General features: G+C 38.3%; 5 protein-coding genes across 8 annotated transcripts in view; 3 read left to right on the top strand and 2 right to left on the bottom strand.

Moving 5' to 3' along the window:
- Positions 1-10,951: 10,951 nt before the first annotated feature.
- LOC141432083 (juvenile hormone acid O-methyltransferase-like) lies at positions 10,952-16,765 on the top strand. The gene is made up of 4 exons (XM_074093474.1): positions 10,952-11,391; positions 14,602-14,773; positions 15,494-15,602; positions 16,385-16,765. Exons 1-4 carry the CDS (start codon positions 11,030-11,032, stop codon positions 16,561-16,563), a joined length of 822 nt encoding a protein of 273 aa, XP_073949575.1. The 5' UTR covers positions 10,952-11,029; the 3' UTR covers positions 16,564-16,765.
- A 6,389-nt stretch (positions 16,766-23,154) lies between these two features.
- LOC141431753 (uncharacterized) lies at positions 23,155-44,249 on the top strand. The gene is made up of 21 exons (XM_074092930.1): positions 23,155-23,224; positions 23,959-24,265; positions 25,807-25,986; positions 26,113-26,375; positions 28,016-28,220; positions 29,010-29,183; positions 29,754-29,895; positions 30,537-30,686; positions 31,089-31,228; positions 31,641-31,789; positions 32,165-32,317; positions 32,772-32,902; positions 33,240-33,416; positions 33,715-33,865; positions 35,001-35,147; positions 35,551-35,657; positions 36,284-36,401; positions 37,538-37,641; positions 39,325-39,418; positions 41,728-41,884; positions 44,182-44,249. The coding sequence occupies exons 1-20, from the start codon at positions 23,210-23,212 to the stop codon at positions 41,851-41,853; spliced, it is 3,033 nt and encodes a 1,010-aa protein (XP_073949031.1). The 5' UTR covers positions 23,155-23,209; the 3' UTR covers positions 41,854-41,884; positions 44,182-44,249.
- Positions 41,923-44,866, top strand: LOC141432082 (carboxylic ester hydrolase-like). The gene is made up of 3 exons (XM_074093472.1): positions 41,923-42,877; positions 42,982-44,273; positions 44,592-44,866. The coding sequence occupies exons 1-3, from the start codon at positions 42,701-42,703 to the stop codon at positions 44,758-44,760; spliced, it is 1,638 nt and encodes a 545-aa protein (XP_073949573.1). The 5' UTR covers positions 41,923-42,700; the 3' UTR covers positions 44,761-44,866.
- A 694-nt stretch (positions 44,867-45,560) lies between these two features.
- On the bottom strand, positions 45,561-62,849 carry Cka (Connector of kinase to AP-1). Of its 2 annotated transcripts, none has more exons than XM_074093470.1 (9): positions 62,396-62,849; positions 58,459-58,707; positions 57,579-57,753; positions 56,821-56,997; positions 54,763-54,867; positions 50,047-50,228; positions 49,332-49,622; positions 47,541-47,792; positions 45,561-46,987 (listed from the first exon to the last, which is right to left on the bottom strand). In XM_074093470.1, the coding sequence occupies exons 1-9, from the start codon at positions 62,612-62,614 to the stop codon at positions 46,613-46,615; spliced, it is 2,025 nt and encodes a 674-aa protein (XP_073949571.1). In that variant the 5' UTR covers positions 62,615-62,849; the 3' UTR covers positions 45,561-46,612. The 2 variants fall into 2 exon arrangements, with proteins under 2 accessions (XP_073949571.1, XP_073949572.1); XM_074093471.1 differs by having other exon boundaries at positions 50,047-50,216.
- Positions 62,850-70,682: 7,833 nt separating this feature from the next.
- LOC141432080 (serine/arginine-rich splicing factor 7-like) overlaps positions 70,683-72,089 on the bottom strand; it is a 2,811-nt gene continuing 1,404 nt past the window's right edge. For 2 of the 3 annotated variants that reach the window (XM_074093469.1, XM_074093468.1), the window contains exon 4: positions 70,683-71,012. In XM_074093469.1, the coding sequence (XP_073949570.1) occupies positions 70,859-71,012 (154 nt within the window). In that variant the 3' untranslated portion in view covers positions 70,683-70,858. Of the gene's footprint in view, positions 71,013-71,563; positions 71,803-72,089 lie in introns of all 3 variants that reach the window. The other variant, XR_012451789.1, reaches the window with a different exon arrangement.

The raw sequence follows: 72,089 nt of genomic DNA, 5'->3' as shown, positions 1-72,089 counted from the left end.
TGGTTTGTATTTTTTAGTCATCGATTTATATTTTTAGTTGCCAAAGTGAATCAAACTCATCTTATACTTTGCATGCTGGAGACTGATTTTCGGATTCATGAGCACGCAAAAAAGCCTCTCAAAAGTGAAAATAATCCTAATAAAAAAATACTAATAGGCTGCTGTTAACTAGAACTTAGTTAGACCAAGCTATCGTAACCGTGACACCTACAAAAATAAAGAAGATTGTATTCATTATGTATCTTGAAAAGTGTCATTTTCTCCGATCTTTCTTTCTGTCACCTAAGTGTATTCCCAACTGTTCATAACCTACAATATTCAAATATTTAATTAATTATTTCATAATGCAAATTCAACACGAGGTGCAATGCGTTCGGCGGCGCCCGCGCATCCCTCCCGGCGCTTGACCCCGCGCGGGGTGACATTGAGGACGTAACATTACGTGCTCTTGTTTCCAAACACGCTTTGATACTTTAAAAAAAAATACATAACTAAGATTGATTCAGACGTTTTGCGCAGGTCCACATCAATGAACTGCCTAGTTACCTTGCTCCTCCGTCGCCAAAGTTTAAAAAAGCATAAACGCTTAGGCAAGGGTGGCGGATAGGGAGGGTAGATAATTAAAAAATGTTGTAGTTCATCCAAGTAATTAAAGATGATACTTATACAGCAGCGTTGTATATGTTACTTACACAACACGAGGCGCTCCCATATCGTTTTTTTTTATTTATTTAACTATTTGTTTATCGTTGGTCGTCCACTGGATAGTGAGCCACGGAGCCTTGACTTACAGCAGTAGCCTCTTTCTGCAACATTATCATGTTGCAAGAGGAGGCCGAGAAGCATAGCTGCAGACACGTACCCGCTCCGGCGCAACAGTATGGGAAAACAGCGAAGGTAATTAGTTGCTGCAAACCATATGATCCTCCGTTGGCTACGGGCAATGAGAACTCACCTTCACGCTTAATAATAATAATATCATGGGACACTTGACACCAATTGACCTAGTCCCAAACTAAGCAAAGCTTGTACTATGGTTACTATAGGCAACGGATAAACATACGTATATAGATAAATACATACTTAAATACATATTAAACATCCAAGACCCGAGAACAAACATTCGTATTATTCATACAAATATCTGCCCCGGCCGAGAACCGAAACCGGGGCCTCAAGCTTTGTAGTCAGGTTCTCTAACCACTAGGCCATTTGGTCGTCAATCATCACCATCATATCAGCCGTGAGACTTCACTGTACATCCACATGCCTTCCCATTTACGTCCAGTTGCTTCGGTTGGAAGCAGCCTGCATTCACCGTGAACCCGCGGCTTTAACCAGGTTGTCCGGTCATCTCGTTGGCGGACGTCCTACGACGATCCGCGCTCTGCATTCGTCAATTTTTCGGTCCCAACGGTCATCTTTTCTCATTGCCACTTCAACGAGCTAATTCGCATATTGAATATTTGCCGCTTATTAGTAGGTACGGAACTCTACACTGCGCGTGGCCAAACACGCACTTGACCGGCTTTTTTGCATCATGTAGGTGCTGCAAGTATCAAACTCGTTCGCTCGACCATGCATTAAATGCACGGTGCACTTGCATACAGCGTATGGATGCACCGACTAAAATTTTTTTCGCTGGTTTTGAGTGTGTCCTTGAATTTCAAGTTTAGATTACGACGTGCATTGCCCAAAACCTGTACTGCACTTATACTTATTTATATGTTCGGTTGGTAGGTACGCCAGTATAAATATAAATAAATGCGTGCTTGTTGGAACTGGTATTATAACGTCTTAGAATTCAGATGCTGTGGGAGTTTGTATTAAATATGAAGCTTTATTTTTATGAATTCATGTTCTAATAATTAAGGATAATAACCCACTGTGTGAAGAAAGACCATAACAATGAGCGTTGAGACCTTCATAATTAAGAAAAAAAAAATTTTTTTCTGTAATTAGTATTTTTAGTTTTTACTTTTACCAAGAACATGTATAAAACAATACCAACACCATAATGTAGGCACAGAACGAATAAATACTACGTAGATATCAATGTCAAGTTACGTAAATTAAAAATAATAATGGTAATAAATTGTAATAATAAAAAAACCTAATACTAAAACAAATTGCTCTAAGTACCTACCCCCCCCCCCTAGGCAAGGTCCCGAAGATGCTGACAGCGTTTCCTCTTTGAATAGCTAAGCTAATTCTTTGTCCGAGGAAGCTGCCAGATCTTCGGTCCCCTGTGACGTCTGTACATATAGTTTTGATTTAAAAGTAGTATGTAATAAACTTGGAATGATTTTGATTCTGACGAGGTCTATGAGGCTTTTAAAAATGATACTAAATTGATAAGTTATTGAGTAAATAAAAGAATATGGTCAATTGTAGCAATTTAGCCTAATAAAAATAGAAAGGTAAATGACATCTCTATTGCACCGCATAAAACCATCACGGTACTGACCACGCCAACACAAATAACATTAGGCTAGGTCAAGACGCCTAACTCAACACAGTAGATACCGACAACGCAAAAACCGATGATAATAAAGCCAAAAAGTCTGCACCGACGCGGGGCAATGCACTTTTTCGTGGTCGGTCAAAGAAGATCGTCGAATGCGTCTGGTCCCAAAAGTTTGTGAGCTGCATTACAAATTTTAGTACACCAAGTCATTTCAAACTGTATCCTACGACTTCAACATTAGATTTATTTTGCTTCTTAATTAAATTTATATCAACCCTTCTGTAATTGATGCGGTGCGGGCATAAAATGTTAAATTGCGCATATCTTGCGTCGCCGAAAAAGTACGTAGATACCTACTTCAAATTATCGGTTGAAATTGAAACACTTTTAACAAACTATAATATTGTTTTTGATGTGATAGGGGAAAACAAGCAGGCGGGTCACCTTATGGGAATTAAAGTACGCCGCCCATGGATACCCATAACATAAGTTGAGTTACGGATGAGGAGGATGAGGATGGATCACTCTTAAGGATGAGTTTCCCTAAATAGTAATTAAAATCTCGATAAAGGGAATATTTATGGACACAGATAAAGGCTGCAAGGAAAAGCTTTGGAGCACATGTCGTGGTAAAGTAAAACCGTACTAACTGGTCAAGATTGACGCTTAAGCCGAACTTCTAGACGGAACACGCTGTGAGTAGTGTAGTTTTTGAATTTAACCCTTAATAAGGTAGAGGCGATTTAGCGACCACTTGCATTGAGTTGGAAACTGAACCTTGTTCATTTTGCAATACGTCACAATTTCCATTGTAATTATCAAAAAATACGACTAGCTTTAAAAATATTCTTTGGGAGGTAGGTATGTATTCGATAGCTGCTTTTGATTCTTTGGTAGTATGCTCCAGTAAATGGGACCTATTAAGGGTTAAACCATCATAGTGAATAGCTTGTCATGTTTCGAGATTAGTCGTCGTCCGAATTTCCGAATTTCCGACGGTGGTCCGATAGTGGTTGGACGGTACCTCCGAGTTGGAAAACGGTTTTAAATACTCGTGCTGCGTCATCGGTGTGTGTGAACGTACCTTTACAGAGCGATGTTGTTAGTGTTCTGTGCTGCCCTACATTTGACGGTTGTAATTAAAATGTTGATGAAAACGTGGGTAGTTGTGTGCCGGTGTCAGTTTCGTCGGGTAGTCGCGCGAGCAAAGCGGCGGCGCGCAGTGCGCGTGTTGCAGGCAGTCGCTGAGTCGCGTTGCTCCGAAGACGAAGGGCTACGGATTAGCCCGAAACATGTCGAGCAAAACTCGATTTAAGACGTGAGTTGTCCGCGTCAATATATTTAATATGAGTGAGTCTCACGTTAGTTTCATGTTCAAAGTATAAAATAATTAGTGATTACGATAGTGCTTAATTACAACAGCACAACATCCCAAGGTCCCCCAATTCCCATTCCAAGATAGAACGCTGATACAGAACGCATCCGAAAATGAAGTTCCATTTTCATTTTGCATTCTCTCACGCAGCATCCAAATTTAAAGTACTAAAAGCTGAAACTTGCTGCTATGGAAGCTGAGCTTGTTATGGAAACTGAACTGAAAACTGGAGAGAGTATCATACATTCTTAGCCGACTTCAAAAAGCGAGAAATAGCACAGTGAAAAATATTTCTAATATTATTTTATTGTATTACAAATGCATTGTACCTAAAAGCTTCTTAGCAAGCCAGCAGGAGTAGATCTAGTCTACCTTCGTCATCATCATCATCATCATCTCAGCCTATATACATCCTCCACTTAGAATGAGCTGGCTTGGGCCTTAGTTCCCACGCGGGTCCATTGCGGATTGGGAACTTCACACACACCATTGAATTGATTCACAGGGTTGTGCAGGTTTCCTCACGATGTTTTCTTCACCGTAAAGTGGAAAATGACAAATGTAATTTCGCACATGAATTTCGCAAAACGAATTTCAACCCACGATTCTCTGCTTTAGAGGCTCAAACCACTAGGCCACCACAACTTTTTCATCTACCTTACCTACATAGGTACCTTCTACTTATCTATTGGGTTTGGCACCGAACTTCAAACTGATCAGTAGAAAGCACACATTGAGTGAGAGTGAGACATATATATTGGATTTAGGTACTTATTTCAGTGGTAGCTCATAAAATTAGTATTTTTCGTTTTTTAAATTTCGTTTTCTATTTTTTGAATCCATCCATTCCATCCCAGCCTATATACGTCCCACTGCTGGGCACAGGCCTCCTCTCAGAATGAAAATGCTTGGGCCGTAGTTCCCACGCGGGCCCAGTGCGGATTAGCAACTACACACTCTCTATTGAATTCCTTGGCAGGTGTGTACAGGTTTCCTCACGGTGTTTTCCTTCACCGTAAAGCTCGTGGTAAATTTCAAATGTCATTTCGGACATAAATTTCGAAAAACTCAGAGGTGCGAGCCGGGGTTTGAACCCACGATCCTCTGCTTGAGACCATAGGCCATAGGTCAACCACTAGACCACCAAGGCTAGTCGATCTATAACCTTCCCCAGGTAGACAGATACCTATTAATAATAGTAGTTTCTGGACCTCTCACAAGGTGGACTGGTAAGCTTGGTGATGGCAAGTGCAAAATGCAATTGTCAACCTACACTACTTACCAACAAGAGTCTGAAAGGGCTAACAATTTCAGCTCATTTAAACTCCAAGTGTCTGCCAAGCACCAGCAGATGTTCCAGCGCTCCGACTTCTGGCCGGAGGGTGTGGTGTTCCGTCGTTTTAGGTTAGCGACGAAGACGACTTTCAAAAATCCCTAATTCGTTTTTTTGTATGTAATTTTTGTGTTTTTATATGTCTTTTTGTTTTGTATAATTTGAATTTTACAGCGCATTGATGTTTTAACTTTAGTGCTGTAATTTTTTGTTAAAAAATAAATAAATAAAACCAAAGTAGCTCTATATTTTTTGTCAACAATTGTTCTGGCAGCAAAGAAATAGCTACATAGCAGGAAAAATGCTCGAAGTTAGAAAAAAATATGGTATATAGAGCACAGGCGAAGGTCGGAAAATGTTTAGCTTATAACGTAATATGAACATTAAACACGTTTCTAAAAGAATCACGCATATACATAGGTACACTACACTGTACACTATTAACATTGGCCCTAAAACATTGTTTTGAGTTTGCAAATCTCCACGTCGACTTTTCAGGTCCCTGCTCACTCTTTCGGGGTCCATGGTCATGCCATGAAAATATTGAGTTGACTTCTTGGTGTTCCGTAGCCAAAATTCTCTGTGTGTCTTTTTTATCTACCCTACAAGGTAACCCATGATGGTTTGCGAAATCCATTTGTAATTCAGGAATCTGTTAGTAAATAAATATAAAGCTTTAAAGCACTTTGTTACTCGTATTTCTGTTGGGTCAGGTGTGAAAATAATTCATAGTAGTTTAATTCGCATTTATCAATTTGACCATGGGCTTTAATTTAAGTATAAAATAATCTAAATAATAATTAATAATAATAATAAATATCATGGGACACTTGACTGACACCAATTGACCTAGTCCCAATCTAAGCAAATCTTGTACTATACTAGGCAACGGATAAACATACTTATATAGATAAATACATACGTAAATACATATTAAACATCCAAGACCCGAGAGCAAATATTAACCTAACCTAACCACTTGGCCATCCGATCGTCCAATTATGTATTGTTTAATGTTCTCTCTTTACTCTTTGTTCTTCTTTATTCTAATGTAATGTTATACTTTATTCTAATGTTCTCTCTCAATTATGTATTGTTTAATGTACTGTTTAATTACTCTTGTCGTTCTCTCTCATAACTAAATATCTCCCGGGACTTGATCACGAGTATTATTAATTCTCTAAATTTCCTCGACGTTACGATTGCATAGGAGTGGTCTGGTCACGAGTAGACCGAGAGGTAAATTAAGCAAGCTTCGTTGCCACCAGAGATGTGATAGGATGTGTTGCGAGGGATGTGTTTTTCTACCAAAAGATACGCTTCATTTACCTATCCTCGAACAGCCAATCTCTAGTGGAGACAGCTGAGCGCAGCGAGGCGAGGTTCTATATACTACTACTATCTATAAACACATTCCTCACAACACATCCTCGCACATCTCTGGCGGAAACGGAGCCTAAATAGTCCTGTTAAGTCCGAGGATATATATATTAGTCATTAGAACCCTGTAGCTAGCGGGATTTATGTACGTACAGCGGGATTTAGTATGATTGTTTTTTTGGAGTCTTTTTGTATTTTTTATTTCAACTCCAAATTTGTTACTTTTACGGGTATCCCGTGTCCAGCAGTGGTGTAGGGGTTATAGCACGCAGCACGGATTGCTGAGGACCTGGGTTCGATTCCCAGTGCTGGTTTTTTTTTCTGGTTTTTCTGTGCATCCATGTCTCGCAGTTTGTATTTTCGAGCGGGATTTATGTCGCGATGCATTTTGGCGCTACAAATGTCTCACTAATATTTCATTCATCTACTCGAGAAATCATCATGAAATTGACTGCGGAAAAGGTTCCACCCTGGTACACAATTCTGTTCTCTCGGCTGTACAACCACATTTGTATATTTACAAGGAAAACGCATTAATTTGCCCACGTGGCCTAGTGTTGCAACACAAATCGCTCTACTCTTCTGCGTAGGACATCACGTTGGATCCATTGTGCCAGGAATGGAAACAAAGATGAAGGCCGATGATTTACTATTTTATTAACAAAAGAATGTTCCCGCCAACGGATACGCTATTGATCGAAAACAAGATATTCGATTGTATTTTTAGAAGGCGCCGAGAAAATTTGCCTAGCTACTTTGTGTCTACAGAGGAAAATGCTGTAAAAATCAGGAGCTAGGTGGAAGCAAGTGTCAGTATTTTTATACAGTTTCGTGTTTATTGGTGCTAACGGCTTCCATTTATTAAAGCTCCGCCACAGTTTATATATAAGCTAAAGCAGTATGGAAGCTAGGCATATTTTTTGAGATAAATACCTACGCTCCAATGTAGCGTTAGGGTTGTCCACTAATTTTTTGTAAAAATGAAAAAAAGGTTTAGTTCGCGCTATATCTCGGACGGTCGATCGAATAGCTAAAAATAACTATTCTGAAAGTTCCGTATTATCATTTATACTTTTCACCACTAAAAACGAGCGCTTTTAAAACGGCAAATATTTAATTCAATTCAATTTATTCCCATAACAATTGACATTGCGTTGGATATTAAAATCCATTAAATATAGCCTCTATTTAACCCACTTCAAAAAAGAGGAGGTTATCAATTCGGTTGTATTTTAAATCTAAATGTAATAAACATTTATAAAAAAACAACAACCGAGAAACTGGTAGAACGATACATACCTATTTGCTACAACTAGGTAATTTAAACTATCATTAATAAAGTCACTTAAAGCATAAAACAAATAAACCCTGAGTCGTATTTTCTACAATTTAACGCAATTTATGGCCTTTAAGTCAGTGGACAATACCTACCTATCACCAAAACAACCAAACGTTTTATTTAAAACAAAAAGCATTTTATTTAGTAATAGTAAATCATTCTTCCCTTCCAACATCTGCGGGGAGTTAAAAAAGGAAAGCCCTGGTTTTGAAGGATGCGTGTTCAAGCGGCTATACACTGCACAATATTTTCCGGGCATAGTTTTTAAGATCGCGGATTGTCTGGGGGCCCCAGACTGGGGCGCACGCAATTGAAATAACGCAACGCGGCCACTACTCGTTTCGACGCGTCACTCGGGACTGCAGTACCGCGAGATCCCCTTCGGGGCCGTGTAGAGCGCGCGTCTGTGTGAGTGTGTTCGTTGCGATCGATTTGTTCGTAGATTCCATACTGCTTTAGCTTATATATATACTGTGGCTCCGCTGTTTATTCTCTAGTCAGCACCCTCACTGACTCACTGCCTGAAGGATCTGATAAGAATATACCAATTAAATTTCTAATTTAGTTATTTTAAGTTAGTTGATTGCATTTATTCTTGAATACCTCCATCATTTTAAAAGATATTCGTATGTTTTGCTAAGTCAGTAATTCTGCTTCATTTCTAACTCTACACGCTCTACACTCATAATTTGTATAAATACAAATACAAATTAAAATACAAATTATGAGTGTAGTACGGGTACTACACGTTTTTAGAAGAAAATCGCACACTGACAGCAAGACGGCCAGTATTATGGCCAGAATTTAAAAACACAAACACAACCTAATTTAAAACATAGTGTAATCGATAAATCGATTCTCCCTACTCTCGATTCTGAGCAAACTACTTTCTGGTTTTCAGTTATTTAACTAACACCTTGTATACTAGCAGTATAAAAGATCGAATCTTTACCGATTAGAAAAAAACCCACTGGAAACGTATAAGGAAATATCCACTATCTGATCGTTTTAATGGTGAAAAGGTTGAATGAAAAATAGATTTCATGGCCATTCAGATGTCGCGAGAATATCACGCGAGTTTTGCTACATTGCGGGGCCGCGCTCTTATGGATTTATAAGTGATGCCATCATAGACGCAATATATAGCACGACTCGATGCAATAGGGATTCTCAAACAGTGTTGCACTGTTGTGTTTCGGCGTGGAGAGTGAGACAGCCGGTGAAATTACTGGCACGTGAGGTATCCCATCTTAGACCTCTAGGTTGGCAACGCGTCTGCAATACCCCTGGTGTTGCAGATGTTTATGGGCGGTGGTGATCTCTTACCATCAGGTAACCCGCATGCTCGTTGGCCAGCTATTTGACATAAAAAAATCAAAAATAAAACGTTTCTTGAAATAACTAGTAATTTTCAACTAAAAAACTCAAAAAGTCAATATTCAAACCTATGCTTAAATTATTAACCGCAATGCATTTCAAAATTTCTTATTATTGTCTAAATATTTTGTGTACATATCTACTTTATAAATATGTATTTACTACGCCACAGCATTTTCTATTCATTGCGCCGTTGAAACTAAACGATAGCCGCCCAGGAGTTATCTATCTGGGAGCACACGCACGCAATGAACAGAAAAATGCTCTCCGGGCCATTAGTGCTAATATGCAAAAATTCTAACGGCGTTTCGGCGACTTTCGACCGGAATTGAAGTTTCTGTTTTGTTTAGGTTTCGCCATATATTCCGCTAAAACTAGAACCGAAAGCGAAACCGTCGCCAACAATCGACGCTGTGGAGTGGCCTCCGGTGCATCTGCTAAATCGTCGTGGCCAAATTGTTCTTCCACATAGTCTATGAGAGTGGTGCTTGCTTCATGATCATCATCATCATCAGCCGGAAGACATCCACTACTGAACAAAAGCCTCTCCCATAGAACGCCATCCACTTGCATCCACCGGTTGACCACAACTCTCAATGATGTCGTCAGTCCATCTAGTGGGAGCCCTGCGTTGCCTACGATTCATCTTTCAGTTCGTCGTCGCCCCTTAAGGATCTTTCTTATCGCTTTTACAAGTATCTACTAGAATCGCTCTCGAATCCAATTAGGTTTCGATCATAGTTTGGATTGTGGACAGGTAGTCCATGACCAAATCGCCTCTAATTTTTAGGGGGCCCAGCACTTTCAGTTATATATAATAATTTCTATATACAGTGAAATATAAGTTATGATATGATGACATCATCAAATGTTTTTATTTTCTGTAAATTATGTATTATTTTAAGTTCGATGTCGAAATAAAGTTATGTCTATGTCTATGAGTACGCACATAATATGACGCGCGTTTGGTGAAGATACCCAAATAGCTAATATTAAATTTCGTTTAAAAAAAAACACCGTGTATACGCTTCAATAATAAGACTACCAAATAAGGAATAAAATACCCACCTAAAAAAAATCCTTAAATTTTCAAAATATACTCGCACTTAGTTAAAATTTGCTTGACAGTGGCCATTTACGAGTATGTCACCGTTGGCTATGAAACCTTTTCAAAATAAATATCTCATGATATAATTAAAATGATTATGGGCACACAGCAAATTGATCATTTAGCTCAGATTAATAATTTAACTATGAAAAGGTTCCAGAGAGGTTCATAATCTTAATACTTTCGACTCTATATGTACCATCACGAACTGGGACTGTTGAACCACTCGCCATAATTCATACCTAATTTAGCCGATTTATACTCGTACATACATACTTGTAGTAAATATTATCATTAATAAAGCAGAATAGCACTATACGTCTAAGTTATGATGTGTCTCAACAATCCCTGTTCCCGACTGTACATAGAAGTGACATAACATGTACTATAATTTGCTCCGTAGATACGGCTCCGTAGATAGAGCGGAGTTGGATTTACCTGCTGCGATTATACGCTGACTGTGCATAATACTAACTTGATAATCTTATTCGTAGCGCACGTGTTCCCTGACCGTGGTGCGGGGTACTGCATTGGTTGGTGCGCGTACGCAACATATACCACTATAAATACATACGGGCCTCGCTCTGCCGGAGACTCTCACTGAAACCGCACAAGCACGCGCACCCAGTCGGACCACGAAATAAAAAAAAATGAATGATGCCGAATTGTACACGAAAAATAATGCGCTCCAGAAGAGAGACACCCTTCATTGTTTAGAAGACACAGCGATGAAAATTAGGTGGAAAGAGTACGGGGCGAGAATTATTGACATAGGTTGTGGTGACGGCAGCACGACCGCGGAAATTTTGAAGTTGTTTCTCCCGAAGAGTTTTGATGCTCTTATTGGTGGGGATATAAGTGAGACGATGGTGAATTATGCTAATGACACCTACGGGACTGAGCAGCTTATGTTCATGCAGTTGAACATCGAGGGAAAACTTCCTGAGGAGCTGAAGGAACGGTTCGATCATGCCTTCTCATTTTTCACTCTGCATTGGATCAAGAGGCAAAGGTATGTTCCAAGTTTACAGTAAATTTAGAACAATTCATAGTTTTAAATGTATTTTTATTTTAAACTGGCTGGTGCCCGCGGCTTCGCCCCCGGTGTAGTTTTTTTTTTAATTTTCTATATCTTGTTTTATAAGAACCTTCTCCTGACAATAGCAAATACAACAAAAAAAGAATTAGCGAAATCGGTCCAGCCGTTCACGCGTGATGCAGTGACCAAGGGAAATTAGGATTCAATTTTATATATTTAAAAAAAGATGTCTTTACGTCATTCCTTTAAATATTCCTTGTCTAATAAATACTCTTTAAAATAATTGTCAAGTAGGTACTATATTTTTGTTAAAATTTCATACTTAATAACATTTTTCCGTAAATTTATTTGTTGTTAACTTTTCGAGCACTTGTGTTATGTCGATAATTGCATTGGCTGAAAACCAATATGCCTACTCGTTCAAGCAAACAAATTATCAACTTACATAAAAAATTACAATAATTATAATATTGTTTCTATCTGACTTATTATTTTCTAAATACCTTAAGATAAATAGCTTGATAAAATACACATAAACGTTTCTAATGTAAAAAAATTGAGCATAATTAAAAACGTGTATTAGGTACGTACTTATACTCGTAGCTCTTAATTTAGTCTATACCTACATAAATAGGGTGCGAGGTAATATTATACGAATTGCGATAAGTACATATTTACACTGTGGGATCGCAACTCAAAGGGGATAAAGAAAATTTTGCGAAATTGGTGCAGTAACATAAAAAATAAACTGACTGAATTAAATATTTCCATACAAAGTTTCTTTATAAAAAAATAGGTTTTAAGAATTGTTTTTTTTTGTTTTTCTTTATTGATTTGTCAGTCTTGTTAAACTTACGCACGAGTAAACATGCGTGTAGTGCTAAAACCAAAAATATTTTAAACTAGCTGGTGCCCGCGGCTTCGCCCCTGGTGTAGTTTTTTTTTTAATTTTCTAAATCTTCTTTTATAAGAACCTTCTCCTGACAATAGCAAACACAACAAGAATTAGCGAAATCGGTCCAGCCGTTCACGCGTGATGCCGTGTCCAATGGAAATAGGGATCATTTTTATATATTACTAGCGACCCGCCCCGGCTTCGCACGGGAAAAATAAATAAAAAATGGCCAAGTACGAGTCGGACTCCCGCTCGAAGGGTTCCATACCTATACAACATTAGACATTAGCAAAAATCGGCAAAAAAACACGATTGCTGTATGGGGGCCCCCTTAAATATTTCATCATCATCATCATGTCAGCCGAAAGACGTCCACTGCTGGACATAGGTCTCCCCCAAGGCTCTCCACTCAGACCGGTCTTGTGCTTTCCGCATCCCGCGATCCCGCGATCTTAACCAAGTCGTCGCTCCATCTTGTTGGAGGCCTACCGACAGCTCGTCTCCCGGTCCACGGACGCTTAAATATTTATTATATTTTAATTTAATTATTTAGTTTTAAAGCGAATGAATATGCAAATAAATATTCAGTGAATATTTCAAGCAACTACCTACAATACAATACAATACAAAGACTCTTTATTGTACACCAGACATAGTAAGCGATACTATTGCGCGTAACAAACCTATTGCCGTTATTAATATCGAACACAAACGGCAAAAAAAAAACACGTTTGTTGTATGGGAGCCCCCTTCAATATTTATTTTATTCTATTTTTAGTATTTTTTGTTATAGCAGCAACAGAAATACATCATCTCTGAAAATTTCAACTGTCTAGCTATCACGGTTCATGAGATACAGCCTAGTGACAGACAGACAGACGGACAGTGGAGTCTTAGTGAACCCTCCCGAACCCGACCCGCGCGGAGCCGGGGTGCGTCAACGTAGAGTAAATACATTTTTTGGTTAGATTGATATTTTTAATTTCGTAGTATTTTTGAATGGAATGTCCGATGTGAATAGTTTAAAAAGTAATCAACAGGTATTGAAACCGTCTTGAATATAAAATTATTTTTTTGGATAAAGATTAATACAAAGGTATGGATAACATAGTCTTATTTTAGTCGGCATTTCTGTAAACTTTTAAAATGTAAAAAAGTAGCTCTAGTGACATAACTACAATAGTTAGGCATATGGTATTGCGAAGTTTTTTATAGATATTAATATATTCTTTAATATCGTAGAATATTTTTTGTTCTATCGTCAATAGTTTCCACAGCGCATGCAATGAAAGATGTTTCATGGCAACTTTTTTTACGCTTTCAGTGACATTACTGAAGTTTTAGTACGGAACCCTATTTTTTTCTGGTAATAAATATAGCCTATGGCACTTTGGAAATTTTTTGCATCCTAATAGTGAAAGAATTAAAATTAAATTAAAATCGGTCCAGTAGTTTAAAAATCCAAATCTTTCCTCTATAATATTAGTATATCTAGATATAGATAAAAGATTCGAAAAATATGTTTGTATAGGTCCTATACAAACATATTTTTTTTATAAAAAAGATTTCGCCTACGGCATATTCAAGCTTTTCACATTTGATTTTTACTCTTTCGATGGGCGTCTTTGCCATTTTGTACACACATTTTTTTTATTTGAGGAACATTTGCTCAGCGAAACCTAATTTTATTTTTTAAATATTGTCCTATGCAAGCGATCACGATATTCAAGTGAGGTGGCCGGGGAATCCACGGTATGATTCGATTTAGTATGCTCGGCACGCTCGTAAAGAGATGCGGGTTCAAATCCAGGCTAACACATCCTATTTTTTCTATCCCGCAATATAATAAATGCAAAAGTTTTTGAGTGCAAGTGTGTTTGTTATGCCCAGTTCATACAAGAAAAATCGTGCAAGTAGCATTACATTGATGCGCTCGATTGCCCACTTCTAACTCGTTCCCTTTACGACCTCGCGCAATGTAATACAACTTGCACCATTTTTCTTGCAAGTCTAAACGGATCGAAACGAAATTTAATATGTAGATCTTTTGTAGCGTAAATGATGATTAAAGTGTAATTTTTAGGGATTCCCAGGGGAATTCAATAAAAGCCTGGAATTTCAATTCGACTGACAGATCACTTCGTATCTTGCCATCTCGCTGACGCTAATATTATTTAATACGAGAGCGAGAGGGACGGTAGGTACAATACGAACTTCGATTTTCGAATTTCGTAGTAGCGCCCCGCCCCTGATCTACAAAGGCTTTGTCATTTTATTAATTTTCACAGGCTAGCGTTTACAAACATCTACAACCTCTTGGCTGAAAGGGGCAGCTGCTTGCTGCTGTTCCTGGGCCACACACCGATCTACGACGTGTTCCGAGTGCTCGCGCGCAACCAACGGTGGAGCGCCTACCTAAAGGAGGTGGACAAATACGTGTCGCCGTACCACGATTCTCAGGTGCTTTTAAACTTATATTAAGAAACATTCAATTGTTTAGTTGTCATACTAACTAATGCGGCAATTACACTGAGTCGTTCGCCGCATGCTGCACAAACAACAAACTTGATTTTTTGGCCGTGTTTTTTGCTAATGCCTAATGTTGTATAGATAATGGTACGGAACCCTTTGTGCGCGAGTCCGACTCGCACTTGGCCGATTTTTTAAACTTACCGTCACTGACAATAAGTAATGTAAAGCCTGGGTACCTACACTAACTGCAAGGTGTTGCATCGGAACACATACACAACCCACGCTGGTGTCGCTATCTAGATCGTCTAAAGCAGAGGTTCCTAAAGTGGCCCAGAGGCCGTAATGCCTACGTTTCTGACGCTTGCGATCGCAATTAAATTACAGATTTTGTATGCGAAATCTGTCATTTGATTGCGATCACGAGCGTCAGAAACGTTATTCAATACGGCCTCAGTATCCAGGACCCACAGGGGTCCAGAAGAGACCAGACGAGGCTCCACGTTGGCGTGAAAAATAATGTAGCAGCAGGGGTCTACAAAAATTTAAAGTGGTCTACGAGAAAAAAAGTTTGGGAACCTCTGGTCTAATGTAGAGGTTTCCTCCACGTTATTGTTGTGTAGAACAGAAATCCGTCTTAGTCAAGATCAGTGGCGAGAAAATCTGATCAATGTGGCCAATCAATTCTTATTTTTAATTTCTTGTTTACAGTATCCGGAAAGAGAAATCATGAACCTCATGACTAGCATCGGCTTCGTTAACGTTGATGTCAGGGTGCAGGAAAAATCCTTTACTTTCAACGACTGGGACAATTTGCGAAGTGAGTAAAACAATAATATTCGAATAATATGCAAGAGGGAAAAAATATCCTAGAATCCTTCGCTTGCTTAGGTATCAATACAAGCACTCGCAAAAATAAATCTTCTAATCCTTTCCGCGGCTTGGCCTCCATCGTATAACTTCTTTTAAATAAATATCATATGATACTTGATATCAATTAAATAAACCAAATAACCAGAAGAGCTGACAGCTTCCTCGCACAACGTATCAGCATTGCTATACAGCGAGGAAATGCTGCCAGCATCTTTGGGTCCATGCCGCGAGAGAATCCTTTTACAATTTTTTTCTAGTTATAGTTTAGTTATTAGTTACTTTTATTTTACTTTTAGTAATAATTTTAACTTAGTTTAAGATATTATGTAATGTAAATAATCAAAGTTTGTATGTATTTACTGTTTTTAATAATGATAAATAAAATAGTTAAATAACCTAGCTTTAAGTAGGTAAGCAGTGCTTCTATTTTAGGTACTAGGCAAAGGATCGTACACATACATAGTTATAACACTTTAATGCATATTAAACACCCAAGTCTCAAAAACAGTCTCGAGAACAAAATTTAAGATATGTTACCTACTTACTCGAAATTTAAAACCTTTTCTGCGCTATCGCGGAATAACGCGCTTTTCTACGCAGATTTCGAAGGTAAAAGCCTTATCGAACTAGTGAGAGGAAAGGTACATATATTAATAGGTCCTTGAACCGTTGGATACCATTTTGTCAATCTAAATAACTAATTCTTTATACTTATACCTACCATTTCAGGGTCAGTAAAAGCAGTAACACCCTTTAAAATTCCCGAGGACAAGTGGCAAGATTACCTGGACGACTACGTGGAAGTACTGAAAGACATGAAGATGACAGACTTCACGAATAACAACACGAAGGAACCATTTCTCGTTAAGTTTAGCTACAAAGTGCTACTGGCCGTTGGAAATAAATAGAACTCGTTGACTATATTCTGTCCCAATGGCAGGCGAAAAAACGAACATTGAAAAAGTATATATTTTGTCCGATGCACTTGCTTTTAGTACAAACTTTCAAGGTATGGGCTGTTAGTGGTCACTCAAGACAATAAAACTTGTTGTATCATGTTTTAGAATGACGTTCAGAGATACATGCGAAAGAATAAGAATAAGAAACATTTATTTCTCAATATGTAACATTATTCCATATCTAAATACGAAGTATACTTCATCATCACTTTCAAGTCAGTATGGGCATGTTAGTGGTCACTCCAAGACAATTAAACAGCTGTTGTATCGTATGAGAAGTCTTATCAGCCAGAATTCTTGGGTATGTCGGTAACCTTACTACTGATAATTTTTTAATAATAAGATATGTTTGAACTTTGACATTTCATTATTCATAGACTCACTGGAAAGCATAATCGGCAAGGAAGCTGCCCAGCAATAAAAATTACCTAATAACTGGACTAGGTATACATATTTCCAATTCGATAGAGTCGATACTACTATAGAAAGATTTTTCGCCTGCCGTTGGAACAGAGTATATCAGCGACCGTTATGAAGTTAATCCTGACACATTGCACGACTATAAAGTTTCTGAATATTGACAATATAAATCCTAGGCGAAAATACAATATTTGTTGCGTGCGACAGAATAGGTGTGCTCAGTGCCTCTTCGCCTAATAACCTGGTTATTCTAGTATTTTGGGAAATAGTTCGATATAAGACTAATTTTTGGTATACGGCTTGTACGTGTAATTTTAAGAGCCTATATTTTCAAATCCACCAAAATTTGGTTCCGGAAGATGGTAAAAAAATGTACCCTAAAATAACGTGGTTTTTTTTAGCAAAAATGTTATGAGTAAATTTATTGTCGAAATATATTTGAATAATTCAGTTTTTAGAGCCGCAAGCTTAATCCACCAATATGTCTAACAGGAAATTTAAAAAGTGATTATTTCGTAATACGCCTAATTTCAATTAGGTAAAAAATAAAATAAGATTTTTTAAGTCACACATAATTATCAAAAATTTTCATTTAAAATCCAACAATAAATATGATTAGAAATTACGTATTTTGTTAAACCGATATAACATTAGCAGCAAAAATAAGTACAAAAGTCTCAAGGCACGTTAAAAAGACATACCTAAACCTTAACTATACTTACTATACTACCTTTTATGCCACTATAGTAATTAATTTTTACTTTTGAAAATACGAAGCTTTTTTTCTATATTTTTTCTAATGATTCACGACGATTCACATTGTCAATATTCAGAAACTTCATATTTGTGCAATGAGTGTGTGCAAATTCATAATGGCTGTCGACTAGATAGAATGTATTAACTAAACTTATACGACCATTTTGCATTTTGGCCAAAGTGTAGTAACTGTTGCTACTTGTGTACCAGATGTAACAAACATTAATGTACCACAACATTTTAGGTCCGTTTCTTCTACACACACGTGCAAGACAGCTTCGTCTGTACATACGACACGTATGTGTTTTCGTAGAGACGTAGAGAGCTTCGTAGAGACCTTTGTATAATATGGACCTCCGCAAAGTAAATCCTCGATCAATCAATTAACATAAACCATTTAAATGGTAATAAATCCGGGTAATAATTATTATTATTGTTAATAGCAACCGACTGATTATAAATAAGGACTAACAATGTGGCTGCAATGAATTTCTTGTATTTCAGATAAGTAGGTACCTAATTATTCCATTGCTACATTTTGACCATGGAAATGGTGCGTGGCGCTATGATAAGAAGGAAGTATATCTTAAGAAAGAGCTTAGAACGATAAACAGAAAAAAAACACTTAATAATCTTCTCGGATGATCGCGAAAATTCAATCACTGTTCACGTTTTCTCACATCAGTTATTTATAATATGTAATTTATTATTTATTTACTAAGCTATTTCGCTCTTGCTACTCTAGCGTCGCTCTCTGGTGGCATTCAGAAACTGTTATCTAACGCTAAAAGTGACACTACTGCAACTGAACATTTCCCGCGTAAGATATTGTTCTCATCTCTCTCGGGAAATCACGATAGTTAAATTCAAAATAGACTAACATAAATTATTAATACATCAAAGTATAATATTAAATACTTAATAACTTAGAATATAATTTTATAGCCTGATTTTTTACATAGGTAAGCATAGCATCTTTTAAAAAAATCAGTATTTCACTATTTATTAAATTGCGGTAACCATTTCTTATAATAATTGTATTCAAAGAGTGTTGGTGTGTAGTAATTTAAACGTTATTTTTATCCGGCTTCAAAAAAAGGAAGAGCTTATCAGGTTGTATTTTTTTATGTTTGTTACCTCAGAACTCCGTTATTTATGAACCGATTAGATTTTTTTTTTTCGTTTATGGGAATACCTCCAGTTAGATCCCATAAGCACCAAATCAGGTTCTGATGATAGGATCATAAGGAAATCGAGGGAACTCTTTAAATATTGTAGGGACTCCTACAATATTTGAAGGTTAGGATAGTAATTTGGATATATTTAGTAATAACTCGTGCATTTGGTGAAATGGAACTGATGATGAAGACCACACTTGACCACCGGAGCTACTACTCAATAACAAGTACAACAATTTCACGGGTTGAATTTCAACTTTAAAACAGTTGCTAAACATTTTATGCTCGTCGTAATGCATAAGGTGAAATGGAACGGGTGCATGGTGAAGCATCAGGAGTCCTCAATAATGAACGTCTTTGCATCGGAAAAAGCAATCTTTCGTAAAAAATGACAAGCAGTTGACATTTAACTATTGTATCTTAGATTATTTTCACTAAAAAGCGTGAATAAAAAAAATATAATAAAAAATATAACCAACTACAAAAAAACCATGAAAATAATTTTCTAACAGTTTGTAGTCGGTGCCTCAGCAGGAGCCAGCAGTGATTGAAGCCCAATATTATGTAGGTGAGTTTGACTATACTACGACCACCCCTGCTGACTCGTACGGAGGCACCGACTTCAAACTGCTAGAAAATTATTTTCATGTTTTTTTGTAGTCAGCTAAATTTTTCTTATAATTTTTTTCTCAATTTAAATTAAAAATTCCTATAATATCTGTACGTTATACATACTATAGGTACATATTTTTTCTAAAGCTATTACGTACCTTTCAAGGTACGTGTACCTACTACTAGGTATTGGGAGTAAATATGTTATAAATTTATAATTATGACGCGGCCGTTGTTGCTATAAACTTAAGTTCAGGAATTATAATAATTTAATAAGAATGTATTAGTCTAAGTTGTCCTAATTTAAAAATTGAGGCTTTATAGTCACAAGCATAATTATTAGGCACAAAATCGTAAATAGTGGAATTTAAAAATGCAGGTAAGCTAAAGGGCGGAGTATAAGTACTCGTATAGCCAACATTTTTATGGACAATATTATGTAACTCGAGACTCGATATATTTTTTATATATTAGGAATTTCATTAAGTAGAGTTAAGATAATTTATTTTTGTTAAATAATCTACAATTTTAATATTACTTAAGCTCTCTTTAGCTATATTGTCTTATTTATAAGCAAAGTAAACCAAAATTAGTCTTGCATTTGCAGTCCAAATTAACCGTTTTGCGGACTACTCGACCTTTATGGAGTACACATACTTAGACAAATGCTCCAAGTAGCCAATAATAACTGGTACTTATATATTCTTTACATGAGTAGCTTAGTAGAGACTACCTCTTAGAATTTATTTGTAATGTTTAAGCTTGGGCTACATCTACTCCTAACGAACTCGATGTTTAAGTTCTAGTTGACTCTTAATTAATGCAATTAGTACAGGTGTGGAACGATCGTTAGAAACATTGCTGAATCTCCTAATCAAAACTATCAAGAAACGGAATAAGTTAGGGTTCACATTACAAATCAGTATTGTTTACAATCTCTCTTGTATTTAAAGTAACGTAAGTATTTTTGATAAGATTGATTTAATAAAAAATGTTTGTCGTACACATATCATGGTTTCTATTTCATCTCACAAAACCTGAGCACAAAACCTAATCATAGAGTAAGAAATAATGAGGGAAAATTAAATGTCCTGACCCCTTGTCTCTCTTTCCTCTGCTGTATTTACGCGTATTACTGCATAGATAATTATTTAATATACTACGAAATAATAGAAAATTATTAATTTACTCAGTCACGAATTATTCCTAATGTAATTATAGCGCATTAATATTCATACGTATCACCTCCTTTCAACACTTAATATAATGGCCACGAAAGTACTATGAAAAAAAAATCATTTTTCTTTGTCGTTTGCAGAGTAAATGTCAAAGGATTTGGGTCTCGCCATCTCGCTATAGGGCTCCATAGAGGTTCGCATTGGCTCGCATTTTATACGCGTTACCAAAGAGTATTAGTACCTATAGCGCATTACCATGCCTTCCTGTATGTAAAATCTTATTCCTTGAGCATGACACATAGATGGGAAACTTAGTGAACAGGTTTTTCAGGTACACTTTCCCAATTGGGGCAATCTTTCAATAGGTGCAGTGCACTGTTTCAAAAAGTGCACTTTTCTAAAATGTAAACTCCCAATACTCCCAAAAGGTAACCTTTGGCAATTGGGGCACGTTATTGAAAGGTGCACTAATTTAAAAAGTGTTTTTTTCCAAACCGGACACATTTGATATGAGTATGTGTATTATTCACGCCGACAAATATTTTTTTTTGTTTCACACAGGGGTGTTTTGCTTGAGAAATCAGTGAGCAAAATGCATTTTTAGCTGTGAGACAAAGTAACTTTTTTTTTTTTTTTAAATGCTACTGCTGGTCTACTCACTGAATTCCAAATATTTGAACCAAAGAGGATTTGAACTTTACTTTGATCTGTCATTTCACTTCAACACGATAAAATGCGAGAGATAAGATCAAATGTGTTGATTACAATCTTAAATTAAATTTTTGGTATTAAAAATATATCTATACCTAATAAATTACATGACAACGAAATATTTCCAAATTGTAAATTTTCCCGATCTTTTAATAAAGTATGCAACCTCGTTGCACGAAATCCACTTCTCTTGTTTTTTTTTATAAAAGAATTCCGTATACTGCCTCTACAGTTGGAATAAATATTTGTTAAATTGTGCAAATAATCTATTATGTTATGTAAATAGATGTTTTTTCAACAAACCCCAAGGATTTTTTGCACATTTGATTCTTCAAATGAGTATGAGTGATATGTATTCACGTCCTACGACTTTTAAATATATTTTTTCTGTTTATCGTGTCACAACATGCGAGCAATTCAACGTGGTGTTTTTGGCCCGCGTTATGCTCAAAGGCCCCGTTGGGTCTGCTGCGGCTCGCATTTTATACGCGTTACCAAAGAGTATTAGTACCTATAGCGCATTACCATGCCTTCCTGTATGTAAATTTATTCTTGAGCATGACACATAGATGGGAAATTAGTGGTAGGTAGTCACACTTTCAATAGGTTGCAGTGCACTGTTTCAAAAAGTGCACTTTTCTAAAATGTAAACTCCCAATACTCCCAAAAGGTCCTTTCAATTATATGCTTAACAGTGACAAATAACTATTTTTGTTTATCTGTCACACATAGTGGGGTGTTTTTTTTGCTCAAACCCCGCTGTGCAATGATGATTAGAAAAATGGTAGTAGTCTTCAAATAGGTACTATTTCTCGACAAAATGAACAGTGACGTAAATAATCGCTCGGAGAGTTCAAATATAATATGCGTCATCTCCCCCCCCCCCCTTCTAATTTCTGAACCTATTGTGATGGTTGAGCAACTACGGAACCCTACACTGAGCATAGCTAGACATGCGATTGTCTGGTTTTATTAAATTTAGTGATTTATTAATAGTACAGATTCTTGAAAATATATCGTCTGAGAATGTGCTCTATCTGAGAAATTGTAATTTTTGAGAAAATGTACTTTTTGAGAAAGTGTACCTATTGGGGAGTGCACTTTTAGAGACAATGTACGTTCTGAGAAAGTCATCCATCTAAAGAAGTGCACTTTTAGAGAAAGTACGTTTCGAGAAAATAAGCTTTTCAAACTTGATCCGAGAAAATCCCATTAGGTACTATGGAGTATTGTGTAAATATCGGAATCTACGCAGACGAAGTCGCGGGCTAAACCTAGTATATATACAATAATGAACAAAAATAAATAAAAATAGAACTAAAACTAACTTACTCTAATCTTAAAAATCTATATTTACAAATATCAACCAAGTCGCTGCTATTGGGCAGGGTGCCCATAAGGCTGGCTGTGTTTCCCGTTGTATGGCAATGCCAATACGTAAGCAATACCTTGACCGAGGGAAGAGTCACCCTATATCCATATATACGCTATGTATAATGTCACACTTTACAATATGGAGGTAATATATAAAGTAAATTAAATTAATTAAAATTATAAAGTGATTAAAACAAATGTTTGATTTTACTCTTATGTTACTTAATGACCAAAGACATGTAACACGCCTCTTTACCATTATTTTCCTACATTTATTATTAAAAAAAAACTTGACTGTTTACTGTCATGGTAACATGTGTTAATCACTTTAAAAGTAACAAATAGCCTAAAAAAACTTCGTTAAAAATGAACAAAGGACGGGTAAACACTTATTAATATACCTACTGTACTACTCATTTCTGACAATGAAAAGAAAAAGCAGTAATTGTTTTGTTTCATAGCAATCGCGACAATGGTCTTATTTTTCTACAATTTTTTACCGCTGAGCTGCACTCGTTTTCAGACATATTTTCGACACGATTACTAAAGTACTCTCGATATTTAGACGCATCTATTAGATATATATGATCACAGATAAAATATGTCTAATGTACCGCTAATGTGCGGTACGCCTCAAGGTCATAAAATATAGCTGTCTCGGCGCCCAATATCATTTCTTTGCTTTCGGCGTCGAGACTCTAGGTCCTTGGGGTAAGGGTGCGCTGGAGCTACACAGGAAGCTCAGCAATAGGTTAAGGGAGGCAACAGGCAACCTCGCGTCGGCAGCTTTCTCGCGCAAAGAATCTCAATCGCAGTTCAACGCGGGAATGCTGCCTGCGTGATGGGCACCATGCCAAGAGGCCTCTCTTTTTTAATTAAATTTTTAGTTATTTTTCCTATGGATATTTTGTATTTTCTTAATGTGTGGTACCGCTACCTTGTGATACTATACTGTTTGCGGTAGCAGAATAGCAGAATAAGAGATTGAAGTTAATTGATAAGAACAATCGAAAAGTAACGCCTGAAACAATCTATTAATTAGACATGATGTGAGACATGTAGCATGAAACTAGGAAAAACGAAATGCAGTAAAATAATTACTCGTAATTTTACAGGTCCGTTCGCAAAATTCCCTGCGATCAGCGAAGTCCAGCTCACATACAGTGACCAACAGGGAGGAAATATACCTCCCTCCCCTCGATGTTCTTACCGTTAGGATAAAAAGTCTTAAGGTTACAAACGAAGACTTCAGGCGCCACTCTCTCAAGGTCACATTCTTCGATCAGCTGCTTATCAGCACTGCCATCATTCCTGTAAGGGCTAGAGATCGCATCGAGGATCAAACTATTGCTCAAGGCACAATGAGCTACGATCCGTCGGACTACGAGAAAATGTGCCTGTTTGCTGATCACCCGTTGGTTGGTAAGACAGTGTTCAACGTACAGTAGATAAACTGAATCGCGTAGATAACATTTGACATTCCGCGTACATCTGCCAAAGAAAGCTTAGAGAAATCAATCGTGAAAAGATTGTAACTTGGTGCACGAAATAATTTCCTCTATTCAGTCGATGAATCTGAGCCTTATTACAAAAACTTTTTTGGTATCATAGCGTACTAATAGGCTAATACCAACCTGTGAAGTCTACAGCAATAACTAAGTGCGTCTGATCATTGGTCTATTATGTGATAATGTCAGAATCGTAATGTAATACAAAGAACGAATAGGTATGCAGAAAAAAGACCGGGTTAGTAGGTCTAGAACGTACTAATTTTTAGGGTTCGGAACGGAAACGGAACTCTTATAGTTTCACCATGTCTGTCTGTCTGTATGTCTGTCTGTCCGTCCGCGGCTTTGCTCAGGGACTATCAATGGCTCCATGCTAGAAAGCTGTAATTTTGCACGGATATATATGTAAACTATGCCGACAAAATGGTACAAAAAAAATTTTTTAGGGTACCTCCCATAGACGTAAAGTGGGGGTGATTTTTTTTTCTCATCCAACCCTATAGTGTGGGGTATCGGTGGATAGGTCTTTTAAATCCATATTAGGGGTTTGCTAAGACGATTTTTCAATTCATTGATTTAATTGCGAAATATTCAACTTTAAAGTGCAAATTTTCATTAAAATCGAGCGTCTGCCGCCCCCCCCCCCTCCAAAATCTAAACCGGTGAGTGGAAAAATTTGAAAAAATTTAGGATGGTAGAAAGTATACTTTATATCAAACTTTCAAGGAAAACTATAACCGCTAAGTTTGCTTGAGAATTATTAGTAGTTTTACTCTTAAATAGCAGCCTAAGGTATAAAATATACCTAAACTTCCATATAAAACACGAAATCCTTAGAAAAATATTACTTATTTTTTTCGTAATGGCTACGGAACCCTATTTTGTGCGTGTCTGACACGCTCTTGGCCGGTTTTTTTATATATTACTAGCGATCCGCCCCGGCTTCGCACGGGCAAAATAAAAAAATAAACGGCCAAGTGCGAGTCGGACTCCCGCTCGAAAGGTTCCATACCTAACTATACAACATTAGACATTAGCAAAAATCGGCAAAAAAACACGTTTGCTGTATGGGAGCCCCCTTAAATATTCATTTTATTTTAATTTAATTATTTAATTTATTGGAAGATTCCGTATAAAATATGAAATCCTCAGAAAAATATTACTTAAATTTTTCGTAATGGCTACAGAACCCTATTTTGGGCGTGTCCGACACGCTCTTGGCCGGTTTTTTTAGGTAGCCTTATAATGATGAAGTTTTATCTATAAATATAAATATTGTTGGTATAACCGAAACGACCAAATAAAATTAAAATTGCTAGTGATATTTCTTACTTTTCTCATTTAAATCTAGGATACTACAATAATTATAAACAAACATTAGCAGTCTACAAAAAATCGGCCAATCAGCTTTCCCAAGCTTTATTCACCAACTTGAAATTTAATGTTTCAAAACAGTTCGAGTGCAGCCAACAAAAATGGTGGAGTCAAGTGGCAGTGACAGCTATGTCCCCATAGAATCTTCAAAAATAAGCATGGAGCCGTCCAGCTCAACCAAATCCGAAGAGCAATCATCTTCCATCAGCTCCATCGTAGAAATAAGCTGCTGCAACGTTGATATTTTGCCACTGTTCAGAGGTAGGTACGTTGGTTGTTATTTCTGAGAATACTGTAGGTGAGTCACTCTTTTAAGTATACCAGTTATATTCTATTCTAGTTTTTACTTTTTGGTTTTTGACTTTTTTAATTTAAATTCCATTTTAGATGTAGATAAAAAACGTATTAAGAAGCGAATGCAGCCATTGTTGGAACCAACAACCCTGCAATGCCACAGCTGGGACACACTCCCTCTTATCACCATAGAACTCCAAGTCACACGGAACCCACAGAGCGTGGAGCATCACAAAATATTGAAGAATGCAAACTTCATGAAAGTGACCCTCGTCGCAGCTTATAATGTTCTTACACCATATGACGAAGAGTATAATTACACTGCTGCTACTAAGTCACCAGTGAGCAGCGAAAATGTCAGTATCTACGTTTTTAGCAGAGGCGCGGCGAGTCTTTTCTCTGTTCATTGCCTGTGCTACAACTTACCAGGTACGAGGGGCACACTGAAATGATCGGCAATAAGAAAAACCACATGCACGGTATAGCTAAATTGTATTTTATTGTTTTTCGAAGTATTCTCCGTTCAACTTAATGCACTTTTCCATTCGTGCAAACCAATCATTAAAACAGTAATTCCAGTCTGAAGTTGATGTTGACAAAATGACTGATTTGTACGCTTCCACAGCTGCTTCGGGGTCTTCAAACCGTTGACGGCGTAATAAATCTTTCATTCTAGGGAATGTAAAGAAATCGTTTGAGCTCAGGTCAGGACTGTACGGAGGATGGCTCATCAGCTCAACGTTTTCCTGCTTCAAAAAAACATTTGTCTTCCGAGCCGTATGGGAGCTCGCATTATCGTGATGTAAGATGATGTTATTTTTTCGGAATTCGGCTATCATTTCTGGCAAAAAACCGTGATATACCACTCAGCGGTAACCGTTCTGCGTTCTTGTAAAGGAATTGTAGCAACATACCTACCCCTTTTTCGAGACAAACGTAGCGACCATTTTCTTTAACACACTGCGGGAGCGAACCACTTTCGTTGGTTTGACCTCGTCTTCGAAGACCCAAACTGCTGACTGATATTTCTTTCAGGTTCGTATGAATAAATCCATGATTCGTCACCTGAGACGATATTATAAACGGCATTTGAAGCAAGTTGAAGCGTTGCAGAGTATTCCGGCACCAATCTACACGAGCCGCCTTTTGCTCTTCGGACAAATTGTAGGGAACCCAGTGGGACACTAGCTTACTTACATTATGTAATATCGACTGAATTGCAGTCATTCCGATACTGATAACAGCCCGAATCTGCTCGTATGTCACATGACGGACATCTAATATAATAGTTCGCACAGCTGCGATATTTTCAGGCGTGACCGCTGTTCTTGGTCGACCTGCAGAAGGAACAGTGCTGAGCGACACACGACCGCGTTGGAACTCTGCATACCAGCGGTATATTGTCGTTTGACTCGGTGCTTCAACATCATAAATCGAAAAAAGTTCGCTGAGACATTTATCTTGAGATAAGCCGCGACGAAAAATTGTGATAAATTATGGTGGCACGGAAATGTTCACGCGTGAGTTGTTTCTTTAAAAAAATATGGCTCTGTCCCGATGGACAGAGCCATATTTTCCTCCGATGAGGACAATTTTGCCAGTGTCTAGTAGTTTTTGCCGTTGTACGGTAAAAAAATTCGAGAAAACGAAATATGAGAGGTAATGGTGGATGAAAGATGACAGCGCGACTCCCCACGCGTGAGTTCCATTTCTGTTAACGACGTGTCAACTTTAAACCAACATAGTTATTGTTTTTAAACATTTTTTTTTATTGTTTGAATGTCATTAAGATTCTAAGAGGCCAGTATTCAAATTCTAAAAAAGGTTTTATTGTAACTCAATCCGAAATATTCAACAAACGATCATTTCAGTGTGCCCCTCGTACCTAACCTCTGTGCAGCGAACGTCGCGGCCGCGAAATTAACAGAAAAAACGCACGCCGCGCTGCCGGTAGTCGTGATAAGACTTGGCCGCATCGTAATGCTATTTTTTACAGGATCCAGGTATTCTAACCTTCAGTCAAGGCTATCGTTACCCAAGAAGATTCAATAGCACTCACTTTTATCCTAAATGGGAAATCCTTAAAATGGCTGACGAAACTTTCACAAAGGGAGATAAGAAACTCACCTATGATATACACGAAATACAAAATGATGACAATATTGATCTGCTTTTTTACATGACAGCTTTGAAAACACATTGTAAGTTATGCGCTTAGAAAGTCTTATTTAATAGGTTCATCATCATCATCATCATATCAGCCATAGGACGTCCACTGTTTTACATAGGCCTCCCCCATAGACCTCCAGTTGCCTCGGTTGGAAGCGGATTGCATCCACCGTGAACCCGCGACTTTAACCAGGTCATCCGTCCATCTCGTTGGTGGACGTCCTACGCTGCGCTTGCCGATCCGCGGTCTCCACTTGAGAAATTTTCGGCCCCAACGACCATCTGTTCTTCGTGCTATATGTCCTGCCCATTGCCACTTCATCGAGCTAATTCGCTTGGCTATGTCGGTGACCCTTGTTCTTCTACGTATCTCCTCAAGTCTGATTCGATCCCGTAGAGAAACCGAAAGCCCCAAGCAAACAGGTTCACGAAATCATTATTCAGCGCTTTTTAGGGCGTTTATTCCATCGTTATCCTTCCAGAGAATATTCTTAAAAGAAATGATGCCGATAGTTTCTTCAAAATTGTTATGACTTGTCCTTTCATTATGGATAAGATAAGCGTGGAGGGATAATGAATGACTTCTTGCCTAAGTGTTCGAAACACTCAAATATTTACCCGGATACTATAAAATAGTAGGCGCAGTAACATTAACTAAATACCTCTGGCAATGTGTCTGTGAAGGTGTCAATAAAACCAGTTACCTATAAATCTCTTTCTGGCTCAATAGTAGTAGCTCCTAGTAGTGTAAGGGTGTGGCAATATCTCATTGACGACTTGTAGCACCAACTTTTTTGACGTTGTATTTCCGATCTTTCCAGTCAGTGTCATTTGGGGCTCGTTCCACCGTCACTTAATTTTAAAGGACGGGGACCGCCAACTATGGAAGCATCTGCGTCAATATAATTGGCCACTTGAGTTTCACATCTACGGAGAGACTGGCGGCTATAGCTTTATGGGTTTCATGGACTTGTTCCGACTTCTGTACCCTGGAGGTAATGTACGTTCTCGGACAGTGCCCTCTATTCTTGCTTAAACTGAAAATATTATCCCACGGGAACGCATTACCAGGATATCAAGTATCCTATATCTCAATGCAGATCTTTGTCTATAATGTACGTCAAGTTTCATGTAAATCCGTTGAGCCGTTATTGCTAGATTGAGTGACAAACAGCCAAACCTACAAACATCTTCACAAACTTTCACATTTATAATATTAAGTAGGATTTGGTGTATAATTTCTTTATGTAATAACATGGCATCCCATCTGTGTAATTTTTGTGGATTTTTCAGAAAAATTTAGTTTAGTGTGGAAGCACACTTTTTCTGTACCGTCGTAGTTTACAACTCTACCTTTTCTGGAAAAGTTTACTTAGGTCGCATTGACTAATAATGTGTTAAATATCTACACTACACCAGTCACGATATTTACTCTAACAAGGCTTTGGTAGTGGTTATGCATCGAGCATAATTGTTGCTATAACTCAAAGCAGACCTAGCTGGAGTGGAGTTAGTTAACCTCTGGGAAGGTAGAGTCGCCAACTTTAATGGTATTAATTATTTAGAGACAACCGTGCGGTTGGCTGTGCCTCTGCAATGGGTGAATGCGGAACAGATGATGGAGAAATGTGGATGCGATTTGTTGTTGACTGCTAACGCGAAAGAACCGGATCTTCCATTTGGCGTGGCATCTACTCCTAAGCCAAAGTTAGTTATTTTTAAGGTACCTAACCTATATACTTACCTAAATATCAGAGACAATGAGAATTACGTGATTTTAGTTTACTGGTATATAAATCTATGTAGATAGTTAAATTATTGCTGAAGAATGAGTTTCTGTGACAAACTAGGTAATGTCAAACGGATCAAACGATACTAACGCCATCTAACGATTTTTGCCTGTCAAGAAACCCTCATTGAAGACCTAAAATATAGTGCTCAAAAATTTCTAAGGCACTCAACAATTAAATAATATACAGCCCCATAACGGCTCCCATTGATGTCTTGGGATTGGGACATTGCTTTTGTCAACTATTATAAACTTCCCGAACCCTTCAGTTTTAGACTTCTTTGTGACATGTAACCATACGTCGATGGGACTGCAATGCCACGTAACCAACAATAGCTAATGCAGCGTATCTAACTAGGGGCAAATTTTACAGGAGAGCATGGAAATTAAATATTTTTGTATTTATTTATACCAGCTGCGAAATCTCAAATTTGAAATTTGCTACTTTTGCAGATTGTGGGTTACGACGCGGCATAAGTTATTGGTTACGCGCTGTAAGTAGGTTGTTGGTTACGCGGCATCAGTAAAATCGACTCATTGTATTTAAATCCTTCTATAGAGGGACAACAAGCACGCCTACAAGCGAGAGCACAGAAGTGGCCAGTCTGCCACGGCCTTCGGGTTCTGATGGCAACTGCGCGTTTATCATCGTCGAGGTCCAGCTGTTCAGGCCACTGATAAAGCCCAGCATACCTCCTTTTATTGATCAGTAAGTTGCCTTACTTATAAATGTGAAAGTTTGTTTGTGTGTGTATGTTTCACCTTCACGCTATTTTTCACGGATTTGATTGATATAGATGTCTAAGATAACATATAGGCTACTAAGTATTAATTCTCACATATCATATCCTCACGGGACCTACCTACTAGCGAGGTAGGTTTTACACATAAGTTTCAAAAGTCTATAGATATGATGCATGGGTGTTTTTCATACAACGTCAATGAAGACCACTACCACTTTGTAAGATTCGGGAGTTTCCATGGGAATTTAATTAATCTCTGAATTTTTATTCGACTGCCGACCTGGTCTAAGCGAGCGATGCCTCGGGCAAAGGCTAGTTGAATATAAACACCTAACATACACATAACTAGCGTATTATCGTTTGTCCAGACCAGAAATCAGACAAATGCTTATCGAAATGGAAGACCGAGTGGTCAAGCCAAAGTGTACTGGAAGAGGTCAGCTAGCGAGGGACTGGCAGGCTACTGTGCGCAGTGCGGCGAATTCTTTGCGTAGAGTACCTTACTATGGTAAGTTGTTACCATAGAATCCACCGAATATAATATTTGTAAGTATTATTCTAATGTTAACCAAACCTTTTAATTGGTGTCCTTGATAACGGAAACCAAATAGCGGTATTTTTTTTATAATAGGCTCTGAAAAATAAACCTTTCCAGACTTACAAATCTTACAATCGTGAGTTGAGCCGTTTAATTTTTTGCCTCATTATCGTTTCGGCAAGTATTTTTACATTTTATGAAAACTAAAGACAATACTGATCCTAAATCTAGCGTGAGCAAAACAGGGATGGTGAATGAGGTTCGAGAGGGTCGAATATTCACCCATTTAATCTTAAATCATATCTCACGATAGCTTAAATATATTAACCTCTGGCACATTGCTTCTGAATTTATCTGTACCAGTTGTTCCTGTCTGTTGCAGGTATGACTGAGTTCTGCGCCTTCAACCGGCAGCTGAGTGAAACGCGCACGCGCGTGGAGCTGACCACGTCGTGCTGGCTGGACGCTGCCGTTTACGTCAACAATAACTTCGTCGTGCAGGACTATCTGCAGACGGACGATACTTTCGAAGTAATCTTACCTTTCTTTCAAAGACAATCCGAACCTCCGATACCCAACACAACTCATCATAAACGTAACATACATATCTTGCATTGTAGCTGTCATAAGGTCGCGGGTGAGCAAAGTACAGATCTGTTCACCCACGAAGGAGCGTCCCTACACAACTTATCAATGTGCAATAGTACTTACACATTGTCTTAGTGTGCGTGACTGACGGTACGGACACTAAAAAAATGCCACTTTCGAGCTACGCATACATAGACTTGTCGTATGGATACGTTTGCAACTACAAATATAAAATGCGGAGGGGCGCTCCTTCTCGAGTGAACAGATCAGCAGGTACCACAAAGTTCAAAGTATTACAATTGTACGATTAACTTTCAGGAAATGGTTATGATGGCCCATGCATGCTTATTGAAAGAGACGTGCTTGACCCTAATCGGCTCTGAGAACCTCGAACAGAATCCCACGCTGCGAGCTGCCAGGCATGCACGCCAGCTTCAAGACACACATCATGCGATGGACTTGTATTTACAGGTAGAGATGTTTGTGGAACTGTTGGCAGTGTTGAACTTCTATCTCGTAGAACTCAAATGAAAGCCAATGACATTTTCTGTCTTATTATAAGTTATTATATCGTGTAATGAAAGTACCTATGTAGGTACTTGGTAACTATGATCTGAAAAACAATCAAAAAGAAATAAGAAGATGTTGTCCGCTTGTTGGCACAAATATAATACTTCAGTTGTTTGCGAAATGACCTGTTATTCCTGTTAAATCTGCCTCCTGGTTTTATAATTTACCTATCATATCCATTGTGTGGCAGCAGTAGTGGATCCAGGAAGGAGCTAAGGAGTTAAGCCTCTAAAAGTAATTGAGTTCTTCCGCGACAGCTTTGTGTTTTGTAGGTGTTTATACTTTGCTGAAAACCTTCATTAAAAACATTTAAAGTTTGTGTTAATTCTTTTTAACGTCTCTATCAACTGTTCAGTTAGTGGCAGAGAGCAGTAACAACGCGAATAGCTGGCGCGAACTCTCCACATGTATGAGGGATATTGACGGTGATCTGGCAGATGTGTGCATCGACAAAGCTGTCATGCTGGACCCGAGACATCCATTGACGTGCGTGAGAATAATCTTGATTAAATGTCAGAATTCTACCCTCAAAAAAAGTTGCTTCTGCAGACATCTTACTGCGGAAGGAAACAAATTGAAGTTAGGCAACTTTACCTTTTAAAACGCTCTTAAATGGCCGAAATGATGGAGAAATGTTGTCACCTTGTTTATTCTCGCTGTACTGTGCTTAGCACGGGTTCATAGTAGTAGATCTAAAAACTTAGAACTAGTGATAATATAATTACCTACTCTACATTACAGTCCACTTAGGTTAGGAATTGCTCGTTTACTTTGATTAGTGGTACGGGACGGGACTATAGCAATTTTAATATGATTTTCTCAGGTTGCTTGCAAAAGGCAGTATGTTGTACGAAGAAGACCTAAACGCATCGGAGCTGTTTTTTAAAGCTTTGTTATCGCTCTATCCGCTATGGACTACGGGCTGGGTGATAGCGTCAGCTTTCTACATCGAAAAACAAGAGTTCCACATGGCCGATCAAATCATGACATATCTAAGAAAGTAATACGAATAATATAAAGTCCTATTAGCTGACGCGGTTTGCACGGGGCGGGTTATTGAAAAACAGTTACAGTTAAGCGCTGCTGCATGCGTCGCGACAGGCAGATTTTACCTTTATCTGCACCCGCAGGCGTGCGCCCGCTCCGTGCACCCACGCCTGCTTGCGTCAGCTCATAGAGACTACTAAATTTGTAATACGTAGTTTGTAGAATGGTATCATTAGTCCTATGAATGTAAATTGAGTGTCATGATTGAATTGTGTGATGATAATGATATGAACGCTATTCGTTTTATCTAGGACTCTTTCCGAGGGATTGGCTCAGGATCTGGCTCCAACTCGTGTGTGGGAACGTGAGCTGGGCGATTGGTGGGACCACACTCCGCTTCTGCCCGGCATGAGTCGGTACTTCGATGCTGCTGACTTGCTGCTTAGACTGCGTGCTATGTCCGTTAGTATTGGTGGGACCAGACTCCGCTTCTGCCCGGCATGAGTCGGTACTTCGATGCCGCTGACTTGCTGCTTAGACTGCGTGCTATGTTCGTTAGTATTGGTCGGACCACACTCCGCTTCTGCCCGGCATGAGTCGGTACTTCGATGCCGCTGACTTGCTGCTTAGACTGCGTGCTATGTCCGTTAGTATTGGTCGGACCACACTCCGCTTCTGCCCGGCATGAGTCGGTACTTCGATGCCGCTGACTTGCTGCTTAGACTGCGTGCTATGTCCGTTAGTATTGGTGGGACCACACTCCGCTTCTGCCCGGCATGACTCGGTACTTCGATGCCGCTGACTTGCTGCTTAGACTGCGTGCTATGTCCGTTAGTATTGGTGGGACCACACTCCGCTTCTGCCCGGCATGACTCGGTACTTCGATGCCGCTGACTTGCTGCTTAGACTGCGTGCTATGTCTGTTAGTATTTCAGAAAGCTTCGAGTTTGATTCAGTTTATAATGAATGAATGATAATTTATTCGCTGAATATGGTTACAACGGTGGAATATCCTACCGGTAGTATATCCTACCGGAATCCGGCGTGCGAATTTAATATTTATGTTCACAGTGAATTATCCACAGTCATAATTATATTTAGGTATTACATGTAAATTTTGCAATAATAAGATACAATTTTGAACAATAATAATACTTAGTAATAATTTAAATTATAAGCATTACAGTTGTCAGGTTTACAAAACTTAGAATAAAGAGAGTTTCGGCTACAGATAAACAATTTAAACAATTGGGGAGCCGAGTTGAAGCCTGACTTCATTATAGAAATTGTATTTACATGCACTCTTTGATAGGAATTCTTTTACTGAATAAAAACATTGTTCAGTTAGTAAACATTGTATAGTCTTATATATAACTCTACTGTACTATTTTTAATTCTGGGCTATTGTATTGATTTTAGCATTAGTTACGTTGACCCTGGTCTGGGTCTCATGTTAAGTTAATAGTTTCAAGTCATATATTATTATATTATATAATAGGTATATAAACATAAACATAGGTATATAAACGTACACATAAAATCTGAGCCACTATATAAAGTTTTTCTCAAACACACACATCAATTATTGTTTTAACAGCTAGCCGAAGTCTGCCTAGGACGAGCTCTGTCCGAGGGCGGCGAGTCAGCGGCGTACGCGCACCTCGTGGCTCTAAGCTGCCGTCTACGAGGTGACACCGAAAACGCCTTATGCCATTTGCAGAGATCTCTTGAGTCGCTGGGAGAGGTAAATATTTCAAGGGTCAAGGTACATCCAGGGACTTCAAGGCGGCTCGATAACAACCACCGCGAACTTCTCTTCTCTTCTTCTTTCAGGTCTATGGTAGGGTATGAATAGACACAGAAGGCGTTGTTACTTACTCCCACCAGGTGGTACCTACGCCATAAGTCATCTGTGATAGATGTAATACATAATGTTTACAGAAAGATTTAATTTATCCTTTGTATTCCTGATGACTTAAGTTGTGGATACTTGATCGACACAGACCAATGATACCAGGTTCTTTTGAAGATTTGAAAATAAATATTGTTAAAAAATTTGCTTCTGTATAAATTAAAAAAGAAATAGATAGGTAAATTTAGTGATGGATACCCATTCCGTACCTCTAATGAGGAAATGCGGGTTGCAGATCAGCTATTTGCGAAGTTTGGAAGCGGAGTGTCTTCACAAGCAGGGAGATCGCGCTGGTGCTTTGACATCTTTTGAGAAGTCCGGGAACTACGCAAGCGCATACAGGTGGGGAAAGAAAAGTATCAAGCTCTTAAATAGATATTGCTTTTGAAAAGAGTACAAAAAAACACCAACTCTTGATGAAATAGTATATTTTTCTGGCTATGTCCATAACTAATTCTTCGGCTAATTTGAGTGTTCCGTATTCTATCGTGTAAATAAATTCGTAGCACAAGACAAGATATGGCTCGATGCGTGACTCTCAGCATCTAAGAGGCCAACAGACAAGGACAACTTCCCATTCCTAGATTCCTTTATTTATTACTGACAAGACACATTGGTATTACGAGTATAAGAGATAGACACTATCTTCTATTCTTAAAAAAGGGCAGAACAAAGTGACTTTCCAGGTCTGTCTGTTCTTTTGTCTATTGTATATCCGCTAACGCCTCTTAAAACACGCAACGAATTTTAAAGCAGAGTTCACCATCAGATGATTTTTCACAGTATGTTATATACACGGCCCGAATTCGCACGGGTTTGGGAAAAGAGAGGTGAAAATATATAATGTTTATAATAAAAAGCTTTGATTAAATATAAAAAGTCTAAATATTTTGTCTCTTTTTTTTCAAAGTCGCACCGATAATAAACCGGGGCGCAGAGTATAATAGTTATATTATAATTTGGGCCAGTATCCTGATCTCGTTGCCGTGCCGCGACGCCCAGCGTACGCGTTCTGTGCTGGTGGACTTGCTGCGCCGGCAGCCCAGCGCTCGCGCATGGATGGCCCTCGCCGACGACTGGATTATGGTGCCTAGTAGATGGTGGACTAGCATTTACTCGTAACTCTGTCTAATGAGTTTTTGACATGCGAAATATGGCTAGATGGCGTTAGTATTAAGAGATCCGTTTGTCTTGCTTGCTATTGGCTCATTTAGTTACTGGACCAATCACAAACATGATACCTATAAATGTCATTCATAGTCACAGACTACTCAGGCACTAACGTTCAGACGGGTAACTTCCATAGAAAAATAATCGCCATACGAATTTCGCTTAAGATTTTGACAGCTACTTTTTTAATTTTTGTGAAATTCTTGGGGCTGTGACATCGTCTGTTATGCCGAAAAAGATTTGTGGCTCCGTATTCGGTACATTCATTATTTGTTTAAAAATCCGGGGCAAGAAAAAACACGATATTATTTTGCACTCTTATTTCTAAATCTCGTTTTAATTTTTTTCGGTCGCTTGCATGGGTGGTACCTATAACCTTATTTTGAAGACGAATCACATCTTTGCCTTTTAGGATTTCATTTATTATGCTGCACCAGTTAATCTCAATGTTAGGTTGAAGACGTAGTTCGCAATCTCTCGCAATTTAAACACTCAAACCATTTGGACATGGACGTCCTTTCGCCTACTATCACAACTCACATTTAACTCACAACAGCACTTATTGTAGATAATTATTATTACACCTTCAAACGTTGAGATAATAAGCTACGGAAATTAATCAACGCAAAACTTCACTCGATCAACTTTGAAACCTTAATAAACACAGACTAATAAGAGATACTAATAAACATTGCCGTTGGCATTAACAATATCACTAGTGATACGATTGAGGCGGTACGAGGCCCGGGGGACGGGGGACTTGGGACTAAGTAAATTGGTGTCGGTCAATTGTCCCATGAAAAATATTTAATTTGTTTATCGCTATCCCGCGGGAACTATGCAATTTTCCGAGATCAAAACTATCGCCGAGATTCAAACTATATAGTTATACCGAATTTCATCTAAATCGATTCAGCGGTTTAGACGTGATAAGGTAACAAACACACAAACAGATTTACAAACTTGCGCATTTACAATTATGTATAGTGTGATCTTTATTTTATTTTCGAATTATTTAGTTTAAAAATGTGTCCCCTGTCTGTGCTCACTAGCGACAGGAACAAGCAGCGTCGGGCGGCGAGGCTGGCGACGGCGCTGCGGAGGCTGAAGTGGGGATGACTGGCTGCGCCATCGCCTGCGCAGTGCAAGCGCTCAGGCAAGTATCTCCTCATCATCTACACATCTTTAGCCGACGTTCATTGCTGGACGTCGGTTTCCCCCAACACTGCCACAATGACCGGTCCTGTGCCGCCCGCATCCATTTTATTTCCGCGACTTGTTGCCAGTGGCGTAGCGTAGTGGGGGAGGGGGGCGCTCCAGGCGGAAATTCCAATATGTTTCATGTACTGCCGTTTCGCACTATTTTTTTCCCAAATGTTTCATTTGGCAAATGTTTAAATTCCCAAGTAATCAAATTTCTCCGAAACCAAAAAAAAATCTCAAAATATTTTCTTGTGGTTTTATAGAGCACGTAGGTTAGGTTAGGTTTGTTTTATGAACTTTCCGAAAATAATATGGTTTGGGAGAAATTTGATACTTGAGAAATTAAACATTTAGAAAATTAAACATTTGCGAAAAATATTTTGCCCAGCTGTAGGTATTTTGCACGGGTGGATATATGTAGCAACCACGCCGACAAAATGGTACAAAAAAAAATTAAAAGGCGTAATGTGGGGGTGATTATTTTTTTCTCATCCGACCCTAGGGTCGGGGTATCGTTGGATATATTTTAAAATCACTGTGAGGCTATGAAGATGATTTTTCGATTCAGTGATCTGTTTGCGAAATACCTATTCCCCTCCCCCATCTAAAACCTAAACTATTGGTTTGAAAAATTTGAAAAAAATTAGGATGGTAGTAATATACCAAACTATAACGGTTAAGTTTTCTTGATAATTATTAGTACTTTAACAGTAAGCAGCAGCCTAAGGTATAAAATTACCTATTTAAACTTGGAAGATTCCATACAAAATGCAAAATTCTTAGAAAAATAGTAGGTACTTGATTTTTTCGTAACGGCTACGGAATCCTATCTTGAGCGTGCCCGACACGCTCTTGGCCGGTTTTCTCTGCACATATTGTACAGACATACTACATAATGGTTTTCCCTCGTATTTTATCGCAAAAAGTCGTGGTATCCCTTCATTTCGCAACTAACGTTTGGCAACCTGATTCATTTCGCAACTTTTCATTTTGCAAACTCTAAAACTGTACCTAAATATTTGAGGATTTATTTCGGGGCCATCATGTAGAACCCTTTAGGCTAGGTTAGTTTATTTAAAATACTGAAATATTTACGGAACCTGACTACGAAGCTTGAGGTCCCGGGTTCGATCCCGGCCGGGGCAGATATTTGAATGAATAATACTCATGTTTGCTCTCGGGTCTTGGATGTTTAATGTCTATTTTAAGTATGTATTTATCCATATAAGAATGTTTATCCGTTGTCTAGTAGCAATAGTACAACCTTTGCTTAGTTTAGGACTAGGTCAATTGGTGTCAAGACTGTCAAGTGTCCCATGATATTTATTTAAGTATTTAAATATTGAAATGTCACTCATTTAATACAATAATCGATTTTACACTTCGGGTGTCGTCCTATTCCTATTGAGATCAGACTTCTCCCGATGGAAATACATGATGCACTGCCATCAGCCAAATAATAATATGTGGTCTACCACTACCCCCCTAAAGTTGATAATCGTTTGCATGTCATAAAACAATAGTGCCAATGTGTCTGTCAACTTGAAAGTTCGACTTTAGCGACATATTCATTTAAAAATTGGTAGACCACATATTTGGCTGATGGTACCTACATCTGTATGTTACGGCACCACAGGTGGGATCGGCAGTGCGCGCGCGCATGGGCGCTGCTCGCGCGACTCGTGAGGCCGCGCGCACGCCGCGACCATTGCCGGGACATGGCAGCTGCGGTAAGTTCTAGGCCTTTGCTTTTATTTACATGATTTTAGTTTTTTTTTTACTCTACTGCATTAATATCTTACTATACCCAACAATAGTCTTTCCATGAGGGCACACTCGACAGACCTCTACTCTCTAGCGCAACTCTTCTATGTCTCACTTGTCGGACATAACGAGGTAGTAGGCAGAAAGAACACACAAAGCAAGAGCAAGAGTTTAAAATTATTGAGGTATAAAAATTTGAATATGACCTGCATCTGTAAATCATCACATTGCATCATCTAGCGCGTTCGTTGAATTATGTAATCACTAGCGTTTACCCGCGGCTTCGCACGAGTAAATCATTAGATATATAGCAGTTGAATTGAAATTCCGGGATTTTATTAAATTCTCGTGGTTTTCATTGACGTTAAATTAAAACACCCATGCCAAATTTCATGACTCTAAGCCCAGCGGTTTTTATTTCGAGATTTTATCCCTATCCCGTAGGAACATCGTGATAAAAAGTAGCCTATGTGTTATTCGAGACGTCCAGCTACCTACATACCAAATTTCATGACTCTAAGCCCAGGTGTTATTAGTTCGAGATTTTATCCCTATCCCGTGGGAATATCGGGATAAAAAGTGCCCAGTATAGCATATCCAAATTTCATAAGCCCAGGTGGTTCGAGATTTTATAGTGGGAATATGGCAAAGAGTTGTTTATCGTTATAAACATAACTTCCCCAAGGTATAGCATGTTAAACTTTGCACAAAACTCGATCATTTTTTTTGATTTTATTTATAAGGAGATGTTTAATTATTTACAAAATGTTTATCTAAAAGAACATTTTACTTATGTATGTTTAAAGAAATTATTATAAGTAAAAAATTTTCAAATATCCTTATTATAAGTAGTGAAATTTTCACTTTTAAGTTTTCAATATATATTTTTTTTATTTCCGTGATAGAGACACACACCAATTTTCGTTATATTATGTAGAGACTATTATTCTAAAACATATATATTGTTTTCAAAAACATGCACTTGGATCAACATAGCCAAAATGAAACAAACTTATGGTATATCATATATTTATTGAACTTAATATGGCTAACTACATAAAAATAACATAAGAGCATCGTGAAAATAAAATGTCTATAGTACAAACCGGAACACATCTAACTGGCCATACGTAGGTCTTATGTCAATGTTAATAAGGTCTACCGATGGTCAGATAAGTTTGTGGTTGATGGTACAGTCGAGGGCATAAATATCTATAAAGCCATAGCGTCAAATATATATGTATACATCGACCTTATGGTTAGAGGCATAAAAAGGTGTATAGATATTTTTGACGTCTTGGTAACGTATATATATTTATGCCCTTGACTGTAGGATTCTACAACATTGATTATTGTCTCGAGATGTATTAATAAATACTAACCGCATACAGCCAATAATAAAATATATGCATTCCTTTTTAACAATTTGTCACGTTCGAAATTCAAATTCGTAAAGAGCGGCGGTCGATACGGGACCGGGCGAGTTCTCCCGGTTGTGTCTGTTCACATACACACGGTATTTTTACCCTGTTGATCCAAGTGCATGTTTTTGAAAAAAATATATGTTATAGAATAATAGTTTCTACATAATATAACGAAAATTGGTGGGTGTCCCTATCACGGAAATAAAAATAAAAAAATATTGAAAACTTTAAAGTGAAAATTTCACTACTTATATGGATATTTGGAAATCCATTTTTTTTTAAATAATGCATCTTTATAACTTACATAATGTGTGTAAATTACAAAAAAACGGTTCAGTAGTGCAGATAAAAAAAATGAAAACCAATTTTCTTTTTTTTTAATTTTCTCAAAAACCTGCAGCATTTTCGATGTTTTTTTTTATGAAATAGCATCTTACATCTGGGCTTATAAATCAGCAAAACGGCAATCAATTTGGCTTCTGGGGCCAATGTCCCATACAAACACGGCTATACCCTTTCATCCAAATCCGTCCGGCCGTTTCTGCGTGAAGAAGTAACAAAAATACCTACTCACTCACTCACAAACTTTCACATTTATAATATTAGTACGTACGTCTATACAACAAATGTGTGTTCATGCAGCTCCTCCAATTCCACACTGTAAGAATACACACGGATCACATAAACCCACTATCACCACCACCACACTACGCGCGCAGCTACGCTCACGCGTTTTGAACTCAATCAGTTTATCCTCAGAGCAACACTGCTCACCGTGCTACCTACCAGACGTTAAACTAACGAACGAAAACAATCATTTAAATGTATGATAATCATTTCAATGTTTTTAGTGTGGATACGAGTGGTCCCCGCAACAGCTGGACTCTTTGGCGACGTCCCGGCAATCTCCGTGTTTCGAAGTTGGAAAAGCTCTGAAGGAGTGCCACTGTGATCTCTGTGATACTATCAAGTTTTGAGTCACGAGACTACATTTTCCTTGTAGCCAATGTAACAATATTTTGAATTTCTAATATAAAAAAATCGAAAGAAAAAGTTTGTTCCCTAAAGATATAAATACGTATTGAACAACTTCACATGGTTCTAGGTAGGTACCTACCTACACCTACATGTTTAATTAGGAACTATCGAATGAATCGCGTACCAGGGCGGAATGGCTTCACAATTAATTTCAAGACGATTTCTTTGGCAGTTGTAGGTGTATGGAATGAGTTTCTTCGGCCTTCTTCACTTCAATGAAAGACAGCCGATCGACTTAAATCATGTATGAACAAAGGGTTACCTACAATTACAAATCGTACCTTTACATGCGTTCATCTAATTGACACGATACCGAGAAACAATAGAAATCTTTAGATTTTTTCCTCATAAATGCATTAATGTTTCATAATTTTGTCAATACAAAGATCGTGGTATCTTCGCAAACAATGAAGCGTGTATAACGAGTAGTCACTCGTAAGTAGTCACTTAGCATTAATTTTTCCAATGTAGGTACCTATCACTTTTCATGATGAGATTTCCGTGTATGTAGGTTAAATAAAGATCTTCAACATTATCCTGCCTATCTATGTATACTTAGTATGTGTAAGTCCTATTAACGCATATATTTTGCATAAGGAAAACTTAATTTTGTTCAAGTGTATAAACTTTTTTAACCAAATATAAATCTTATCTCCGTAGCTGTGCCTGCGTAGGGTTTTTAACAGAAACAATTATTGTCACGAACGGGCTTGTATAAAAAGAACCTTGCGTGATGAAATATTGGTCAGTGCTGGATGATTTAACGCGGCAAAAGGTGGCCCCGCCATGTTTAAACTCCTCATTTGGTTTATTTTTAAAGTGTTATTCGTTCAATTACAATGTGCTTCCTACACTTCCGTGCTTCAAACCCCTCAAGGGAAATTGATCGGTTTGGAAACCAAGCGAGGTTATTTGAGACAGTATTTGGGAATACCTTACGGCACGATGGATGAAAGATTTCAGGTACGTACGAAGTGTAGAAAATTGTCCAATGCCGTAGTTATATCTAATTTAGTTCGTATACTTTATGTGTTCACATAGTAACAATGTGTTATAACTTATAACAGGAAGCGGGACCACCCCCGCGCTGGTTGGGTGTTTTCAATGCATCAGACACCAGCATCGCCTGTGCTCAATACCACGAGCGACTGGGATTGCCCATAGGAGTGGAAGACTGCCTTACCCTAAACGTGTACACCCCTGGCCAAGTGAGCTATAAACGGCTCTACCCTGTCATGGTATTTCTACATGGAGGAGGTTATAAGACTGGCAGCAACTCCAATTATCTCTACAACCCACAATTCCTTGTCCAAAAAGGTGTAATAGTCGTCACCGTTAACTACCGCTTAGGCGCCTTTGGTTTCCTCTGCCTCAGAATCCCAGGCGCACCGGGAAACATAGGCTTAAAGGATCAAGTAGCAGCCCTGCGATGGGTCAAAGAGAATATCAGAACTTTCGGCGGTAACCCAGACTCGGTGACCATATTCGGAGAAAGTGCAGGCTCCGCGTCTGTCAGTTACCTAGTAATGTCGCCCGCTGCTAAAGGACTATTCAGACGAGCCATCATGGAAAGCGCGTCATCTCTCTCACCGTTCGCATTCTCCAACGACCCGGTCGAAAGAGCATCATTGGTTGCATCTAAAATGGGCTACAACACCAAAAATCCTTTTGAAATTTTAAAGATCTTTCGGAACGCTACCAAAAACGAAATTCTGATGGCCAGTGCAACAAACACATCCGTTAATTTGTGGTCCAAATACGTGTTTAGGCCGTGCGTCGAAAAACAGATGATAAACAGTAAGCCATTCCTTACTATGAGCCCTCAAGAAGTACTGGAATCGGGGACGTACAACAAAGTATCCATGATCATTGGTTACAACGACAAGGAGGGCATACTTTACGTAAAGCATTTCAACAAGCAACTATACAAAAAACTAAACGATAATTTTAGCGACATGCTGCCAGATAATCTTTATTTTTCTGACAGCAGAGAAAAAAGAAAAGTTGCAAATGAAGTAAAGACGTTCTACTTTGGGAATCGGACCATAAATGAAGAGTCAGTGGACAGTATTGTTGATTTTATATCTGATGTGATGTTTCATTATCCCTCAGTGACGATAACTGAATACTTTTTGAACCACAGTCACTTTCCTATCTTCAACTACTATTTTAAGTATGATTCCTTTAGAAACTTGGCCAAGATCCTGATGGGTATGAAAGGCCAGAAAGGGGCGGCCCACGGTGACGAGCTGTTTTTCTTGTTCCAGCCCGTTATATATTGGCCCGTGCCTTTAGTTGGAAATGATAAAAAAGTCGTGGAAAGAATGACCAGTATGTGGACCAACTTCGCCAAATTTGGGTAAGTTAGCGCACCATTTTGACCTTATATTAGATACTTCGAAAAATCTTTAACTTATACTTTTTCCACTTCCACTTCAACTCCGCTTCCGCCTCGTTAACCTCCGCCTCCGCAATGGTCACGGTCTTTGCCTCCGAATCCGTCTCCGCTAAATCCTCTATTAGAACTCTTGTCCTGACTTATGAAACAAAGTTTCAATTCCGTTGTGTAACGAAATATTATCCATTGGTACCAAAGGGTTAAATTTAGACGCTGCCAAAAAAATATAATTCGGTAGGTACTTTCTGATCGTATACTTACGAAATATATCTCTTTCAGAAACCCAACATCGTTGAAATCACCAGTATTAAACATAAATTGGAATGCCAGTGACGAAACCAGCCTAAGATACCTCACAATAGATAAAAGTTTATCCATGGACTTTCTTCCGAATCCAGAGCGCATAGACTTCTGGAGGAACATCTACAAGACGAGAAAAGTATCCTGAGACCTAAGTAAAAAAAAAAAAAAAACCTGAAAATTTACCTAATAAAATATCTTATTGAACCCAAATCATTACATATCCCGTGTTGTCTTTTTTGACTTTTTTAACCAACAACGCAAGATCCGCCCCCGTACTTGTAATTTCTCATTAAATAGATCCAATAAGTAAAATCACCAAACTTCCGCTAACTCATAAGATATTTTTTATCACCTCGCATAACGTTTTACCCCAGAGCTGCCATTGTTTTTCCTACTACTACTACGGTCCCAGGCGAGTAGTGCCTCCGCGGCAAGGTCGTTCTCTTGCTAGAATGCATCAATTTTGCTAATGCTACTTACATGTTGAACGTGCCAAGTGGTCGACAGCGCTGTGACATTTGTAAGAGCAAGTTCCTCCGGCCACTGTATTATATAGGATTTCTAACAATGGTTGTTTAGAGTAGAATTCGGACTACACATAATGTTTGCGTTTATCTCACCAGTACAATACGCAGCGTTAGTATAATGTTGAGTGATGACATAATCCACGCGTAAACTCTTTTGTATCATTCTCATCTGAAACGGGTGAAAGTGCAGACTTCACTTAGAGTTGCTATCTCAACGGTAGCGGATTTGTTACTCTAGTGCGACTTTAGTTTTTTGCTATAAAGGGAGACCTAGATACTAGAACTTTATCATCAATCAAGTGTGCATGTACAATCTTTCTTACATAAAAGTTCCCTGCTACCTACACTACGTCATCTTACTGTGATATATGCAGATGGAAAAAGGATCATAGAAACAAAGGTAAAATAATAACAAATATTTGTCGGTTATGTTGCTTTTTACTATCAATTTTGGATGTATGTGTACAAGTATGAATTCGAGGAAAATAAAGGAAATATTATGTTTTATTATAATATATTCTACATCGCAGTACTCGTTATGAACAAACATTACTTATGTTACTTCCGATATAGTACTTCTACTCAATCATATTTTGTTCGATTGCTCATAGGTTATAATGAGAGCATGTTTACCCGATACATGTCACAAAACAAAAAGAAATATTTTTCTATTGATATCCAATCGATTTAAATTAAATATGCTAGCCTAAAGAAACACCATTCGTTCTCTGCAAACGATCAGCAAATAGTGCGTAACATCTAACTGTACATACACAACATAAAAACGTATCAAGGAAACATCGTCTGTATCCACATGTTATCATTACAAGGTCTCGCTTACAGATGCACAGAAACGAACAATATTCTCACTGCGTATCATAAAATCGGTGAAAAAGTCGCAATAAAAACCTAAAATCCACATACTGAAAGTCTAAAAATATATTATAATAGATTTCAAATGTCTATACATAGATGAGTGTTCACTACGCGCTTATAACGAGCGTCGAGCGCGTCCATTACGTTACAATTTAAATACGCTAAAGCGAACCGGCGGGGCCTCCGCCGGCGCCGGTCCGCGCCGCCGTCCGGCGGCGGCCGGCGCCGCAGCCGGCCCGGCCGCCGCCAGCGCGACCGACGCGGCTCGCTACTGACTTTAACATAACAGTGTGATCACGCACCGACCTTCCAGCGCCTCCCCGCCGCGGCAGCGCCTGCCGGGCGAGCGTCGGCCACTCCGACTCCATTATTATTGCTGATCCGTCTAACGTCTGGGCAATCCGATAGAACTATTAACGTCGATGAGCGTCGCGCCGCCGCCGCGGTACGAATCTAAAAGAGAGAATCATAAGATCCGTTAATTTCTAAAATACCGCGACGAGGGCGCGAAGCAGCGGGCGCGGAAAGCTCGCCGCGTGAGCAGACGTCAAAGGAAAATTACATGTAATATATATAGTATCATATAGAGGAGCTTCAGACGAAGACTTTAGCGAGTCCGTCGGCGCCGGCGCTGGCGATGTAGGGCCGCAGCGGGTGGAAGGCGACGTCGAGAATGCTCTCGTCGAACTTCTTGCGGTGCGCGGTGATCTCCTGGACGCAGGTCTTGGTGTCGAGGTTCCAGAGGCGCACGGAGCAGTCGTGCGAGCCGGACAGCAGGAAGAGCCCGTTGGGATCGAGCGCCAGGCCCGTGACGGCGTCCAGATGCGCCACCATGGCGTGCGCGCAGCGGCCCGACACCGTGTCCCAGAAGCGGATGTGCCGGTCCTCGTGCGCCGACACCAGCAGCGGCAGCGTCGGGTGCGCGCGCACGCGCGTCGCCGGGCTGTCGCACGACACGCGCAGCACGCCCTGCACACACCACACTGACTCAAACACCCGCCCATCACGGAAACGTACTCATCTAACATGGATATAACTGCCAAACTGCCATGTATTTAAGGAGTAACTAATAAAATCAGATACTTGACATAACAATGAATAAATAAATAAACTTAGGGGCTGTTTCACCATCCATTGATTAGTGTTAGCTGACGGTTAAATTTGATGCCCTCTCCGTCTATTCGATCAAAACAAATAGAGACGGCATCACATTTAACCGTCAGTTAACACTAATCAATGGATGGTGAAACTGCCCCTTAATATTATTATAAATGTGAAAGTTTGTGAGTGACTGAGTGAGTATATTTGTTACTTCTTCACGCTGAAACGGCTGGACGGATTTGTAGGAAATTGGGCAAAAGGTTAGTTTATAACCTGGATTAAAACATAGGAGACGGGCAAGACCACGAGCGATCCCATATTAAGGGTTCCGTTTTACGTTCTGAGGTACGGAGCCCTAAAAAACGTGATGTCAACTGTCATTTGTAATCCTGTCATCGTCAAATAGCAGGTTCAGTCGCACCTGCGCAGTCTCCAAGTCATAGAGCAGCATGGCGCCGTCCCGGTAGACGACGGCGGCCCGCGCGCCGCCCTCCGCGAAGTCAGCGGCGCATGCGGCCGTGCCGTGCAGCTCGTCCCGCAGCGTGGCCAGCAGCGGGCGCGCGGCGCGCGGCGCCCACAGCCGCGCCGTGCCGTCTGCCGACGCGGACAGCAGCCGCCCGTGCGCGCACGACAGCGACCACACCGCGTCCGTGTGCTCGCGCAGGATCGGGCCCTGGACAAACAACGGATACCTCACTACATACGAGGGTACAAACACAAACATCACGCTTGTATTCACAAATGGGGTAGGCAGAGCACACGAAACGTTACCGCTTAGGAGCCACTTTTAGCAATTTTTAACTCGCGACGCAAAAAGAGGGATGTTATAAGTTTGACCGCTATGTGTGTCTGTCTATCTGTGTGTCTATCAGTGACAAAATTGTGATGAAATTTTTATTCGAAATCAGGTTTTCTAGCGATGGTTCTTTGAATGTCGGGGATTTTCCAAGGGTTTTACGGGGGTTTTAGTTTATAGGTATAATGTTTGGACAAAATAGTGACAGGTTGCTAGCCTGTCGCCTACGGTATACTTTAACCTATATTCTTTGTCGCCTCTTACGACATCCACGGAAGAAATGGAGAAGTGTAATTCTAACCCGACACCACACGGGGCCATAGAGGGTATGTTCCACTAAACGCTCCTAACGATTGCAAATCGGCCCCGAGACGATCAAACGGTTAGATTCAAACACGTAAGGTTTGATTTGACTCAAACCATTTTGATCGTTTACAAAACTACTCTAGTTTGATCGGTTTGTCAAACATTAACGGGTTTGGGGCTTGTTTGGTGAAATTTCATATTTTTGTTGTGTTTGACGCGCCGTCTGATAATGTTCACGTTTAAACGCGTTTGAACAAACTTTGCTTAGTTTTGCGCTGGATTTTGTAGTATTAGAAGTCTAATTACGACGGCGTACCGAACGTGCGCAGTGCCGTTTGATAACCGTTCAAACGGACATCAAACGCTTTCATCAAACACGTAAGGTTTGAATCAAACCGTTTGACCGCCTCGAGGCCCCTTAACAGTCTCTGTATCGTTTCACCCAAGTCCCGTAGTTGTTGCGAACGATCACTCGACGTCATAGATGACGTGACTGTTCACGACCGCGTCGCGCCTACTTCGCCCACACAATATTGGTGGGTCAGAGTGAGCTTTCACCACATTGTGGACAAAATTAGAAAGAACTTGATGGACTTTTCGAATCATTATCTCTTGTTTGGTTTGTCAAAAACGCAACCCTACATTCACGGGAATCCATGTCGAATTAAATTTTACTCCAATACATAGGAAATATTTACTCACAGCTGAACATTCTATGTCTCTATGTACATACTTGTGTTTTCTGTACTGCTTAGCTTACTGTGTTGGTGTGCAATGAAGAGTTTTTGTATTGTATTGTATTCTACATCAAGCTATCAGAATTTTTGAACTCATATATCTCAATACAATTTCTAACTCTCTTCCTTCGGACTTTGGTTCCCAGACAAAGCATCTGTCCGGAGAGGTCTCACTACTGTTTTTTTTTAATATGACAGGGGGGAAAACGAACAGGCGGCTCTCCTAATGGAAAGCAATCACCGCCGCCCCACATCCATAACTTGAGCTGAGTTACAGATGCGTTGCTGGCCCTTTGAGAAATAAGTAGGCTCGTGGCTCGTGGTGGTAGGATTATGGCCTCTCCCAAGATTTACTACCAATCTAAGTACTGACCTGCACGGCGGGATCGTAAGGGTCGTAAGGATCAGCGGTGGGCGGTGGGAGGTTCCAGACGCGTATGGTGCCATCCAGCCCTCCGGAGAAACACTCCTCGGAGCGCGGGGCGCCCATGGCGAGACAGAGCACAGGCGCGGAGTGCGCGCGGAACGTGTACAGCGGCTCTACGTCCAGTCCGGCAGACTTCTTCGCGGGCACGGTGCGTTGGAGGTTCCACAGCTTGAGGGTGTGGTCTTCGGAGGCGGTCACGAGCGCCGCCTCTGTTGGGTGGAAGGCGAGCGCTCGCACCTGTAAAGGTGTACCATCAATTTAAATAGATAAGTATTATACATAATATATGTTCTATTTGTAATTATTTTTCAACCAACTTCAAAAAAAGGAGGAGGTTCTCAAATAGTCTGTATGTTTTTTTTTTCATTTTTATTATTTTGTTGTTAAAGCGGCCACAGTAATTAGCACTCTGCAAAATTTTTAAGTGTTATCTAATTATGGTCAAAAGGTTACATCCCTGTGATAGACAGCCAGACGGTGGCTTTGCAATATCAGGTCTATTAATATTTTCTACATATATGCTTTATGCCGTAGGTTCTCAACATGTTACGAAAGTTAGGAGGCATTACTTAGAAAGTAAAAGACGACACAACAAAACTTGGAGCAGTGGGCAAAATCAACTCGACGAAAGTATTTATGTTCTCTTCTATACTATACTAACCCCATCGAAGTGTGAGCGCAGCGTGTACTTGGCATTCCACGTCTTCCGGAAGGACTCCTTATTGGCGCCGGCGACGTCGTAAGCCTCGGGCTCGTTGCTGACAGTGAGTTGGGCCAGTTCGCCCAGAGCCAGCGGCTCCTCGTCGGCCTCGCCGCCGCCTCCGCCGCCGCCTGGGAATTTCACTGGAACATAACGTCGCCGCTCGTATCACATTAACTCGTAGAGCTTGTCTAAGCTAAAACGACGCGTCCGCAGCACTCAACTAAATCAGTTCATTATGACTAGGTAGACAGCAAATCTTACTACAACCGCCTGAGTCTAACGGGGATTTAAGTTAAAATTACGCATTCCTCACTCGTCTAAATAGTCATACACAATGATCTGATTTAGTTGAGTGAGGGAAGTTCCATTTAAGCTTAGGCAAGCTTTACCATAAAATATTTTTTTCTACTCGCGTAGTACAATGTGCTACTAACGATATCGCTATCGGTAATCCAATGAGGTGCATTGTGATGTAATCGCAACTTTGAAATTTCATTATGAACGTTTCACAATGTTCTTTTTCGCACTGCAAATGGCGGGAATTGAAATTAAAAAAAAAAAAAAAACTTAACCGGTATTATCTAATGGCCAACAGCCATTCTATTTTATTTACTTAATTATTGTTAAATCGACTTTATAGATTAATTAAAACATGTTTACATAAACAACTATTTAATAATGAATACTTACATAACGGATAATAAATAAAATTTACAGTTATTATTAAATATTAATAATTTAATTTTGCTGTATGACCTAAAGTTCCCGGGCCCATTATAAGGTTGTAATTAGTGAAAAAGTTTCAAAATAGCGGGAATTTGTTTTGCTTTTGTGCGGGTCTTGGTGTAAAGTTGCGGTTCTCCAGTTTCAATCGCGAAAACTATGAGCTAAATGATTTTACTATCAAGTCGAAAACATCGGTCGATGAGGAAGAATCATGTCTAGACTCTGTCCAGCGAAAGCTGTCCACACATTTTTTACGAAACTTTAATCTGGTATCATTTTTGAGATTGTCAAAATTGTCATATTGTCATTCTAGCCCGGCTTAGAATTTTGATAGTTCTGCTGTAAGAAATAAATAAATTATTTGTTCTTTAATTCAACCTCCTACTATCCTTAAAATGGAAAATGTTATAAGATTATGTTAGCATTCAAATGTTAGAAGATATACTCAACGCCAATCTGGTCAAAATGGACCAAAAATTGATGCAACTGGACTGTACTAAAATGGACACTGACAAAGGTCATAAAATTTACCAAGGGACTACTAAAGTGCATCATCAACTTTCACACATTACTATCATGAATGTTGATGCAGCTTGAAGTCTCGAGTATAATTTAATATCTAGAGATTTAAAATAAATATCCTAAGTATCAACATTGTTTAATCAGTGTACAGCAAGTGTTTTGCCTAATTTTTTTTAATTGCTTTGGTTTGTCTGGGACAGCTTTCGTTGGCCAGAGTCTATCTAACATCTGGAACTAGAACACCTAACATCTGGTAGCATGGTGAATAGTTGTGTTGCTCAGAAAGTAAGCTCTGGTTGAGTGGTGGTGGTGATATTTGATTTTGTTAGTGTTTTTACAGTATGGAGGTGAAAGAACTGCGTGAACATACATTTCTTGCATAGATGTAGTTCACGGTTGAGCAAAGTAATTGTTTTAGTTAATTATTATGGACTTTCGCAAATACGGTATTTGACAACTCCTGATTTTGCCATATCTTAATATTATTATGAAAGTATAGATAAACACATAGTGTTTAGCGAAGAGAAAATTTAAATCGGTTGAAAATTGGATTTATAGTGATTTTTTGAAAAATTTATATACCTGTCTCTTTCTCAAACGCTTTTCTCTATGCAGCAAGTATGGCGGTACTGGCGTGTGACGTCACATGCCAGTATGTCTTTCTCTGTCTAATCTTGAATTTCAAACCTTTATAACTTTGTTATTTGTAAAGGTAGCTTAAAAATTGTTTTTCTATTCGATAACAGGCATTGTGTAGTTTTAATTTATAAAACATATACAAAATAGTCAAATACCGTATTAACACCTGATTCAAGAAATTATTTATATCTAATTTATGTAAGGCTATAATTTAATTTTATTTAATTGATAATAATAATTTCTAATGACGTATCGTAATTTGTGTGATTTAATTTTATGATATTATTTAATAACGAAAATACAAACTGAGACATGGATGCACAGAAAAACCAGAAAAAGAGACCAGCGCTGGGAATCGAACCCAGGTCCTCAGCCATCCGTGCTGCGTGCTATAACCCCTACACCACCGCTGGACAGGAATCTAGACACGAATTTTTCGTATACATACATATCTCAGGTTGCTTATTTCTACTACGCTACTTATGTAGCAGCACTAGCGCCATCTATGTTCCGCTCTCATCGAGAGACGTCACATTCTTTCGGAACTAACCGCTCACGCAGACAAAAGTATCAGAACAAAAGTAAAAGTAACAAATTTGGAGTTGAAATAAAAAATACAAAAATACTCCAAAAAAACAATCATAATTATTTAATGAACTAAAATAATTTCCTTGCTCACCCGCGACCTTGTAGTGTGGTGGTGGTGATAGATGGGTTTGTGTGATTTGTGTGTGTTCTTACAGTGTGGAGGTGGAGGAACTGCATGAACACGCATATTTTGCATAAGCTTAGCTATCGTAAGGTCGCGGGTGAGCAAGGAAATTATTTTAGTTCATTGATATGGACCTCCGCAAGGTAACGCCTGATTCAATAAATTATTCATAATTATTTAATAAATTAATGAACTGATAAAAAACGTAAGTAAATACTTGTATTGTATTTGTAAATACTAAAACTAAATGTTCTAGTGGCTCTTTAAAGGCCGGGATCGTGATATTTGGCACTTTCGTCTCAAATATTTGTCAATCCCTAACTTTCAGTACAATGTGTTCGCGAACAAATCGTTTTTAGCGCCGGGAATTTCATAGCGTTTACGTGTTTCGTTCAACGTAGTGTGTACAGCTCTATTATGACGGAATAAGAATCTGTGGTAGGTATAGTATGAATTTTTTGAGGTGTCCCGATCTCGTTAACAGCCCACCTTTCGAACAAAGCCATTGTATTCTATTATGTTTTCAAGTGCATAATACTCAGTTAAGAATGAACGGAAATATAAAATAGCTCATTCAAATAACGACTTTATTATTTACGACAGAGTTCATTTTAAATAAAACTTTGTTAGCAGATAATATTTTTGCAAGCAGCCTCATGGAAAAGTATTATCTGCGAACGAGTATTTATTATTCAAATGCAGTTTCTGCTCTAGACAATAAAGTCGTTATTTCAATGAACTATTTTATCTTATATTTCCGTTCATTGTATTTTTTCTGTATTTTCTTTTATAAAAAACCTTCTCCTGATAGTAACGAACACGACAAAAAAAGAATTAGCGAAATCGGACCAGTCGTTCGCGAGTTTTGCGCTTAGCAACACATTTTAAGATTCATTTTTATTTATATATATATATATATATATAAAAGATTTCGGTTCATTTTAAACTGAGGATTATGCGGTTGAGAGCAGAACAGAATACAATGGCTTTCTTCAAAAGGTGGGCTGTTAACGAGATCGGGACACCTCAAAAAATTCAAACTATACATATTTTTGAAGATGTGGATTAGGCCATATTCTTACACTCGACTATACGAGTAAGTTCTCGTATTTGAGGCTCAGCCAGATTTTCCGTTCGCATGTTTGGTCATGTTAGTGAAGTTCACGAACTTGACGCTACATTTTATACACACGAGCAAAAAATCTATCAGAGTCATAAATACGTCAATTCGCTTATGTAGGTACGTCTATCGAGTTCTCATCTAAAGAACGATCGCGATTGAACTAGCTTTCTGTAAAAGAAAACGATCAAATCGGTCATTTTTTTGAAAGCTATGATGACAGACAGACGAGACGCTGCCAGACACACGTTTAACTAAAAACACCCCTACTTTTTGCGCGGGGGTTGAAAATAATAACATTGTCTTCGCGCGAACTGCCTACAATTAGTAGTCCTGACGCGCAGTGAAGGTCGGACGGATGGAATGTTTTTGGGTCAATCAACTTTTTAGTTTAGCTTGTTGTCATGGTAACGTTTCCTGAGTTACTTATTGAAAGTATGATTTTATGGGTACAAATCCACTAAAAGTTAGGAAGTTTTACGGCTATTCCTTCATGGCTCATCTCCTAAGCATGCAAATAGTAACATTGCAAACAGTTTTCTAACAAAGTGTATCTGTGGGTTCTCTGACGTTTAGCACATTTATTCCCAAAAGTTTAATTTGTGCAATTTTTTCATTTCCCAGCTTTCAAACTTCTCCAAAACCATATTATTTTCGGAACTTTCATAAAACAAACCTAACCTACTGTGCTTTATAAAACCATAAGAAAATACACGGAAAAAAATTTTTGGTTTCGGAAAAATTTCATAGTTGGGAAATGAAACATTCGCCCAAATGAAACATTTGGGAAAAAAATGTGCGAAACTGCAATACCTTACCTACACGGTATCTGTGATGTCAGATGTCTCCGAGTTATGGGACAAAATAACAACACTAACCCACCTCACCCCATGGGTTGTTTAACCCATTTGTTAATATTCGTGAGGAATCAATACAGTTTTATAAATTCACTTACCACCAACTGGATACTCGTCGCCCTGCCCGCCGGAATCCGCTTCGCTCTCAGTGAGCGAGTTGAGCTCGTTCAGTACTTCCTCCGCTTCGTGATCTACCTCTTCGCCTGTATGTCATAAATAACAATAAAAAATTTTAAGGTCACCTATGGCTAGGCATAGTGCAATCATTTTGTAATAATAAACGAACTGGAAGTTGCTAATTAAAGTTGCAGAGTCGACTCACTACTTGTTATTATTACACTATGGCATAGGACAGCATGCATGTTCCTGAAGACAGGAAAAAGTACTACGTGGATATACTAACTGGAAGAGATCCCTTTATGGGATAAGTTCACCTTTGTACATCTTATTATCCTGTGTTCTGTTACAGATACCGGCAAACATCTTGAACAAATGGCTTTGCCTGCGCAGAAGCGATTTTTAGGTATTGCTGGGAGGGGGGCCGGCGGGCGGTGGTGCGCGGCGGCGGAAGAGTGTGTCGTGTCGATCGCGTGATTGGTAAATCAGTTGACGTTTGTGTCCCGCGCTGCGTCCACGTTCCTTTGCCTCCTATGTACACTGGCGTGCAGTGATACAGTGATTGTTGTAATTTGTTTTGTTGACTTTATTTTTTTTGTTGAATTTGTTGTTATTATTGTTTGTTGACTTTTTGTTATAACTTTTTTGTTGATTGTTTTATACTTAATAAAAACACCATGCCACGACAAAATAATGTGGTTTTCAAAAGGCAAAGAGTGACATGGAGACAGTGAAGAATACTGCAGATGCTACAAAAACGTCTGTCAGCACTATCAGACGGATTATCAAGGAAGCGAAGAGCTCCGACTTACTCAGTGTTTCGCACACTAACAATTTATAAAAATTAAAACTAACTATTTTTAGAAGTAGATTTATCTACGTAAAAAGTATTCTACAGTTTAATTAAATAGTTAGGTACTTTTTTTGCTCGTATGTGTACGGTGCGCAAACTTTCCCCCACTCACTTGCTCAAGAAGTTTGCCGGTATCTGTATTTTCATGTGTTTTTATGTACAATAAAGAGTTTTACAATACAATACAATACAGTGCCAGATTTCATGTGTTTTTAATAGACGCTTCATTTACCTAGCCTCGCTTCGCTCTGCTGTTTCCAGTAGAGCTGTGCTGTGCGAGGATAGGTACTTAAATGAAGCTTTTTTATTGGTTCACGAAAAACACATTCCTCGCAACACATCCTCGTACATCCCCGGTGGAAACGCAGCATAAAATAGCCGGTGAACTCAGTGGCTCAAAGCCACAACGGTAGATAAGGTTCACAGGTGGGCTGATCTCTTACCCCCTTAGTCTATTCATACACTTACTAAGCTTAAGTTGATCAAACCATGGTCTTTATGTCTTTTTTATACACACAAGAAAGGTTGTTCAGCAATATCATAAATCTGTATCATTTTATGAAAGAGGAGGTTAGTATTCAATTTTTTGATGGGAAATACGAAAAAAGATACTATTATAGTCAGAGTCAAATGTAAGAGAGCAGACAAGATGCTAAAATATATATCAGAACACTTCTCTTCAATATTGTCGAAGGTGTCAGAGTCTGTTTTGATATAATTGATCATCTTGACCGCTACCTAATATTTGACGCTTAAAACAGTCTGCGCGATGTGTGTTTTCAAGTGGAAGCCGTACAGTTGAAGTAGTTGAAAACAGTCACAGAGACGATTGTGTAACTGTATTCATGACTATTGTGTGATACCTGCCGTACTTCGCGCAGCCGTCAATAATTTCATTTTCACCACCTTGATGGTTGGCAATCTTGCTACTAGCACCATACGCTTTAAGCGAACCTCTTTACCACGCACGACAAAAATAAGAACCAGCTTCCTGAGACAGCATTCCCGGAGCGGTACAACTGATCTCTAAAAAAACGACCCTATCAGTCTCTCAAAGGGCCGGCAACGCACCAGTGATACCCTTGTGTTGTGGGCGTCCATGGGCGGTGGTGATTGCTTCTCATCAGGTGACCTGCATTCTCGTTTACCCTCTTATAAAAAAAAATATATAATAACATTAACGTACTCTGTTTCGGCGCCGCATGGTGTGCCTGCGTGGCGTCTAAATCGTCGATCTCGTCCATGTCCATTTCCCGGTTGGCGAGGAACTCGAAGTGTGAGAATACGACCGCCGTGTCTTGTACCGATAGTCCCTCCTCGTTGTAGCCTCCGGAGGACGCGCCTTTGCGCTGTTGATTACCTCCTACGAAATAGACATCAATCTGTTCTGTAAAGATGTTCTTTTGGATACCTAGGTACAATCACCACCAGCACCAATATCTGACACAACAAGCGTGCATAAATATCTGATACGACTCTATTTCTAGGGCCGGAAGGACGTGTCAGATATTTTTGCACGCTCCGCTGTGGCAGATATTAATGCTGGTGACTTTAATCAGCGTCATATCGACCGCTTACTTCTTCAACCTCGTATCTACCCGAAATTGAATTGTATGCAACTAATAATACTTAACATAAAGATGATTCTAATCTAAACTAGATTCTAAAGCAATTTAATGTGACCAGATACAAGGTTGAGAAAGTAAGCGGTCAATATGCAGGGTAAATTGTTCAACATGGTACAAAATTAGTATTTCAAGCCCAGTTGATGCTGAACAATACCATGCATTAACTAATTTGTAGAAATTAATCAGATAAAATATGTAGTTTCCATACATTGTTTAAATTAAATAACGACCTTAATGTATGAAAAACGCAAATTTTTCAGACTAACACCATAAAAGATACATTAGATTTTTCATTATAAAACTCTACCCAGCTCACCAAGATACTTCGTAGTGTTCATGAATGAATTCGTGGAGTAGTCGCATCTGTCGCGTATTTGCTTGTCGTAGTTTCTGCAGTTGGAATCCTCGGGCTGTTCCTCGTTGTTCAGGCCGAGGAGAGTGCGGACTCGGTTTGAGCGCACGTCGAGGATAGTGTCTGTATAGCCTATTTCCTGTTGATTGATAATTTGTAATTAGAAAATGTTGCCGTAAGATATCGGTTTTGTTCAAGTGGTGACGTGACGACCCTCAGCGCTGTACAGAGCTTCAGGCGTAAGAATATTTCAAAATAAGACGTGTTACACGAAAAATATGTCATTGCTTACTTCAGGGTACTAATTTATACCACTTTCTCTGATACAAGTGAATCAGTTTGACATTGACAGCTCAAATACTACATAGAAATAGATACGTCTCGTTCCGACTCCATATACGAAATGGCAGCTAATCATGCGCGGATTCAGGGGGGGTCATGAGGTGCATGCATCACCTCATTTTTTTGTATTTATTTAATCTGTCATCTCCCAGGATAACAGGATCAAAGGAATTGCGGCACAAATTTGTGCCTCTGGGAGAGGACAGGTTAATCATAAACTCATTTTTTTAACCGACTTCAATTGGACCCCCGCGACCAAAGGGAATTGATTTTTAGTCATGACTAGAACTTGACTATGTGACCACCCTCCGGCTATAGAATTCGACCAAGTGACGCCCCTTCTGGCAATAAAGCTGAATCTGCTTTTGCAGCTAATACAACTATTTGACCAGGGCCCGATTGCCTAACAAAGTACAAGTAATAGTATTAGCGATTTTGTATTGAAATTCACTAATAATATTAGCTTGTAGATTGTTAGTGATATCTGTTTAAGAGGACTAACCTGCAGATATTGTTTAATGAGCTGCCTGCCCTGCTTCCACTGCGCACGCTCGGCCGGCTCGGGCTCCGCCGGCGGCTCCTCCGGCGGCGGGCGGACGTCGCCCTGCTGCAGCTCCACCCCATACTTAAGTTTATGGAACTTTGCGCGCTCCTGCTTCAACGCGTACTCTAACATCTTGATCCGCCTGACGAGGTCATTCTTTAGATTCTCTTGCCCTTTCCTCTCGCCTTGGAGGAAAGCGATCCGTGCCTGTAAACAATTTAAGCATAAACATACATTCAAGTTCTCCCAGCACAACTACACTTTACCTACAAAGAGACCCACAACAAATGCAAAAGTTTGTAAGTATGTTCGTTTATTACATCTTCATGTCTAAACTGCTGAAAACATTTCGATGAAATTCAGTACACAGATAGTTTGAGTCCCAGGGAAGGACATAGGATAGTTTTTATCCTGTAAAATTGCATAGTTCCTGCGGGATAGTGATAAACAAATACTAAGCGGACGGAGTTGCGGACAACAGCAAATCTTTTCATACCCCATTCATTAGACATTATTGACACCAAAAACGAACTTTCATGTATGTGTTGCCACCTTCTCCCTCTAAATGGATGGCAGATAATAATAATAATAATAATAAAAAATATGTATTGAAAATATAATGAATATAAAAAATTGAGAAACATAAAGTACTTACACCTGAAAGTACATCCACAATGTAAGAGTTGCCACTACATATTTTTAATTCTTAGCACAATAAACTATATCAAATAAATAGGTCACTCAAGTATTTAAAGTCTATATTTGACTAACATATTTTCAACCAGTGAGTGGTGAATTTCTTTTAATAATGACTAGATTTAAGAGTTATATAGTTTCAACAAGTGAATAACACCAGAGTTTATTATATGATGTACCTACTATACTTATGAAAAAAATATGAGCAATCTATAAACAACATGTTACAGTTGAGAAACAGATGTGAGACATGAAGATACTCTGATAATCTGAATAATTAAATATATTTCTTTAAAAGTATACTTAAGGAGATTTAACCTTATAGTTTATATGGCATATTTAAAAAATTTAAGGCATATACACTGTGTTTACCTATAATGAGCTTCATCCCATAACAATTATAAACACAACCCTGAATTATGAACATATCAGACCAAGGATCAAACCGCGTTAAAGTATCATAACAATATGTAATTCATAGAAAAGAGGACCTTTTATTTTAAGTAAATTGTAATTAACAAGTGGGACGTTGAATTAACTAACTATCTATACCTATTTGTAATTATTATCCTGCTGTATTATTATGTTAAAACATGCAAATACCTTGTATAAAAAGTTTCACATACTGTTCCATGAATGTAGGTATATACATAGTCAAGTTTTTGCAGCTAATTCTTGGCAAGCTACACTGCAACTAACATAGCCAGTCTATAAAAATAATTTCTTGCTATATATAATAACATTCTATCTGGGACTGACACATGTGATTTGATATGGTTTTTTAACAATGCAAAGTAAATATTTAATAAATAATAAAAAAGATTCATTCATCAGTGTACACACACTCTCATATCTTCAGTCATTCAATTATTTTTATGATATGCAAACAGTTACTGATAAGCCTATATCCAATAAGTATTTCTAATCTGATTCTGATTATACATGTAAAAAAAAATGTCATAACTCCGAAAATACGAAAAATCGCGGAACATACATGGGGGTGATTCAGATAGCCCTCTAGGTCCTCTATCTCCCGGCTTTAGTATATCACTACTTCTTGGGACACCCTGTATATATATTTTTTACAACAAAATATCAGTACAGTTTTTCACAAAACAACACCACCACTCCACAGTATTAACCAGATGTTTTGCAGAATGAAAACATGGTTTTCCAAAAAACTACAGAGTCAGTGCATAATATTAATGATGTAACTGACAAGAAAATGAAAATGAAAATATTAATTGACAATAGAAGCATTTACATACTGGAGGGAGTGCAGATATATGTCCAATGCATGCTATGACAAAGGCATAGCAAGAAATATGGATTTGTCCAACTACCCATACCACCTTTAAAAATTAAAGTTGAGCAATCCTGTACCTTATGCAGTGCGAATTATCTCACTACCAATTTAGTCAAACAATCAACTTTTCATGAGCTGCTAACACACACTCAAACTCCCTCATATCTGTATTTTGTGTGGCAATAGCAATACCACTTATTTGCTAACTCAATTGATTATTTACTTTAATTAAGCAACTAAAATACTAATTTCACAATTAAAACAGAAATTTTTCCTTAACCTTTCAAGCACTAATCAGTGCAAATTCAAGGAAATCTTTTTCTATTTTTTTTAATCTTAATATGTGCTATTGATATTACTTCAGGCAAAAGAGGCTAGAAAACCGGGTTTCTTGACTTTCCACATTGGAAAAGTTAATATAAAAATAGAAATGCTTTAAAATTCTAAGTACCAAATTCCTTAACGATTGAAAATATTTGTAGTAACAACATTACATGATGCTGTTCAACAATAGATGCTGGCTCTGTTCGGTTTAAAAAAACCTGAAAGAAACCAGTTTTTTTTTCAATACCTGTGGTTTATTTCCAAGTTATATTCAATAAATTGCAATGTTTCCTTCAGGTAACTAACTAACATTCATGTTTTTAACATAAAAAACTGAAAGAAACCTTTTTTTTTTTCAAAACCTGTTTTTTTTTTTTGGCTTTCACTTGCTGTTTTTAGCAAGACGTATTTTGCCAATGTCGATGTTGCGACATTACGCACATGAGGAGAATGTTAAGTTTATGAAATTTTGATCTTGGGGAAGGAACAGAGGAGACCTAAAACCCAAATTCCAAGTTAAATTCCAAGCTTACGAAATACAATAGATGACAAAATTGAAACAGCCTTATCTAGGAAACTGGTCTTTAGACTACCTACTAGTGTGTATAGAAAAACAATCACCATCATCATCACTCAGCCTATATTATGTCCTACACAGGGCCTCCCCTTAAATTGAGAAGATTTGGGCTATAATTCCCACGCAAATGAAAAATCGCAGAGAAAAACGATAGCTGATAAACAATTTTGGTAACAATCGTTTTGTATAAATGTTGCTTTGACGGCCTGAACCTTTTGATTTAATTGTGAAAATATAGTCATAATGCTATCACATGTTCGGGTAAGGTAAAAAAAAAAAAAAAGTGTTAATTACCAAAGTACTACATTTTCATATTTTTTTTTTTCTGAATTTACAGCATAATTAAAAAAATAATTATATTTGGTTAACATGCATATATTTCATAAATCAACAAAACAGGACACCATGGAGAACTGTAAACAGCAGTAGGTAATATAATAATTAACCTAATAAATTAATAACATCACAGTCTTGTGCAAACTGAATATTCATGGAAGAAAACTAGATTTTAAGATTTTTTAACTAATGGTGCTTCATACAATTTCACTGATATCATGAATATTTTAACATTTGTAGGTTAATCAAATAAAGTGGTGAGTAGTTGTAAAAACAAAATATATGGGTTGATGAAAAAAATAAAAAAATAAGGTAGGTGTGGATCTCAAACTGATAAAAAGTAATGAAAATTTTTATCACAGATATTAGTTAAATTGCCTTTAATGCAATCATTTACCTAATCAATAATTGCTACGATCTCAATGTGTGCTAAATAAAGACAAGCTATCAGGGTATCGCATTAGTGATTAAAAAGATAAAAACTATGCATGCAAATTAGAATGCCATAAAGCCAATTCTTATATGGTAAAATGTCTTGGAAAGTACTTTAAATTATAAATAAGAATTCAAAATACGTCAATTTATAATAGCATTGAAGGATCAATGTTTCGAATCAAAATCATTAAAATATTATGAAAAAAACCAAGTATGATCACCTCAAACTCTGCTCTGTCCACCTCCCATTGTGATCTCTCGAGCTCGAATCTCGCCCATTCGTGTTGAATAAAATGCAAAATGCCCGGTATCGAATACTGGACGCTTTGGTTAGGTTCGTCATTCTGTTTGTTGTTTATACTGACTCCGATTTGAGATCCCACTTGCCCTCCGTTGTGATGAGATACGGAGCTATAATCCATGGCTGTGGGGATTTTCATGACATGGCCACCATTACCGAACTTGTCACAGGCCTATCATATAGAACTACAAAGACAAACTACACGAAATAAAATACTAACACATTATTTTACTATATTTCAACTAAAGTTCACGTTGGTGACACCATCTAAAATAATTTTTATCGACGAATTCATGAGAATGACAAAAATTATTGCATGACGGAATAGAAAAGTCGAAACGACGTACGTCCGTCCGCTACATTGCTTTTTTTTGGTTTCAGTGTTACTAGCCCAAAAACTACGGGCAATTTCAAAAGAAATTAGTTTTTTAGAAGTTTTTTTTTTTCTATTTAGCATTGAATTTGTAACATTGATATGAAATTTATTGAATTAAATTGTCTTAATTCTATATTAATTATGTTGACTACTATTTAAATTAAAATGTAATATATTTTAGTATTTTATTTTGTACGCATAGAAATATGCCAAAGACTTCTTACAATTTAAAGGAAGTCATCCATATTGCGATTTAAATAAAGTGAGCATTCCTGTCAAGTACGTCAACGGTGTCAGTTATATTTAAAATTCTTGAAATTTTTATTTCGACTAATTATATCTTCCATTGTAAATTTATGCGATCTACGGGATGAGTGAGCGAAGTTTTTCTTCGCTGTCACCATCCATGAGCGTAAGTAGCGTGGTTGAGGTTGAGGCATCTCAACATAACTTCGATGATGATGAGTTTCTAAGCCATACTTCTGGAGTATTCGAGAGTCAGCCGAAAATTTCTAGTGGACTAGTGAATCATGACAACGATGAGGATGAGGGGTTCACGACTGTTGCGCGCAAGAGACCTCGAACACCCAACAGCAAAATGTCTATGATGGATGTCGTAGAAGGCGTTGAGGTATATTTAACGGCCCAAGCAGCGTTACCGAAGCAACTAGCGTTAGCAAAACTGTTGAGAGCAGAGGCCATTGGCGGTATTCTTAAGATGAAATATAAAGGTTCTCTCAAAGTTTTGTTAGTCTTTGATTGCAAAGAGAATGCTCAAAAGCTGATTGATTGTAAAAAAATGGCTGAACTAGGATACAGTAGTGAATTTGTCATAGGAGAGAAGTGCTTTGGCATCCTCAAACAGATAGATTTAGATGTTGATGTCCAAGACATCCCATCTATTTTGACGGCAGATGTTGACATTATATCGGCGATACGTTTACGACGGTTGTCCGAAGATGGAAAATGGGTGGATTGCGAGACAATTCGTCTTTGTTTTAAAAGCTCTTCTCTGCCTTCATATGTTTACGGCTATGGATGCAGGTTCAAAGTTGAACCCTATACATTTCCAGTATCGCAGTGTTCGGGCTGCTGGAAATTTGGTCATTTAATTAAATTCTGCCCCACAAAGAAAATTATTTGCCCCAAATGTGGGCTGGGACATGGAAATTGCGAAAATTTGTCGTTTAAATGTGTAAATTGCAAGGGGGCCCATATGGCCCTAGATAAATCTTGTCCTGTATTTGTTAAAGAGAAGGAAGTAAGACAAATAATGTCAAGAATGAACTGCACTTATAAGAAGGCTGTTTCTTTACACAGTGAAAAGAAGAATGAGCAGAATATCGTTAAAAATGACCACTCTTACGCCAAACCTGAACGTTCCAACCGCATAAGATTAGGAACAGGTGTATACTCTTACAGCGATGCATTAAAAAGCACTAATAAGTCTCCAGTAACTGAGTCTCCAATCCCCCTAGGACAGGTAAATCCTTCCTTTATAAATGAAACAGAAAATCAATTTGAGCAAGTTGCATCTGACTCCTCAATTTCAATCGCAAGACAAAGCCAGCTTAGAAAAAGGCGTAAGAAGCAAGCGAAGAGAAGACAGCCAAACGTGAAATCTTCGAAGAATGTAAAGGATTCCATTGATTTTGATTTTGATGCGGGGAAAGAGCAGGACACACGGGATAAAAAGTTTTCATTTAAAGGTTTTTTCAGGAAGGTTAGGGATATTTTAAACTCGGAGGGCAATTTGGAAGATAAGGTAAAAATGCTATGCAAAATTGTCGTTGAGGAATTATGTGTTTATGTTTTTAAGATGTTGAGAGATGGAGATATGCTTAAGAACTTGTTATCTGGTTTACTATGGCCGTGAGTTCGCAAAGAATATCTATGCTTAGTATTTTACAATGGAACTCGCAAAGTCTTAGACCAAAGTTGGTGGAATTTGATTCATTACTGTCCAAGAAAAAGTACACATCGCACTAGTCTCTGAGACTTGGTTGGAACCGAACTCAGACGTGAACATAAGCGAGTATAATATTTTTAGAAAGGACAGGGATGATTCTTATGGTGGTGTTTGTTTGATCATTCACAAGTCAATTAAAAGTCAAACACATATATTGAACATTTCGAATACTGGAATAGAATGTATATGTGTTACTCTTTTGAATTGTAGCATTCTGCAAAATATTATTTTAGTATACTGTCCACAGACTGTCAGAACTTCACAAGCAGATTGGGATTTTTTATTTTCTAAATTTTCGGCTAAAACATTAATAGCAGGAGATTTTAACGCTCATCATTCTAATTGGTCTTGCAAGACTGATGCAAGGGGCTCTCAGGTTTTTGATGCTGCACTGGAATCCGGATATATATCTCTGAATGATGGACAAGCAACCAGAGTCAAGTCTGTGAACGGTATACTTCGAGAAACATCACCTGATATCTCTTTTATCTCTACAGATGTGGCAATAAACTTCACTTGGAATGTCATTAGCGAAAATTTAGGTAGTGATCATTTGATTATTAAAATGAAGATTAATTATAGGGAGCCAGTTGTTGAAATTAAGAAACGAAATTTTAAGCTAGCTAATTGGAGTTTTTATAAGGAAAGTGTTGGTCAAATACTAAGTTATCCAGGGAATACTTCTGATGTTCAAGAACTGTATAATTTTTTTGTGGACCATATCTACATAGCAGCGAACAAAAGTATTCCTTTTATTGGAGTATGTCCGTATCCGAACATTAAATTCAAACCGAAACCGTACTGGAACAGTTCTCTTTCTGAATTAGTTGCTGCTCGTAGACTTGCGTTAAAAAATTTTAGAAAAAATCCGATCCCTCAAAATTTAAACATATTAGACCAAAAGATTGCTGATGCAAAAAAGGCTATATTACGTGCTAAAACAGATTGCTGGCATAATTATTGTAGTAGTATAGATGAATCGATGTCGGCCTCAGACATGTGGCAGAAAATGCGTTGGCTTAAAGGTTTTAAAAAGAAAAGTCACAATTTTTCAGTGTTAGATAAATCGAATATGCTCCACAGTATTGCTCCTGATTTTGTACTGCCACAAGCACCCAGTTGTAAATCTAGCAATCCTCTGTTAGAATCTAGGTTTTCATTGCACGAATTAAAAAATTGCCTTAAAAAGAAGGATACTGCTCCAGGGGATGATGGAATCACGTACTCTATGTTGTTTCATTTACCCGAATGCGGGTTGAAGTTCCTCTTGAACTTATACAATCTTATTCTTGAAACTGGGTGTGTACCTTACCAGTGGAGAGAAATTAAAGTTGTTTCTGTTCCTAAACCAGGCAGCAATACTAATTCTACTCCCAAAATAAGACCTATTTCACTTATCTCCTGTCTGTGTAAGACTTTACATATTATGTTGCTGAAAAGACTTGAATGGTATGTAGAGAAGAATAATATGTTAAGCCCACTTACTTCGGGTTTTAGGAGAGGTCAATCTTCTTTAGACTGTTTGACTCATGTTGTTTCACATATCCAAACAGGCTTTACTACAAATGTGAGTACGCTGGTATGCTTTTTAGACATTGAAGGTGCTTACAACAATGTTTTAGTTGATAAGTTAATCTGTATCTTAGACGAATTAGGAGCGGGCAAAAGAATTTGTGATTATTTTTGGAATTTTCTTAGTGACAGAATTCTCATAGTTAAAGATTGTGCTGGTGGTGAAAGTTCTCTGGTGAGGCATACTAGTAAAGGTTTAGCACAAGGTGACCCTATTTCGCCACTTTTTTTTAATATTGCCACTAGGAAACTCTGCAGGGATATTAAACAAGTACAAATATGCCAATACGCAGACGACTTTATTCTGTATAAAAGTAATTCGAACCTCTCTCAAAGTGTGGAAGATATTCAAAGTGCTTTAGATAGTTTTGTTACTATACTGAACTCTTTAGGTTTACAATTATCTGAATCTAAATCGAAATATTGTATATTTAGTAGAGGACACAAACAAAAATTAGTAAATTTAAAAGTTAATAATGTAGGACTTATGTCTGTAGATTGTTACAAATATCTGGGTCTTTGGCTTGATAAGTCGTTACGTTGGGGCAAACACATCAATGAAGTGGTGGCCAATGTACAAAAAAGGTTAAACTTATTTAAATTATTGGCTGCTAGGTCTTGGGGCCTGCATCCAAAACACTTGCGTAGAATTTACATCGCTCTGATTAGAAGTAGAATAGATTATGCCAGTTTTCTGTATGATAATAGTGCTAAAAGCAATATCTATAAATTAGATAAAGTGCAAAACCAGGGCTTGAGGATTATTGGTGGCTTTTTACGAAGTACGCCGGTCCACGCTATGGAAAGTGAAACTTGTATTCCACCATTATTTGTAAGAAGACGATATCTTGCTATCAAGTATAGTTTAAAGATCCGTTCTGTAGCAAATAATGAAATTATACCCCTTCTGGATAACTTAAGTTCGTTGTGCCAAAATAGGTATTGGAATAATAAAAAACTTCCTCTTCTGGTTGTCGCAAGCAAAGATACTGTAGAAGAACGTATATTTGCATCCAACCCTCTTCAGATGTTTTCCTTATCTACGTGGATGTCGAATATTGACGTAGATATTTTAATTTCATCTGATTTGGATTGTGTTACTACATCTAAAAGATCATATGAAAGTAATAATCTTAAAGCAAATGTAATTTCGGAATTAAAACAAAAGTATAAAGGTTGGCACGTGTTATATACTGATGGTTCCAAATCTTCTTCGGGACGCGGAGCCGCTTTCTATGATCCAATTGGCTCCCTTGATAATCAGAATTATAATATCTTTAAAGTTATAGGGAATGTTAGTGTTATGACAGTTGAGCTTATTGCAATTTCCAGTGCAATATCGTATATTCAAGACAGAGGTATTAGGAAGGCTGTAATATACACAGATAGTAAAAGTGCGTTACAACATTTAGCTCGTAGTGTTTCTGGGCACAGAGGTGTACCTGTAGCGTATGAAATTTTAGATAAAGTTATCCGTTTACAATTGAATGAAATTAATTTGCGATTTCAATGGGTGCCTGCACACATTGGATTGCGAGGTAACGAGGAAGCAGACCATTTGGCTAAAAAAGGTATCGTGGAAGGTCACGAAATTTATATACTACCATTTTATTTAGAGGCGACGAATAAATTCAAAATTAAATGCCATGAAATTTGGAAAGAGTATTTTGATGAACGTTCACGAGAAAAGGGTATTTGGTATAAGTGCATTCAGAGTGAACCTCCACGCGTACCTTGGTTTCAAAATATTAGTTTAAGTAGGTTAACATTGTAACAGCACACAGACTGCGAACCGGACATGTTCCTCTTAATAAGTTTTTACATCTGATGAAAAAAAGTGATTCACCAAATTGTGAATTATGCGGTACGACAGAAGATGTCCAACATTTATTGGTGGAATGTGTTCGGAATCGTGCTGCGAGGGAGGCATTGGTTGCAGCAGCCAACCTGAGCAAGTATGACACGGGTATGTTTGTAGGTATTTTAGCTCAGCCGGCCTCAGATATGGCGTTAATGCTTTTCAGGTTGGCTGATGTGACAAGGAATTAGTTATTATCAATTGTGAGATGTAATTTTTTTCTGGTTAGTTAATGTTTTGCCCTATGGGCTAATGTGACAAATTTGTACGTTGCCCGTTTCAAATAAAAAAAAAAAAAAAAAAAAAAAAAAAAAAAATGAGTAAAATTCACGGAGCGTGAGAAGGATAGCTATAATATAACAGTAACAGCGCCCCCTTGACAAGTTTAATTTAAATTTGTCTTGTTCATGTATCTATCGCGCACATTATCAGCAATTCTTATTGGGCATACCTTTTTTTGCCTAAGTTTAAGTCTGTCAAACCAATGCGTTTTTTTTTAATATCACAAATATTTTACAACGCCCTAGTAAAAGAAAATCTATTGAGTAACTACGAATTTATGTAATGCCTTGTAAACATTATTCCACTAAAATCGTGCTTAGCGATACATTGCGGGTTCACAATCCAAACGAGTTAGAGCCTGCAGGGCTACTACGAAACTCGAAATTCGTATCTAACCGTCCCTCTCGCTCTCGTATTAAATAGTATACGTGTCAGCAGGGCTACTACGAAACTCAAAACTCGAAGTTCGTGTCGTATCGTCCCTCTCGCTCTCGTGTTAAATAGTATAAGTGTCAGAGGGACCGCACGACACGAACTTCGAGTTTCGTAGTAGCCCTGCAGAGGAACCGCACAACACAAACTTCGAGTTTCGTAGTTGCTGGCCAAGCTAACTTAACTGCAACGGAATCATTTATTTGGCAACATTGTATTTTAACGTCAAATCACGTCTTGACCTATACACCCTCACAGCAAGACGCAAGTCCTTTATAAGGCAGAGACCATTTAGCGACCACTTGCATTGAGTTGGAAACTTAACCTTATTGCTTTCGTAATACGTCACAATTTCCATTGTAATTATAGAAAATACGACTAGCTTTAATAGTATATTGTACAACAAGAGCATAAAACGAGCCATTTTACCCGAAACGTTCAAATAGGTACCCGAGCCGGTACGGCGAGGGTGGATAGACACGTCAAGGGAAAAATGGGTTTAATGCTAGAGTTTTACACTGCTTTTCACTTCGATGGCGAGGAAATGAAATAGCAACAGATGAAAGAATTGTTCATGCATTACTATATCATTACGTAATTTTTAATTTTATTGATCTGATTGATTTTTAGTTTTATATAAATTAAAAAATATGTAGAATCTCCTTTGTTTGTGGCTGTTTACATCTGATTGCCTTGGTCTTACTTTGTGCACTGGAGCATAACAAGTCATTTTATGTCGCCTAGATCCAGCATAAACACGAACTTTACGAGCATGAGAAGTAAAAAAAATATTTTATGTGTATGTATTCGATAGCTGCTTTTGATTCTGTGGTAGTATGCTCCAATAAATGGTGCCTTATAAAGGGTTCAACAAAGATGCCTCTGCATAGAAGCTCCTGTCAGTTTCTATGGGCGTGTACATAAAAAACAGGGCCGGTTTTCCATGTCAGTGTTTTCCGGGCCGGGAATGAGTGTCACCCTTACGAGAGCATAAAACGAGCCATTTTACCCGAGATGTATGACTCGCGACTTTTCTGGTGTTGCAGGTGTCCATGGGAGACGGCGGCAAGCAATCGCTTACCATCAGGCGATCCGTTTGCCCCCTATTCCATAAAAAAGACGTCGTTCATATAGCCACCCACGGACGCCGGAATGGGTGTGCACTTGCACCCCCCTGGCGTAAAAGAAAATAAATAGAAGTAGACCAAAATACAGAATGAAAGCTATAAATGCACCTCCCTTTTGAAAATATACCGACCCGGGGTACGGCGAGGGTGCATGAGACGTCGAAGGGAAAATGGGTTTAATGCTAGTTTTACATTCTGCTTTTCACTTCGATTGAGGAAATTAAATAGCTTTGTGGCTGTTGACACCCAATTGCCTTGGTCTTAGACGAAGAAATTACTTTATGCACATAAATTCATTTTGTGGCTTAGACCCAGCATATCGACGGTTAAGTACCAAGACCACCTAACTGAAAGACCTTTGACATGCGACTGAGGGCCTTAGCACCCCCTAGCTAAAGCCGAGTTGCATGTTCGAGATTTATCAGTTAGGTCTTGGAACCGTCAATATAAACAAATAAGTTTACAAACATGAGATGAGGAAAAATTACTAAATGACATATCTACGAATTGTACGACATCGGCAGAAGCATCAAAAATCGATGGAGCCACTTTTTCCCAAATTTTAATCATGCATAGAAAGAAAACAAGACATTGTTCATAAAAGTCACTTTATTGACAAATCAATACTCCTGGTACCTTACACATGAAAATCAGGAATGATAATTCTTACATAAAGAATCCTATGAGAAATTGTGTTACTTAAATGCACAACAGACACTTTAGTGGTAAACATAAAGCTAAGTAGTATCAAACTGAAACTTCTTAGGTTAGTTGGATTTCTTGGACTCTTTGGATGGTGACCTTGACCGAGAACGTGACATCGAGCGTCCCTTGGAGCGCGAGCGAGAGCGGGAGCGGCTGCGGGAGCGGGAACCCGAGCGGGGCGAGCGCGACCTCGTGCGGCGACGGGACCTGGACCGACTGGAAACACAAACAACATTACTCATTATGTTATCAGAATAGCTGTTTGCCTACTTTCCCAAGATCTTTTGTACTTTCCTAACCCTTATCCTAGAATCTTGTTTATTAGATTAGAATTGCTTTTGACCAATGACAGGAAACAATGTAAAACATAACTATTACTTGTGTCTGAAATTCTATTACTTTAAAAAGATCGAACAAAGAAAACAACATCTTATCGTTAACATAATTTAGCTTGGGAAAGGAAGCAGTTTTGCATTTATTAGGGCAACTAGGTTAAAAAGGTAATTAGGAAAATCTTATAGATTAGTGTTTATAATGGTTTGACACATTAAGAAATGACCATCTTCGGCAGGTTGGCACATTGGCAGTAGGTATTAGATCTCATCATGGCTTCAGGATTCAGTCAGTATGCAGCATCATTTGATTCCTCCTTGAAACCTATATATACCTGATCCTAATACATACCTCGCAAATAAAAATAATTATATCATATTTATCAAAACAATGTCTGCTCTGAACTCGTATACTGGTAATAATGTGTAACTCACTGAGTGCACGCAGTGATTACAATAGACGTGCGTCGCGACGCGAAGCAAACGTTACACTCAATGTAGTTGGCGACAATTGTAGTGCGCACGTAGCCTGTAGCTACGTAGTTTGTAGAGTGGGGTTACCGATGCGGGCGACTCAATCGGAGTACACGCCGCGAAGTGAAAGCTACGTAGCGCAGAGAATAAGTTGTGCAGACACTGACGAGTTCGGTCTCGGCGCACAGGCCAATGATAACCTATAACATAGTTATCATTGGTTTATGTGAGTCTTGAACATTGGGACAGAAGCTTTACATCAGTATTGTTGAATTTGTAAATGCATGAAACCTTACACCAACCCAATGTGCACTTTTAGCTTGTCCCACTAATTCGCTAAACTGGCATCTGCTATTTCTAATCAATTCATTGCTACTTACATTTATTTCAGTATCCCAATGTGTATGCTTAGGGAACTGATATGATTTCATCTTTTCAGTCAATATTTATAATTTGAATTCAGTCAAAATATAATCCATGGCCCCTA

Source organism: Choristoneura fumiferana, chromosome 10, assembly GCF_025370935.1.
Source record: "Choristoneura fumiferana chromosome 10, NRCan_CFum_1, whole genome shotgun sequence".
Classification (NCBI taxonomy): Eukaryota; Metazoa; Arthropoda; class Insecta; order Lepidoptera; family Tortricidae; genus Choristoneura; species Choristoneura fumiferana.
The sequence above is the reverse complement of the archived record's forward strand: the minus strand, read 5'-3'. Positions and strand labels throughout refer to the sequence as shown.

Excerpts from the sequence above, each read along its gene's own strand:
- LOC141432083 (XM_074093474.1), top strand. The coding sequence starts at position 11,030 with ATGAATGATGCCGAATTGTACACGAAAAATAATGCGCTCCAGAAGAGA. Across the intron at positions 14,774-15,493 it reads CGCCGTACCACGATTCTCAG|TATCCGGAAAGAGAAATCAT; the intron begins GTGCTTTTAAAC and ends TCTTGTTTACAG. Across the intron at positions 15,603-16,384 it reads CGACTGGGACAATTTGCGAA|GGTCAGTAAAAGCAGTAACA; the intron begins GTGAGTAAAACA and ends CTACCATTTCAG.
- LOC141431753 (XM_074092930.1), top strand. Across the intron at positions 26,376-28,015 it reads CACCAGTGAGCAGCGAAAAT|GATCCAGGTATTCTAACCTT; the intron begins GTCAGTATCTAC and ends TATTTTTTACAG. Across the intron at positions 36,402-37,537 it reads TCGCCGACGACTGGATTATG|CGACAGGAACAAGCAGCGTC; the intron begins GTGCCTAGTAGA and ends TGTGCTCACTAG.
- LOC141432082 (XM_074093472.1), top strand. The coding sequence starts at position 42,701 with ATGTTTAAACTCCTCATTTGGTTTATTTTTAAAGTGTTATTCGTTCAA. Across the intron at positions 42,878-42,981 it reads CGATGGATGAAAGATTTCAG|GAAGCGGGACCACCCCCGCG; the intron begins GTACGTACGAAG and ends AACTTATAACAG. Across the intron at positions 44,274-44,591 it reads ACCAACTTCGCCAAATTTGG|AAACCCAACATCGTTGAAAT; the intron begins GTAAGTTAGCGC and ends TATCTCTTTCAG.
- Cka (XM_074093470.1), bottom strand. The coding sequence starts at position 62,614 with ATGAAAATCCCCACAGCCATGGATTATAGCTCCGTATCTCATCACAAC. Across the intron at positions 58,708-62,395 it reads TGGACAGAGCAGAGTTTGAG|GCACGGATCGCTTTCCTCCA; the intron begins GTGATCATACTT and ends AATTGTTTACAG. Across the intron at positions 49,623-50,046 it reads TGCGCTCACACTTCGATGGG|GTGCGAGCGCTCGCCTTCCA; the intron begins GTTAGTATAGTA and ends ACACCTTTACAG.